The sequence below is a fragment of the Lactuca serriola genome, chromosome 2 (genome assembly GCF_051521515.1).
Source record: "Lactuca serriola cultivar US96UC23 chromosome 2, Lser_US96UC23_V15, whole genome shotgun sequence".
Lineage (NCBI taxonomy): Eukaryota > Viridiplantae > Streptophyta > Magnoliopsida > Asterales > Asteraceae > Lactuca > Lactuca serriola.
This window is the reverse complement of record NC_136409.1, coordinates 178797956-178870044: the sequence shown is the minus strand read 5'-3', so window position 1 is coordinate 178870044 and position 72089 is coordinate 178797956. Positions and strand designations below refer to the sequence as shown.

At 36.0% G+C, this 72089-nt stretch overlaps 5 protein-coding genes and 1 long non-coding RNA gene across 6 annotated transcripts in view; 3 read left to right on the top strand and 3 right to left on the bottom strand.

The window, feature by feature from the left end:
- The first annotated feature begins 3741 nt into the window (after positions 1-3741).
- Positions 3742-4868, top strand: LOC145087527 (caffeoyl-CoA O-methyltransferase-like). Its single transcript, XM_079025495.1, has 3 exons — positions 3742-3972; positions 4068-4344; positions 4447-4868. Exons 1-3 carry the CDS (start codon positions 3809-3811, stop codon positions 4738-4740), a joined length of 735 nt encoding a protein of 244 aa, XP_078881621.1. The 5' UTR covers positions 3742-3808; the 3' UTR covers positions 4741-4868.
- An 813-nt stretch (positions 4869-5681) lies between these two features.
- Positions 5682-7602, bottom strand: LOC145090616 (uncharacterized). The gene is made up of 2 exons (XR_013701675.1): positions 6601-7602; positions 5682-5921 (listed from the first exon to the last, which is right to left on the bottom strand). It is a non-coding gene; the product is annotated as an uncharacterized LOC145090616 (long non-coding RNA).
- Positions 7603-19393: 11791 nt separating this feature from the next.
- LOC145087526 (caffeoyl-CoA O-methyltransferase-like) lies at positions 19394-20540 on the top strand. The gene is made up of 3 exons (XM_079025494.1): positions 19394-19623; positions 19719-19995; positions 20098-20540. The coding sequence occupies exons 1-3, from the start codon at positions 19460-19462 to the stop codon at positions 20389-20391; spliced, it is 735 nt and encodes a 244-aa protein (XP_078881620.1). The 5' UTR covers positions 19394-19459; the 3' UTR covers positions 20392-20540.
- Positions 20541-37258: 16718 nt separating this feature from the next.
- On the top strand, positions 37259-38414 carry LOC145087525 (caffeoyl-CoA O-methyltransferase-like). Its single transcript, XM_079025493.1, has 3 exons — positions 37259-37495; positions 37591-37867; positions 37970-38414. The coding sequence occupies exons 1-3, from the start codon at positions 37332-37334 to the stop codon at positions 38261-38263; spliced, it is 735 nt and encodes a 244-aa protein (XP_078881619.1). The 5' UTR covers positions 37259-37331; the 3' UTR covers positions 38264-38414.
- Positions 38415-67342: 28928 nt separating this feature from the next.
- LOC145087524 (sm-like protein LSM36B) lies at positions 67343-68947 on the bottom strand. The gene is made up of 3 exons (XM_079025492.1): positions 68672-68947; positions 67617-67730; positions 67343-67512 (listed from the first exon to the last, which is right to left on the bottom strand). Exons 1-3 carry the CDS (start codon positions 68796-68798, stop codon positions 67466-67468), a joined length of 288 nt encoding a protein of 95 aa, XP_078881618.1. The 5' UTR covers positions 68799-68947; the 3' UTR covers positions 67343-67465.
- Positions 68948-71803: 2856 nt separating this feature from the next.
- The window catches only part of LOC145087523 (histone-lysine N-methyltransferase CLF-like), a 5542-nt gene continuing 5256 nt past the window's right edge, over positions 71804-72089 (bottom strand). The window contains exon 17 of the mRNA XM_079025491.1: positions 71804-72089. This exon is cut by the window's right edge and continues 48 nt beyond it. Within this exon, the coding sequence (XP_078881617.1) occupies positions 71946-72089 (144 nt within the window). The 3' untranslated portion in view covers positions 71804-71945.

Sequence of the window (72089 nt, the reverse complement as noted above, 5' to 3'; positions counted from 1 at the left end):
TTCGAGGGACTTTACTTTTTCGGTAATTACTTACTACTTAGTGAGTTGAACTTTGAGAATTTTCATATTAATATCCCAACTTCGGGGGACTGTAAGTCATTAAATATGAAACCAAAATTGACAAAATTATAGTCTAAAATCATGTACAAACTCTAAGCTACAAGTTTGAAAAACCGCATGTCAATCCGACGTCAAACGAATTAGATATGCATTTTTTTAAAACTTTAACAGAATACAAAAAAGCTGAAAAACTAAAAACTTCTAGCTTTGATATCTCGACTTTGGGGGAATACTTCTATATATTTTGGTTCTAACGGTTCTGATCTAGTTTTCCGGTTTTAAATATCATCCCTACTCGTGACTACCTTGACTCGAATATGGATCTTGTGCTTCCAGTAGTACGGGCCCAATACTACCCTCCACACCTATTCGTATTTTCCTCAAGAGTCGTCCCGATTCCCCTAAGTGACCTCAACATTCCATAATCATGCTAATGCACACATTTATTAATGCTAACATGCTTCCTAGGCTCTCCTAAGATTCCTTTCCCGCCACTCTCCGCCATCAGCTACAGAAGAAACCCCCTCAATACCCGCTAACTACCTTACAAATATAATTACATGCCACAGATACTAGATAATTCTTTGACTGTAAGGCCACACCCTACTACAGTTGGACTCAGTCAAGAGCTATGCAATAGTATTAAACCTAACCTAATAAAATTATCTAGTCTCTATAACATATAACCTAGCATATTCGCCTAATAGTCAACTAGTATTAGTAGTGGTTCCTAAAAAGCACAAAGCAAGTAGCATTCGAGCATCGAGTTCTAACCAGAGCATTGTCTAACAGGCAATCCTTACCTGTCCTTAGTAATCGATACTAGCGTATAGGTCTAAGGCTCATACAGTAAACATACAATGCATATCTCCAATCATACAATCCTGAGAAAATTCTTTGCACTAATCTAGCATGCTATGCATATATTCACATACTGAATCAACAACCATGTATGTGTACTTTTGGAACACTTACTTGAGCTCGGTCGATTGCATACACCACACCCTTTCTTTTACTAGACAAACTTTTAGAAAAACATTTTATTTCATGAAAAACTTACCAAATCCTCAGTTTGAGTTCAGGCACACCCAAGAGTATGCCCGAATCCCTCAAACTAAGGCTCTGATACCATCTTGTAACGTCCTAAAATTTATAACTAAAAATTTTCTTTTATATTAAACAAACAACCAAAAATTATATTTTATATAAATCCACAATGGAAAATCAGAGTATATCATCCATATCCAAAATACATTAGAGTCAATAATGTGGAAAACATGGTGAGTGAAATACGATCATCCCAAGCTCTTCCTCTTCGAACCGTAGGTACCTGAAACATAAAATGAAAACCGTAAGCACAAAGCTTAGTGATTTTCCCCAACATTCCCCATACCATACATATAATGGGCCTCGCCCGGTAAAGATCTGATCATAACATGCCATGGGCCCCGCCCAACACATTCATCAAGCCCCGCTTGGCATCGAGCCCACCCAGTATACCTACAAGTACATACAATACATGCAAGAGTCACACAGATAGATAGCATCATAAGAATATAATAAATGGGCCGACATTGGTGCCTTCGACCCGCTAAACATTGTGAGGAGACTCACCTTGATTCACGGATAAACAAAGAACACTCAGGCTGCTGAACCGGAAAATCCCCGTGCTGAATCTAAAATGATAAAACCCTAATTAACAATTGGGCCATAAACCAAAATCAATAGTCTAAACCCTTAATCTCGACTCCTAGGGTAAAAGACGATTTTACCCTTCCCTGAATGAGCATTACTAATCACGACCCAAAGCCTAAAATGGCCCAAGGCCCATAAATGACCCAAATCCGTAAAGGCCTAAGGCCTAACAATGGCCCAAATCCCTGAATAAGCCTTACACTAGGAAGAATTGGTGTTTTTTGTATAATTGTTTGAAGACATGTTGTAGTTAAAATATATAAATACCCGGTGTTTTTAGTTGTGAAAAAAATTATAGTAAAATAGTCATATTATATATATATATATATATATATATATATATATATATATATATATATATATATATATATATGGAAAAGTTCAATAGAGAACCATAATTATGAGTTCTTCAAGGAACCAAATCTTTTTTTTCAATTTCTAGAGCTTATTCTTTATTGAAAAAAAAAATCTAAAAATATCTAAATTCATATATTAACATTGTGAATGTGAAAAATATTTTTCGAATTCACCGTGTGAATCCGGATTCACGTTGTGAATTTTCGAAGATTCATATTGTGAATTTGACGTAAAAAAAATCAAATTTTATATCATTGGAAAAAGGATAAAAAGTTATGAATTTCTGTATTTTTAGTTTTTTTTTATAAAAAATAAGTTCTAAAAATTGAAAAAAAGATTGGTTCCTTGGTTAATTATAGTTCTCTATTGAACCTCACCCTATATATATATATATATATATATATATATATATATATATATATATATATATATATATATATATATATATATATATATATATATATATATATAATTTTAAATAGCCAACTAATTTTTATTTGGAAAACAAGTGCCAACAAGAATATGTTCTGCAGGCATGTCATCCTCCCATTCAATGTTTTAAAAACCGGTTTTTTAGTTGAACCGGTATGGTGGCCGGTTTCCGGTTCAACCGGTTCGACCGCCAAGTGAACCGGTTTCTATATTTTTCATGTTTTTTCCTATTTTTCTACACATACATACATATATAAATCATGAATTTGATGTTTAAAAGTTCAAACATTAAAAATTTATTTAAAAATAAGTTGTAGATAAATCCAAATACATTAAAATAAAATATAACCATAAGTTTTAGTGTTTTACATTAATCCATATACGTCAAAAAAAAAGTATAATACCGAAACTAAATATAGTTTTGGACGAATAAAAATACATCAAAAAACTTTATAACATTTACCATATATTTTTATTTTGAGAAAACTAAATAGAGATGAAAAAAATCACCAATGTTTATTATGTAAATGATTTTTTTCATGTTTTTTTATTCAGTTTAACCGGTTCTACTGGTTTATTTTGACCGGTTCAACTGGGTTTTTCTAAAAACCGGTCGGTTCAATCCGGTTTAGAAATCAATGTAAAACCGGTGATAGTTGAATCGTTCCCTCTCCCGGTTCCCGGTCCAACCGATTCGACCGACTGGTTGAAACCGGTTTTTAAAGCATTGCTCCCATTCCGTTCAACCTAACGGGTTATGTTTTCTATTTTAAGAGACTAATTATTTTATTTATGATAATAAATTTTTGAACACCTTTAATGAATGACTAAAAAAAGCCCCGCCCTAAATATTTCATTTAATTGGATGTATATTTTCATGAAAATTTATTTAGTAGAAAAATGATTTGCACTAGAAATGATTCCATGACTGATGACACATTTAAGCTAACCCAATCTGCATCTAAATAACAATCTCAAAGGCTTTGTTACAGGAACAAATGAAGTAAGCGTGACATATCATAAAATAAAGGAGCAAGCTTACCAACTTCTGAGTGCTGACTAGTCTTCTCCATGATGGTTGGCAAAGTCAACATGTCACCAACAATTGAAACGATCAACCGCAACAACCCACCACCTTCCTTGGTCATATTTCACCAACTCCCTTCTCTATATATTCCGATCAGTTTTCTCCTTTCATCTCAGGTTCACTTCTACAGCCTAATATAATACCTACCAACATTTCACACACCAGACATCCATCGGAATGGCAGCTACCGGAGAAGCTCAACCCGCAAAACATCAAGAAGTTGGCCACAAGAGCCTCCTTCAAAGTGATGCTCTCTACCAATACATTCTGGAAACCAGCGTTTACCCAAGAGAACCACAACCCATGAAAGAGCTGCGTGAGGTCACAGCTAAACACCCATGGTAAGTGCCTTAATTTACCCAAAGTTTACTATGAACTGAATATTTATAGGTGCATTTCGTTTTTCTAAATATTTTGCTTGTCATTTGAACTATAGGAATCTTATGACGACATCTGCGGATGAAGGACAATTTTTGAATATGCTTCTCAAACTCATAAATGCCAAGAACACGATGGAGATTGGTGTTTACACCGGCTATTCCCTTCTTTCTACGGCTCTTGCTCTCCCAGAGGATGGAAAGATATTGGCTTTGGACATAAACCGTGAAAATTATGAAATTGGGCTTCCGATCATTGAGAAAGCCGGTGTTGCCCACAAGATTGATTTTAGAGAAGGCCCTGCTCTTCCTCTTCTTGATGAAATGGTCAATGATGTAAGTACTTACAAACATATAAAAGATAATGTTTTTTTTTTTAAATTTATATTTTCTCCAAATTATGAAAACTCATTTTGCTTTGCACATTTTGAACTACAGGTGAAACTTCATGGATCGTTTGATTTTATTTTTGTGGATGCTGATAAAGACAACTATCTTAACTACCACAAAAGGTTAATTGACCTTATCAAAATTGGAGGTGTCATTGGCTACGACAACACCCTTTGGAACGGGTCTTTAGTGGCCCCACCAGATGCGCCACTCAGGAAGTATGTTAGATATTACAGAGATTTCGTTTTAGAGCTTAACAAGGCATTGGCTGTTGATCCGAGGGTTGAGATTTGCCAACTTCCGGTAGGCGACGGAATCACTTTGTGTCGTCGTATAAGTTGATCACAAATCACGGATAAACTTTCGTACACATACAACTGTTCTTTCTTTCTTTTTTAAGATTCGTACGTGTATCCAAGTCTTGTAAAAGAATTCTATTATATACTATTACATTTCTGTCATTTAACAAATGTTAATGTTATTCTTCGTGATTTTACAATCCCCATATTTCATTTTCCCCAACTTAGTTAATGCAAAATGTTTCAAGATGAAATACAATTCTTCATATATATATATATATATATATATATATATATATATATATATATATATATATATATATATATATATATATATATAGAGAGAGAGAGAGAGAGAGAGAGAGAGAGAGAGAGGGAAGGCTCATGCGAAAATGCAAATATTTTGCGAAAAGGAAAAGAACCAATAAAAAATCTACACCTCATCCATGTTGAATTTTTAAATTTCAAATTACAAATATAAGCATTAAGGACATAAAAGTAATTAACAAATTTTTCATAACTTCCATAATTAGTTTTCTTATATTATAAAACCGTAATATGGTTTAGTTCTTTTATATATTTTGGAATGTTTAAATATCTTTGAAATTCAATCATTTTCCATTACGAAATCAACAAATTATGCCTATCATTATCGACATTTACAAAGAGATAGAAATTGAAATATCAATATTTTAATCTTTCTGCATCTATGAATACAATCTCACCACAGTTGATTATCAACTACTATTAACTACTATTATATGTTTCAAAGACTTGAATTAAATATTAACTCTTATGTTTAATACTTTAATTAAATAATATATGTAACTTGTAATGAGCTAGTTAAGAGATATTGTCCATTTCTTTGATGCTGTTAAAATTTTTGGTTTGGTCAAATGTTAAACTTTTTATATAATCGTCAAAACTACATATAAAATTTTATATAAATGTTATGATAAACTATACAAGGAGTCTCAAAGGCCATTTAAAAAAATACAAAGTATTCATACAAAGCAAATTTGTAGAGATTTCAAAATAAGCCAATTATACCAAATCACATAACATTTACAATAACTATTTGTTCCTGAGTCCCCCTTTTCAACCCCCTTTATGAGTTTTAACCGTCTGACTTGACTGAAGTTATGGATGAACTCAATCTCAATATGGCTATCACAGAATAGCAAATGAACTGTTAGAGTAGGCAAGACCAAACTAACAACAAGCCTGCAAAATTCAAGTATATTTACACCAAATCAGCCATCAATCAACATTTGGAAATTACAAATAAACATAAAACATATGTAAAATAACTAATAGATATGTTTTGGTGTTACCAGGTCATTGCTAGGGAATACAAGCTCACTACTTTTTTGGTTGCCCCTTGTGAACATAAATAGAACAACCAAAGTAGTGCCTTTAGAGACAAATGTGAAAAAAAAAAAAACAAACCCTGGGAATTGCAATTTTAATAAATTCTAGTGGATTAATATTATATTCAAGAAAGTGAGTTGGAATCTTGTTAATTAAATAGCATGTTGCAAATTTTCATACAGTAAAGTGGTGTTCTGGCAAAAAGTATGGATCCTTCGACCATCACTAAGAATTAGATATAACATGAGCTTCACATTGGAGCTCAAAACAATCCAACCATGTAGTCATAATTCATGGAACAACCTTATTAGATGCGCAAAAACATGATGTCCTCATATATAGTGCCAAAGATTTATTGTCTTCTTAATATGAATAGAAATGGATTAGTTTATTAAAAAAAGTTTGTTTTGTCAAAGATTTTCTGCACAGTTCCACTCTGAATAATTATCTTGAAGCTCATTTCATCAAATTTTATCCTTGGGTTAGAGTCTATAATTAGAATAGATTATTTGATAAATGTAGCAACTCGTACCTGCAATTGTCTTATTCGGAACCGGAGGATAAACTTGGATATTTTTCTTAGACTTGATTTTTCCGGCGTTCAAACCAATTCCCATTGTCGAGAACCATGAGATGGATCTGGGTAATAATGAAATTGATTAATTACAAGTGAATTATTCAAAACTTGTTAGGCAGATGATTTCTTTTATAAACAATCTCTATAATATCCACATCTGAAGATGACTCCACATTCTTCCTCATTGAACAATTTCAATTAGAACACTTGTAATAACTTCTCGGATTTTCAATGCCTTTCACTTGTTTTTGCATGTGCCTGTATTTTCTCTAATTATACCTATCATCTAACTTCTCCTGTGACGATCGATGATCAGTTGGGTAATTTGATTCAAAGCTCTGTTTCTGAAATGAATTTTCTGATTTTACCAAATTTCTGTCAACTTTGATTTTGGGTTACTGATAGATTTCTTGAACAGTTTCAATCCAATTTGTGGTGAGTTCTTGAAGAACTAAAAAACCCATAAAAGATAGAGATATGAAATGAAATTAGGACTAAGAAAAAATGAATTAGGGCAAAGTGGAACCCTAGGCATCGGGGGGGAGAAATATGAGTAAAACGCTGAAACAGTGGTCGTTGTTGGAATACAAAATTTAAGAATACGTGATTTCAGTCATTTTCATATACAATAACTCATCAATTTCAAAGAATTAGAGAAGAGAGAGAAAATGACGAAGAAAGAAGGAGAATCATAGATGAGAATCAGACATGTGGAAAGAACCGGTGGTGGCTAACACGGTGGCAATGTCTAGGACGGCGACAGCGAGCGGCGGTCGCTTGGATGATGGTGGAGAAGAAGATGTCGTTGAAGACCGAGCGTGATAGAAGGCTATGCTGACATAAACTACACATATAATACTTGCTCATTCTTCAATCTACAATAGATCGACTAATCATGAAATAAATGAATAATTCAAAATTCATCATCGATCATAGTTACCAAATTTTTTGAAAAAAATGAACCATGCCGGTTAGAACCACCACAATCAACCGCCTAACCCTTTTTACCATCTTACCCTTATATATGAATTAAAACAATTCAAAAATTCATAAACAGCTTTTAATTCTATAATACATGTGTACTATTCTCATTGGATGTTTTCATTTTCACAAAATATTTGTATTTTTACATGAACCTACTTTTATATATATATATATATATATATATATATATATATATATATATATATATATAGAGAGAGAGAGAGAGAGAAAGAGAGAGAGAGAGAGCTAGGTTCAAATGTTTCTAGCAACTATTGTGTGCCTAAATACACCAATGAGAATTCAAGAAATAATAAATAATTAAATAAATCATTAAAGGGTATTTTGAACCTTTTGTGCTTTTAATTAAGGAAATCATTTAATTGAAATCCTGCAATTAAGGAAATAAAATAAATATATTTGACCTAGTCTCTGTCTGTCTTTATTCGTCATCTCCTTCTTATAAACCTAGCCCACCATGCTCCCACCGTCTTCTCCCATCGTCGACTAATGCCCAACCCCATTGAAATCGATCGTGGCTTATTTCCTCAACCAATCAGAATTGTAGGGCTTTTTCCAACCTGTTTTTTGTTTGATCGGGAAAAAGGGAAAAGGCACACAATGAGGAAAGCATGAGGCGGAATCATTGGGGGAAAAGGACTTCGATATGTGCATTCTGATCGAAGAGGAGGACCACGGTTGAGAACGACCGCAAGGTCGATCAATGGTCCAGTGGTTGAATTCGCGAGGAGGGGCGCGCAACACAAGAGGTCGCCGCCTCTTTTCCTTCATTGGGAAGAGAAATTGATGCCTCTCGGTGTTTGGAGGATGAAGCGAGGGCAGTAGGGGCTGATTGACTAGAAGTATCAATAGACGAGGAAACCCTTCCCCTTTCTTATTTGTGCGAAAAATCAAGAAACTTGGGGTTACTCAATTTGTTCTTGAATCACCAGTTACCGAGGAGATGTTGGTAAGTTTACATGAACTTTATTGATCTTTGATTAAGTTTTTTGAGTTGGGTTTTTTTAAAATTTTTAATTTTTTCAGAAATTTGAGACACCATTCTTTGATGGTAGAGAACTTGTAGCTGGAAGTATTGATGATTCAATCTATGTTTATGATGTTGAAGCAAACATATTTTCCCTTAGAATTCAAGCACATACGGTAATAGTATACCCATTTTAGCAATAATTAATGTTGATTTTACAATTAGGTTGTTGGTTGAGAGTGCATATCGTTTTTGGCTGAAGTGAATGTGATATATTTATTTAGTAAAACCTAAATACTTGTTCATGGACGACTTATTTTGGATCTTGATTGATTTGTTATGAATTGGTTGGATTATTTATTAGAGTAACATAGGTTGTTACATGATGCAGTCAGATGTAAACAATGTGTGCTTTGCTGATGAAGCCAATCATCTAATGTATTCTGGGAGTGAAGACAATTTGTGTAAGGTAATAAGAAACAGTTATTTGTAGTTGGAAATCCTTTTTTTATTTTTAGTTTTTTTTTATAAATGGATGGGGAAATAGTGATATAAGATGGATTTTATGTATACATAGGTTTAGGACAGAAGATGCTTGAGATCAAAAGGAAAACCTGTTGGAATCCTGATGGGGCGGCTGGAATGAATTACATTTTTTGACAGCCATTGAGTGGTCGGTATTTCTTTATATATATATATATATATATATATATATATATATATATATATATATATATATATATATATATATATATATATAAATTAAATGATAATTGCACTTTAGATTCTATGATTCAATTAGAATTTGTTTTTTTTTTGTTTGTTTTTTTTTTTTGTAATAGATGTTTCTCTCGATATGCCACTTATATGATATCATGACAATTATTCTCATAATATGATTTCATGATTCAGGGAATACTTGATCAAGTGACTTGAGTATTACATTATGTTACAATAAATTAAAAGTCTTTAATGTCTAACACATTCTATTAGAATTTATAGTGTATTCTTTTAGAATATATTGAAAGTTATAATATTTTAAAGTTGATCATGTTTTTTTAAATGTAGGTTTTGAAGGGGCTGCCATTAATGTGAAAAATGAAGAAAACAAAGAGAACAAGAGTATTCTAGCAGAATGTTGTTATTTTTTAAGATTTTTTTTTTCATTTTTGTTGATATTCTTTTGGAGTATGTATAATTATATTAAAATGTATAAGACTTTTAGGTTGTAAGAATATGTACGAATTTGTATTTAAGTTCGATGTATAAGAATATATTAGAATATTGTTATTTTTAACCTCGGATTCAATAATTTTGTTATTTTTCAATAGTATTCTAATATAATAAAATTCTGAAAGAACATCATTCTAACAAAAAAAATATTCGGACAGAATAAAATTGATTATTTTTACAAATTACGTTAGGATTAAAATTGAATTAATTAAAAAAATTCATAGTTTTAAAATTGGGAGAACTAATTATCCCTAAAAATCCGAAAATTTTCTTTTATAATTGTAGTTAATTGTCCAAAATACCATTTTGCTAAAATTTGTGTGATTATATGATACATGTTATCCCATTGTAATATCATAGACTCTCAGATCATGACCTTTGATTATATTCCATCCGATGGTCCAGATCTGTGTATTCTGGCACACAATAGTTACTACAATAACACAATAATTACTTTGAATATAATAACCTAAGCATATATATATATATATATATATATATATATATATATATATATATATATATATATATATATATATATATATATATATATATATATGCTTAGGTTATTATATTCAAAGTAATTATTGTGTTATTGTATGCATAAGGTAAGCGCTAAAGCGCTGCAAGAATCTTTTTTAGAAAGATTCAGCGACAAAGTTTTGCCCCTGCAGAGCCCGACTCCTAGCTAAAACCCCATTGTAAGTAAGTTATACGTACTTTATTTTAAATATAGCTTATATTTAAAATTAATATTGTTATTATGAACTTATAATAAATATTTGAGTTATTATTATTACTTATATAATTGTCATTATAACACCTTTTTAACTATTCGCAGTACGGGGAATCTATTAAAATGGCCGCATAGGGTTGTTGGATTTCATAAGTGCTATATGCCAAAATGGTCATGATCTCCGGTGTTTTATGCCTAGCTCCTGTCTGTACATAGTGGTTGGAAAATATTGTTTAAACACTTATATAATAATAATAATAATGCTAAGACTAATAATTAGTCACGGTAAATATTAGATTAAAATTTAGCGATAATAATGCTATGTTTCGTCGAAGGAAAATAGAATTGTTAAAAGCAAAGCGCTGCCCGAGTTTGGAATCATCACTTTAACAAGTGAGTGCATAGTTACTTTCATCTTACACATAGATATGAAATATTTTATATAATTACGTGTTATGTGCATATTATATGTATACTTGTTATCTATGTTGGATGAACACTCTTTTTAAATGATTTAAACTGTATACGTATTTTATACCTATAAATTACAAGGGGTAAAGATGGGTAGATGAAAGATCAGTTGGATGATGAAATGAAAGGTGAAATAAATCATGAGATAATTGGCCTCGTCATCTAGCAGAGTATGGATGACAATCACAGACTATTCTAGACACTCTGGTGGAACACTAGCAAGCTCGCAACCTGTAGGTGTTGTGAACGAGACGTTCACCCGGTGTACTCTAAAAACTCATTAACATGTATTGCGAGTGGACTCTAAAAAATAATACTGTCAATAAACGAGATAAACCTTGGCGACTATGGACTTAGTGACTATTATATAAACCCTGGCGACTATGGACTTAGTGCCTATTATATAAACTCTGGCGACGATGGACTTCGTGCCTATTCCTTAGGACAATCCTTAAGAATAAATAATGAGGAGTAGATGATTCATAGAGAAGATACTTAAGAATAAAGAAGATAATGAGGATGAGTAAATGAGTTAATTGTTTGATGATGAAACATAATAACTATATTATTGTGGGTTGAAAACTCTATGTACTCAACAAGTTTTCCAACCTGACCCACTCAGTTTATTTGTATCATAGGTGTCGATATGAAGCTACATTACACCGAGAGATTAAGGAGATGTAAATCACTAGTGTAAATAAATGTGACATCCCCAATTTCTCGGCCAGAAAAGACCGATTTGTTTATGTTTTGTTTTTAAAATCAGAGTAATCTTTTAAAGAAAACAGTTGCGGAATTTGTTCCCAAAACAAAATATGATAAAAATTATCAAAGCATTTCTTTAAATAAATGTATTTTCATTATATAACAAAATCTCGGGATGTCATGTTCAATACAGACCAAAAGCATAAACAGAACAAAATAGACCTTACAACAGTTATTCATAACTACGGGCCTATAATCCAAAATCTATCGTCAAGTCCACCAATTTATACTCTTGTGCCATTACCTATAATGCAAAGAAAACTGAGTGGGTCAGGCTTGGGAGCCTGGTGAGCATACAGGGTTTTCGACCCACAATAATATAATTATTATATTCAACCATTAAACAATCAACCCAATTACCCATCACCATTATCTTCTTTATTTCTTAAGGTTTTACCCTATTAATCAACTATCCTTCCTTCATTCATTCCTAAGGATTGACCTAAGGAATTAGCACAAACTTCCATTTCTACATAAGGCGCATCTGCCAACATTATCCTTTAAGCGCCTCTGCCAGGATTACGTCATACACTATGAGGCGCGACTGCCAGGTTTATGACATTCTCTTTTAGGCACATCTGCCAACATTATCCTATAAGCGCATCTGCCAGGATTACGACATTCACTACTTGGTGCATCTACCGTTATTATTCTTAAGCGCATCTGCTAGTATTATGATATTCTCTAATTGGTGCATCTGCCAATATCATTCTTAATCATCTTTCATACCTCATCATTTTATCACATACCAACTATCTCATCTACCCATGTTCTACCCAACATATTTGTAGATATAAAACACATATACAGTTTAACTCATTTAAAAACTATATAAAACATCTATTCCACACTCATCTCAAATAAACAACAATATATAAACACATAGCACGTATTTTATAACAAATACTTCATGTTTATGTGTTAGAAGAAAGTAACCACACACTCACCCAAACATATACTTAATACATTCAAACCATACTTGTATTATACCCGTGTTTATGAAAGGGACTATACACCCACACATATAAACAAGTTTATATTATACTCATAGCACGTATTTTATAGCAAATACTTAATATTTATGCGTTAGAAGAAAGTAACTACACACTCACCTGATCAGAAGATGATCGGACAACACTACGGCTTGTAGAAGTAGTATTCTTCGGCAGATCTGGAAGATCTTCACAAAAAACCGGATTCCTCGTGGGCAGAGCTTCGGCTCGGGAATTGCACTTCTCGGGATCTTCGGGGCTTCGGGACTTGCTTCGGGGCTCGGGAATGATATCGGGCCTTCGGGGTACTTCTGGCACGCAAAACGATGCAAAACGGGAGAGAGAAGAGAGAAAAAGAGCAAATGAGTCGGCTGCCCTCGCATCCTATTTATAGGAGGCTGGAGCCTCGGAGTACGCTGGGCGTACAGCAGTACGCGGGGTGTACGCGTCCGAATCGTCACTGCATGCGTCATCCGAAGAACTTGAGTGCAAGGCGTGTCATGCTTCGCTGTACGCTGGGCATACTTCGGATCAGATCGGTGACTCCTTCGGATATACATCCGAATTAAAGATTAAATTTAAATACAAATTATTTAATAAACTTCGGAAATTCATATCTTCTTCATACGAACTCCGTTTTCGACGTTCTTTATATCCACGCGTAGGTGAGACTATGTTCTACAACTTTTATTTAGACTCCGTCGGTTAATTTTGACTTTATTTTTTATTAATTATTTTTAGTAGGCCGAGACAGAAAAACTTTGTTATAAATTCATAACTTTTTCGTTTGACGTCCGTTCCCGCCTAACTTTTCATTGCTTCGATACCAACAACGAGATCTTCGATTCTCGTTTAGATTGATTCGACTAAAAACCACTCGATCTCAAAGCGAGTATTCGGGTTGCATACTGCTAAGTCGAAACTTCGAAAAATCATAACTTCCTCATACGAAGTCAGATTTGGACGTTCTTTTTATGCACGCTCATGGTTTAATGAACACTATGACTTTCATTTAGATTGCTAAGGCTAAATATCACTCTAACGTAAATTCACTTTTTACGTCATTCAGCGTCGTGCCGGTTCTGCCGCGAAACTTCGACAGGTCATAACTTCTTCGTTATAACTCGGATTTTGGCGTTCTTTATATGCACGGAAACCTTGTAACATATACTATAACTTAGTTAAGATTATTCATTCTAAATAATCTTTCATCAAAAATTCATTTTTTGACGCCTATCGTCTCTAAATTGATTAGCCCGGATCTACGGGCGTTACAATAAATATAAGGTCTGTTTATGCTTATATTTCTGTATTGACGATGACATCCCAAAGTTTTAAAATGAATAAAATACATTTCTTAGAAAATGTTTTGATAACATATTTATCATGTTTTTTTCGAGAACAAATTCTGCAACACTTTTCTTTAAAAGGTTACTCTGATTTTAAAATAAACATAAATAAAATTTTTAAAATGACCGTGAATTTTAAGATGTCACAATTCGGCATGACCTTTGGACAAATTAGATAAATCCATAATACAAAGTAACTATAAAAACGCAACACAAACATATACTCTATGCATGTTAAGCCATTACATTCCATTAATATACATGTTTTACTAAACCCATATATACTCTCCTTAAAAAAACAAGACATAAATATAGCGTCTAGGGAGACATTCTATCTTCCCATCATCACTTTTATCTATAAATGTTTTGTCTGACTTCTGTACTTTCAACTCTTTTATCCGGTGCTCGGTAACTTGTGTTTGAGATACATGTCCTATAAATCAGAATAGTAAGACAATAATGTCTCAATACTTATATGGATTTAGACACAATAAACTATCAAAACAGTTTGATAAAAAAAAATCTTTAATTTCAACATACTTCATATATATATATATATATATATATATATATATATATATATATATATATATATATATATATATATATATATATATATATATATATATATATATATATATATATATATATATATATATATAATATGCATGATCACGTTCAAATTCAAGCTTTAGGGACTTGATACCCCTATGTCGGGTCGTACCAACACTTTTAGGCCTCACACCCTTTATCTTTATTAGTTATGGACCTTGCATCCTTTATTTTTATTGGTTACGTACATATCATGCTAATTATATAAAGGTCCCACAATATTGACTCTCCATGCATGTATCAAGATAAAAAGAACAAATCAACTGATCAACATATCATGGAATAATGCTAAATAGATATCTAATTAATAATATTGAAGGGAATATTACATTAACAATCAACCAAATTAAAATAATACTAACTAAACAACAAAGAAAAAACATATTTAACTGGTTCTACTATTGACGTGATAATGTACGTCGTCAGAAGAAAGGAATGTATTCTATTCCGATGAGCATCAAACCAAAAAATCTCAAACTAAAAGACAAAGTCATTAATATTGTGTGCATGTTTAATCTCTTGTGCAATGTAAAAACAGTGTGTTTCCTCGAGATATTATTTCAAATACATTTTCTTTATGACGGGTCGGTGTTGAAATCTCGTCGATTTTTTGTGACGTCTCACATGTTTGCTGAAGGGTTATGTTGGTCTGTCAGAAAAGAAACAAAAATCACCACTTTCAACATTGTACCTTGATTCAGTTACTCCAATAAATTTGAGATCTCCTAACTTTTGATCTCACATGACATTGAGTTTTGATCTAAATTATAATGATTCAAATCATGAAAGGAATGACATAATATTTATGATATTGTACTTAGGCATGGCCATTACTGAAAATATCCAAAATCACAGCATAAAAAAAAGACATCTAAAGAAGCCAATAAAACGATACGAACTGCCATAAAAGATATTTATCATTGTCAAGCTTGCATATGATAAAACAAAACTATATTGCTCCAAAAAGTACCAATAAATACATTTATAACAAAAAAATAACATATAAATGCAAATTATAATGAACATAATGAACCTTATACGAAAGCCTAATATAATTTGTCTTGACTTAAGAATATCTCTGTTTCTCATATTTCATTCATGAAACACATGGTGATTGATCAAATCACTCAAATACCACATAATACAAACCTACACACTCAAGTTCACTTCAAGTATTTCAAAAATTAATGGATAAAGTTTTAAAAATGAATATTAACAAATATACCTTAAATGATCCCCCCCCCCCCCCCCCCCCCCCCCCTTGTGTGTAAAAATACCCGCATACTATATGACTAGTACAACTAAACTGACACCTTACTCGAACGAAGTATTGCTCATATAAAAGATGAAACACTAAAGAAATAAAAAAATAAAAATAAAAAAAATAAATAAATAAATAAAAAAGAAAACATCAAACCAAATGTTGTACAACCTAAAAATCTTATGATATCAAAGGCACCAAAATACCATCTAAATTCAAATGCTTTGAACAACTCAAACAATATTCAAACTAATACTAAAGAGGGTCGGTCCAAACATAATTTAGGCCCATGGTGAGAAGAAAAAAAAAGGGTCCCAAAAAGTCACAAATATAATAAAACTTCAAAAATATACATACCGAGTAGAAAAATCAATATTAATATTATCAAAAACACAAAATATAGCAACAACATTTACAAAAGCAACTAATTAAATCAAAAAGACTTCTTGTAGTTCTTTTAGATACAAAATCATTAAAGATACTATCAAAACCAATTTTTGTCTAATATATCCTTTTCTACATATAGTATTGTCAAACCATTAAACTCTTCTTATGATATTCATAACCTTATGTAATTTAAAGCATTGATAAGATGCTATATGCAATCATTAGGAATTTAAAGCATTTAATTATACAATTACATACAAAAAATCTACAAACATTTTACTTTTTTGAGTGAAAATGTGAAACTTGAAGCATTAAGTTTCATTATTTCTGGGTGAAAATGACTTTAGAACTCTTATATACAAGCGAAATATCATAAACAAAAATCACAAATCAATTCAGATTCTAATCTATTTATTATTCAGAAAAAAAAACAAAAATTAATTCATAAATCAGAAACACAAATCAGAAATCGGTTAAAAAAAACTCCTAATCCATTTAGAAATTAGAAACCAGTTAAGAAAGTTTGAATACATTTAGAAATCAGAAACACAAATCAGAAATCAATTCAGAAACTTCTAAATCTATTCATAATTAGCAACACACATCAAAAATCACTTCGGTAACTACTAATCTATTCAAAAATCAGGAACACAAATCAGAAAATAAGTTCAAAAAGTCCTAACCAATTAAAAAAACATAAACATAAACCACACATCAGGGCAGAAACTCATAATATGTTATGAAATTATGATCGATGCACTCCAAAAGTCAGCAAATGGGAAGGTCGAAGGCGAAATTGTCAAGCTTTGTCGGAGTGAGAAGCATATATGGTCGACGGAGAAGGCAAGAATGGTAGAAAAAAACAATTCTTGAATGGTTGATTTAGTTTTTTTTATCCTCTTAGGAACAAAAACAAAAGACTAAACGAGATTCATGATATGTGGATGGTGTCTGATGCCTATTCACGAGGGGATCCTAATTATCGATTCAGAGGGGTTCCCGCCTGCTGTAGATGACGCTTCGATTATGGAGGATAACAATTTGTTTATTAATTTACATCACCCTAATTTTTGCTCTCTTCGTTCCCACTTCTAGAATCCTAAATTATGTGCGTAGGCCGGTTTTTTATTTTAATGGGCTAATTTCAGAGTTGGTTAAATTAGGCCCTTAAGAAACATATAGATTTTTTTAATATATACACTATATAACCCAAGAATTTTGGCCCCTTAGTGTCGTGGGCCTTGGGCGGCTGCCCGGGTCGTCCACCGTTAGGACCGGGTCTGATACTAAATTAACTTAAACCCTCTCTTCACAACCTAAACATGTTTGATTATACGGGTCACGAAAGCCAAAAATTGATGTTATATATATATATATATATATATATATATATATATATATATATATATATATATATATATATATATTAGGGAAAAGTTCAATAGAGAACCATAATTATTGGTTCTTTAAGGAACCAATTTTTTTTTTCAATTTCTAGAGCTTATTCTTTATTGAAAAAAAAAATCTAAAAATATCTAAATTCATATATTAACATTGTGAATGTGAAAAATATTTTTCGGATTCACCGTGTGTAATAAATCGGGGTTGTGAAGCCTTAGATAGATCTAATGATGTAGTAACATGCTTTTAGCTAATTTGTTGTAGACTTTTACCTTTTTTTGTCTAGTATCTACTACTTTATAAACTCTGAAAACCATGGTTATAAAATTAATTAAATTTTCATATTAAAAATCAAAATTATTAATCAATTATTTTAAATAAATTACTATTGAAGAAATGTTTTTTTAGTTATATAAAATTATGATCGTTGATTTAAATAAATAAATGAAGTTATATTATCTTATAATTTGTATTAATTTTATTTCACTTTACTAATCTAATATTATTTATTTAATATAATTAAAGTGAAATATTTTAAAATTTAAAATTTAAAATGAAGAATCAGTTGTTAATTTAACGTAATTAAAGTAAGAAATTAAAATTTAAAATTTAAGATGGATAATTAATAGGTTGACAAATAACACTATATATGACATATAATATTAATAAGAAGTTCTAATATTGTGGTAATTATCGATAGACGAATAAACTTATTCATTTCTTAGAATAGGAAGATTTAACTAGGTGTTTATAAATTTTTGGATTTTCTAAGAATATTATATCTAACACCTAGTTACCACAAGGGAACTCTTTAAGAATTAGATTCTTGATGGGATTCTAATTCAAAATGAACTATGATTTGATTGTCAAAATCTAAGGAGAATAAGAAAAAGTTTGAGTATTATGTGGTCAAACTTAATTAGAGAAGCATGTATGAAATATATTTCTTGAATTATCTTGAATTATTTAAGAGCGTCTATAATATATATAATTTAATGAAAATTTTGAATGACATAAAATGTAATGAATCATAGTTAATTGTCATATTAGAGTTTAATGGATATGAAATACAATAGTAATGTGTTATTCCATAAAAAAAAGAAAAAAAAAACTTTTTTAATCTCTAAATAAAGATAATAAATTAGGTTTTGTAATAATTATTTTTTTTCTAAATATGTTTCGTTGAACTTTGCAGATTTTAATGTATTATACCAAAAATAATAATAATGTATAAAAGATAAAATAATGAGTTGGTGATACATACGCTAACTGATTAAAATCAGAAATGATTACACAAATCCACTACTCAATGTAAGTTACTCAATCTCCATCTAATAAACAACCTTCAAGGCTTTAAAAGGAACAAATGAAGTCAGCATGATATAATAATAATAATATCAAATAAAGGAGCTTACCAACTCCTGAGTATTGACTCGACTTGTCCATGTTGGTTGGCCAAGTCAACATGTTGATCACCCACTATCGAAAGGACCATGCCACCACCTTCCTCGGTCATAATTCACCAACTCCCTTCCCTATATATTTCGATAAGTTATCCCCTATCATCTCAGGTTCACTTTTACAGCCTAATAATAATATAATACCTACCAACATTTCACGCACCAGAAATCCATCCGAATGGCCGCTACCGGAGAAGCTCAACCCGCAAAACATCAAGAAGTTGGCCACAAGAGCCTCCTTCAAAGTGATGCTCTCTACCAATACATTCTGGAAACCAGCGTTTACCCAAGAGAACCACAACCCATGAAAGAGCTGCGTGAGGTCACAGCTAAACACCCATGGTAAGTGCCTTAATTTACCCAAAGTTTACTATGAACTGAATATTTATAGGTGCATTTCGTTTTTCTAAATATTTTGCTTGTCATTTGAACTATAGGAATCTTATGACGACATCTGCGGATGAAGGACAATTTTTGAATATGCTTCTCAAACTCATAAATGCCAAGAACACGATGGAGATTGGTGTTTACACCGGCTATTCCCTTCTTTCTACGGCTCTTGCTCTCCCAGAGGATGGAAAGATATTGGCTTTGGACATAAACCGTGAAAATTATGAAATTGGGCTTCCGATCATTGAGAAAGCCGGTGTTGCCCACAAGATTGATTTTAGAGAAGGCCCTGCTCTTCCTCTTCTTGATGAAATGGTCAATGATGTAAGTACTTACAAACATATAAAAGATAATGTTTTTTTTTTTAAATTTATATTTTCTCCAAATTATGAAAACTCATTTTGCTTTGCACATTTTGAACTACAGGTGAAACTTCATGGATCGTTTGATTTTATTTTTGTGGATGCTGATAAAGACAACTATCTTAACTACCACAAAAGGTTAATTGACCTTATCAAAATTGGAGGTGTCATTGGCTACGACAACACCCTTTGGAACGGGTCTTTAGTGGCCCCACCAGATGCACCACTCAGGAAGTATGTTAGGTATTACAGAGATTTTGTGTTAGAGCTTAACAAGGCATTGGCCGTTGATCCGAGGGTGGAGATTTGCCAACTTCCGGTCGGTGATGGAATCACTTTGTGTCGTCGTATAAGTTAATCACAAATCACGGATAAACTTTCGTACACATACAACTGTTCTTTCTTTCTTTTTTAAGATTCGTACGTGTATCCAAGTCTTGTAAGAGAACGAGGGGTTTAATATTGTGCTTTTCTGAGACAGCTTATAGCAATAATTTTTTGTCAAAATTGACTCTTTTGGAGAGAGCAATTGTGTTTCGCAAAAACGAAAAAGAGCAATGAGCTTTTTGTTTGTGACACATACATAGACAACCATACACAACACAAAGTCACAGAGGTTATGTAAACAAAGTCACAATATTATGTAATAACATTGTATTTTGAAAGCCCTTATAACTATAGCTGGACATTATTTAAAAAGGATTACAAACAATCATAAATAAAAATGCATATTGACCGGGAAAACGAGTATTTAAAAGACAGTAATTCTTATATCTTTTCCTAGCCTACAATATACATGAAAGCGATTATGTAAATATATATATATATATATATAAAGGAAAATCTAAATAAGAATAAACATAAAAGTGGATATGTAAAAATACTAATTCTCCAAAAAAATGTAATTGTGAATTCATAAAAAGATAGGTGTAGAAAGATGTAAAAGAAATTGAAAGTAAAAGCTATTTATCAAAACAAAGAGTTTTCAAAAAACATATAGAAAATAAGTTGAGAAATATTTGTAAAGAAAGTTTAGACCGGTTCATAAAAAAAATAATAACATGGCCAAAATTGAAATAACTGAATAGTGGGTAGGACTTCTATAGGTCCGAATTCAAATAAATAAATAAATAAAAATTAAAAAATTAAAAAAAATTAGGGATTATTTTATAAATTTCTCTCATAGACACCACTTCTTATTAAGGAAACTATTACTCATTGACCGAGTGTTGCCGTGTGTTGATTGTATTTTCCGTTCACCTTTAGCTATATTTAGATAGTTATTATGGTTCTTATTATTTATCATAGAATTAACCTTAGATATGAGTCTCTTACCATTGTATGTATCTTGTAAATGGATATTTATAGCCTTTTTATTCCGTCTAATATTACAGGGCATTTTTCCATTCACAAATCAAAATCTCATATGGCATCAGAGCAACCAATCTCAAACGAGAATTGATCATCTGCACCTCCTTCTTTCTTTTCCGATCAAACACCCCCATGACACCAATCGCAGTTGTTCAACTTACTGCCTCCACCCACTTTAACGTCACCCTTACTAGCGACAATTTTCCAGTATGGCATAAGCACGTCCACTCAACCTTAATTGGCCTTGATCTCGTTCACTTCATCATCGAAACCAATAACGCTCCACCATAGTTCATAGACGTCGAAGCCACTAAACCGAATCCAGATTACCATCAATGGTTTCCACAGGATCAAATCATTCTAGCTAGCAGGATTTCTAGGCAACTGCTCACCCACCATCCAACCAATGATTGCATCATCCAACACTGCTAGGTAAGCGTGGGAACGATTGGTAACCAATTATGCGAACTCATCTCGGTTTCAAGTCATTTCACTAAAATCCAAACTAGCATCTAACCCCAAAGGCACTCATACCGTCACTGAATACCTACATGACATGAAGTCAATCGTCGATGAACTAGCATTTGTTCAAACCCGGTGACAGACGAGGATCTCATGGTTCACTTTCTCTGTCAATTAACTTCAAAAATGTTACACAATCACTTCGACTACTTGATTTAAAGCTCACCTTCCCAAAATTACTTGAGAAGCTTGTTGATTTTGAAAGAGAACTTCAACAACTAACCACTGTTCCGACACCCCTCATGGCTACAACCAACTTCACCCAAAAACACTCAAGGACCAATGCAAGATCCGCAACATACAGACGCAATATGCAAAACAACTTCAACAACAGACCATTACACAATTAATGGTCTAATAAATCTGAATTCAATAACGGTAACCGTGATACCGATACCAATATCTATTGTGAATATTACAACTTTGCAGGGCATATGAAGCAACGAAGTGTCAGAAACTTGTCGGCTTTCTCCGTGAAAATCATGTTACCAAAGGAAACTTTATGACCTAAGGCAAGGCTTCACCAATTTCTAATGTCACAACATCCTCCTATATGTTTTATATAGGAGCTTCTAATCATGTCGATCCAGATCATACACCGTTTCACTCCATTTCTGAATATGGCGGACCGGATGAAATTTTGGTAACACCCTCTCTATAACCCATATTGGTCAAACACAACTTTATACGTCCAATGGATCTCATGTCTTAAAAGATGTTTTGTGTGTTCCTCAATTCAAAAATAAACTTATTTATGTTGCAAATTTGTGCAAAACTAACCAAGTTTATGTGAAATTCTTTCCCACTCATTTTTTTGTCCAGGATCTTCGAAATTAATTGTCATCGTACAATGAGTGAGATGGCAAACGGGCAACAAGTTGTACCGCTAAGCCTTTTTGAATGGTAAAGCTAATTCTTTTAAAGACTACATCCGAAGATCTAGGGGATATAACATTACTTCGTTGTACTCTTTTAAGAAGCTCTACCGCATCCGGTGCGAGGAAACAAAAGATTTTCCAGGCACGATCTCTCATGCTTGGTGACTTTGTCTGTGGCTGCTTTTAAAGCAGCATGTCCTGCTGTGAAACCCCTGGCCCTCAAGCCCACGAGAGGGGATACCCCTGTAAGATCCACACATGCGTGTTTCCCTCCGACCCATCCAAAAATCAAAATGTCAGCCGGTCTGAGGGTTGACCTTCCTTCTGTCGGGTCAGTCAAGAAATTAACAGGTGCCTCTTTCTTAGCGGAAACTCCGACACGCTTAAATATGTCAAACAAAACATCCATAACCATATTGTGCCTGTATTTGAACCCCGGGAGTTCTTTACAGTGAACTGCATACTCTCCAAAAGAGTCCAAACATGCCTTGCGACTCAACCTCAACTAAATGAATTACCTTGATGTTTACTATGCAAACCTTCCAAGTCAACCTCAACTAAATGATTACATTACCTCTTGATTGGCATCACAAACTTGGCTATCCTTCTATTCGAATTCCAAAAAAAATAGCCAAATATTTAAATCTACATTTTAATATACTCAACTTTCATTGTAATTTGTGTTCCATCAATAAAAGTTACAAGGATTATTTTGGCATGAACTCGTTTACTACTACCAAACCTTTACAATCAATATATTATGATGTTTGGGGACCAGTAGAAAAATCGATTGATGGTTTCACTTACTATGTGATTTGTGTATACTTTCACACAAAATAAGTTTGGCTATATCCAATGAAAAATAAATATGATATCTCCACTTTATTTCCACATTTCAAATTGCTGATCAAAAATATTTTCAAATAGCTCTAATCTCTCTCTGCATCAACAATGGTGGAGAACATATCAGACTTACCACATATCAATCTTAATGTAGTTCTCATTTTATCTCCCACAACATACCCTGAAACAAAACGGTGTTGCAGAACCGCGTCAGCCACACATTTTCGAAATTGGTTTATCACTTCTTCACTATGCTCACCTTCCTCTCTCATTTTGGACACATGGCTTTCAACCCATCGTTTATCTCATAAACCATCTACCTACTCCAATCCTTATTTTCAACTCTTCGTATTCCATTATCTACAAACAAGAACCAACTAACACCAAAACCAAACCCTTTGGATGCTTATGTTATCTGTGGCTTCGCCCATATGCAAAATCCAAACTCCACCCTTCACTTAGAAAAATGTGTATTTTTAGGCTACTCATCATCCAAATCGATCTACAAATTCTATGATAACACTAACCAACGACTATACCTCTCCTAACACATGGAGTTCATTGAAGCTACATTTTCATTAAAAGCTCAAAATCCTCCTTCGATCGTTCCTACTTTGGATGAACTTTTTGGTATCCTTTCATCCCAATACACTCACCCTTCCCCATCATCACCTTATTTTACTCACTCGACCCAATCTATATACATCCCACCATTAGGCTCACTTGACCCACCTATACCAACCCAACCCTATCTCTTATTTCACCAATACCATCTACCACATCCTTCCCAAATAATACCATTGAATCTCAAACTCCTACATATTCTCAAAATGTCACTAGATATCACATCATTTCCTTAAACATCTCACCTTCGTTATAAACCTCTAATTATTTACCCTCGCCTTCCATGCTACCCCCACGCACCTGCAAACCAAATTCCAAGTGTTATAACTGTAAATTTGTTAATCACACTACCATCCATCCTATATCTTCAACACTTGAACCAAAAACTCACAATCAAGCCTTATCAGATCTTGAGTGATGTAAGGCGATGGATAATGAGTTTAATGATATTATCCAAAACACCACATAGGATCTTGTCCCTCTTTCGCAACACAAACCTATCGACTGTAAGTGGGTATTTCGCATCAAAGGGCGTCCCAATGGGTTTGTAGATAAATAAAAGGCTTGTCTGGTTGCCAAGGGGTTCCTTTAATAATATGGCAAGGATTAATTTGAAATGTTCATCTAGGTCACTAAACTCATAACTACTTGTACGATTCTCGTTGTTGCTCTATCTTAAAACTCGACAATCTGACAACTTGATGTTAACAATGCCATCTTGCATGGCATTCTACATGAAGATTTTTATATGTCCCAACCACCCGACTATGTCAATAAGGATTTTCCAAATCACTTTTGTCCTCTTCGGAAATCTCTTTAAAGGATCAAGCAAGCACAGCGGGCATGGTACATGGAACTTGCCACATTCCTTCTTGAACTTGATTTTTGCAAATCCTCGACCGATCCATCTTTCTTCATCTACAAATGGGGTGGCATTATCTTGCATTTCTTGGTATATGTTGATGATATTGTCTTCAGCGGAAACAATAATCTATTTATTCAACATATCCTTCATGCGTTATTCAAAAAAATTTCCATTAAAAATCTTGGCATGCTACACCACTTTCTTGGTATAGAAGTTATTAACACAACTACTAGTTTATTTCTATCTCAACATGCTCATGTCCAAAATTTACTCACCAAGTTTAAAACAGATGGAGCTAAACCTGTTTCCACACCACTTAGCCCTACTGAGCCTCTCACTTTCATTGTTGGTTCGCTTACTATTGATCCTACCCTGTATCATTAACTGGTGGGCTCCCTCAAATATCTTTCTTTCATTTGACTAGATATTTCCTATGCGGTCAACAAACTCTCTTAATACATGCATGCACCAACTTAACTCCATTGGTAAGCCTTAAAGCAGTTTCTTTGATATTTGAAAGGCACCAATATTCATCAGAGTTTGGTTCTAAACTGCGGCTCCCCCATCGACCTTATAGCGTTTACCGATTCTAATTTAGGTGGAGTTACCGACAGGGGACATTCCATAACTGCATATATTATCTGCATCGGCTCCAACATCATCTCATGTTGTTCATCACATTAAAAACCAATTTCTCGTTCTTCGACTGAGGCGGAGTACAAGGAATTAGCAAATGGTGCAACTAAACTATCTTGGGTTCAAAATCTACTATTAGAACTTGGCATATCGGTAATTAAACCTCATATATTACTTTGTGACAATGTTGGTGCTACTTACATGTGTGCCACTCAGTCTATCACTCACATATGAAGCAGGTGGCACTTGACTATCACTTTTTTCGATAAAAGGTAACTAATGTTTCATTACGGGTTCTACACGTTCATTCCGTTGATCAACTTGCTGATGTAGTCACTAAACCTCTAGGTCGGGGTCCCTTTCACCTCTTTCGGTAGAAGATTGGAGTCTCTAACAGATCCTACATGTTACCGGGGCATATTAAGGAAACTATTACTCATTGACTTTGTATTGATTGTATTTCCACTTCACCTTTAGCTATATTTAGATAGTTATTATGGTTGTTATTATTTATCGTAGAATTAGCCTTATATACATCTTCTTCAATTGTATATATGTTGTAAATGGCTATTTATAGCCTTTGTAATTTGTCTAATATTACAGAGCATTTTTCCATTCACAAATCTAGATCGCATACTTCTATCTATTTGAAAACTATGAAGACTAAAAATATGTAGATGATGTATTCTGGAACCGTAACAACTATTTGCTAAACGTTAATATATTGAATTCTATGTATAATTACGTTTATGTAGATTAAAAAACATTAATGTTATTCTTCAGGATTTTAACATCCTCATAATTCATTACCCTCTATTTAGTTAAATGCAAGATATTTCAAGATGATACAGAACTCTTCCAAAATACAAATAATGTGTGTCCTTCATTTTTAGGTTGAGAATTGTTCAATAGAGATTGACACGGATGTCCCTTTTTATTGAAGTTGCTTATGTTTTCAAAATGACACCTATTTGGGGTGACCATCGGAACCGGGTACCCGCATTTCGAACTAGAACCACCTTAAAGTTGTTGGTTCTGGAACCTATTAAAGCTATAAGTGAAGGATCTATATATTCAATAATCATTTTAGAATGATGTTATCAATAACATATGATCATATAGGGCCCCACCAATAACAAGTAGACAAAAACTGAATATTTATATGAATTTCATTCTTGATAAATATTTATAACTCTTGCAATTAATTGGAATTTATGAAAATAATAATTTACAATATTAGTATCAAAATAAGATCATAAGGTATGATTTATAAAGTCATGTACATCCTTTTGGTCTTAAATGGTTTTTGGTATAAAAGATATATACAACATATGGTTATAAAAAGAACGTAAAACCTTTATATTTCTCTCGTCTTTTTTTTTAACCAAAACTGGGGGTAGAGTTAGGAGGGACAATAATTTTCTTACTTGTTGTGACATCCCATATTTTAAACTTTTTTTACGCTTTCAAAACCGTGTATTCTTTGTTTGCGGAAAATGTCTCGTTTTATTAAAATATCTTGAGTATAGATGTTGTTTCAAAATAAAAAATAAGGTTGTCATGATCAATACACAACATAAGTTACAACGTAAAGACGTAGCGGTTATGAATACTATTGCAGGTTGTCTTTTTATTTACTCGACCTCCTAATCAAATTCCAGCAACCTTAACACCGCTTCTTGTGATACATATAATTTGAGTGGTTCGGGTTTGGAAACCTGGTGAGACACATAGGGTTTTCAATCCCATAATATTCTAATGATATTAAATCGTATAATAATCCTACAAAACCAACTCTTAACAAACAATATATCTTACTTCATAAATATCTTTAAGATATTAAGCCCTTTTCTCCTTAGTTACCCTAGCCCGTCAATTCTCACACACTAATCTATAACAATGATCCCTTGAGATCCAACCTGATGGATCGTTGTAACTAATGAATAGACTATATTGCCTCAAGGATTCCTTAGTAAGTGTAAGTCAATAAACGCAACCGCTAGGGGGTAGATTACACGAATGAGCAAATAATCATTTTCCCTGGATAAGTGTAACATCCCAAAAATCAAGGTCAATAGTCACAAACATAGTTTCCTAAGTGTCAATAGTCACAAATCATAGTATCTCAGAAAAATTGAAAGATGTGCACGATCAAGCTTTCGCCATGCCCCGATCATCTAAAGTACTTGAAAACATGAAACCAAACTGTAAGCACGAAACTTTGTGAGTTCCCCTAAAGTACCACCACACAAACATATAACATATACAATCATGCATGTTGGGTCCAATCAATCATCGGACTAGAATACCCTCAGCTCTACAACCTCCCAGTTGGATAACCCTTGGCCTACAACCTTCCGGTTGGATTGCCCTGGCCCACAATCTCCCGGTTGCATTGCCATACATACTATGTACTGGGTCCACAAACTCCCAGTTGGATTACCCCGGGTTTGTTGGCTGACAGCACAAAGCAGTAAAGTCCCAACCCAACCACACAATGTCAACATATGCATCAGATAAACATATAACAAGTCACCAGACAAGCAAGCAGATCTATAGGTCACTACCGCATAGCAACATCCTATATACTAGGATACAAATCTAACAGATCACTATAGTATAACAACATCCTATATACCAGGATACATAACCTAGTGGGCCAGTATTAGTGCCTTCGACCCATAAGTATAAAGAGGAAAACTCACCTCTCAGTTTGAAAAGATAGTTGAACGCGGCCTAACTCCATATAACAACTCTACTGGTCACATGTACAACAAACAGTGACCTAGTCTCGAACTATTGTCCAAAATTACCCAAAATACCCTTAGGTCAAACTTGGTCAAAACCATGCTCAAAGGTCAAAGTCAACAAGTCAAGAAGTCAAACTTCAGGTTATGTACGCCCAGCGTACTCAGCTCGTACATATGACGTACTCACCATCCAAAAATGTGACTCCATATGGGCACATGCGACGTACTCGATCAGATTGCATTTTTCCATTCAATTCTTATTCTTTTAAGTCATTTCGTTCAACACTCAAATCTAGACCCATAACATTATTCTAAGTCATAAAGTTTCCACCTTTATGACTTTCCATGGCTAGACAAGGTCCAAAAGCTAAATTCCTAACTTAATGATCCTTTAAGACACTATGACTCTTACATGGAAGGGATATAAGGACCAAGATCACATTTTTATGGCTCTTAATAGCTCCATAATGGATAAATTTTCCAACTTTATCCACTAGGATAATCCAAACAACCAAGATCTAGTCTTTAAGTCTCAAAGGGACCAAAAATGCATCTTTCATAACTTAATCCATTAAGTCCAAGTCTCCAACCTTCAGATATGAATCAATCTGATGAATAGATGGATGAAGTTTCCAACTTTATCCATAATAATGTATCAAGATTTCAAGATCTAAACTTTATTACCCTAAAATAACCTAAATGACCAAGATAATTTGCATGGCTGAATGGGAAGCCAAAAGATCAAAGTTTTCCTAGTCCAAGAGGTCCAAGAAAACATTCTAAACCGATCTAAAAGGTATTTGAGAGTTAAGATCTCCAATTGTCAAGCTTCCAAGATCAATATTGCAGGAAAACATTGCTCCAAAACCACCAAAAACTCTAAAAATGGATGAGGGAAGAAAGGGGAGGCTCAAATCTTGAAAATGGAGGCTAGGGTTTCTCCCAAGAGGTTCTAGATATGATAGATGCTAAGAAAATAACCTAAAACATGAATCCTTACCTTTAAATACCTTGAAAACCCTAAAAATTTTGTGGGTTTTGGGCTGCATAGTTCTCATGTCGTGAGAATATATTCTCACCTTGTGACCACTCTCACATCGTGAGAATCACTTCTCACCTCGTGAGAATGGGTTTTCACCCAATTTCTCTCCAACTTCAAATAGACATAACTTTTTCGTTTCAACTCCATTTTCGATGATCTTTATCTCCACGGAAAGGTATTGACGAACCTCATACTTCTATCTAGCTATTAATGGCTTAACACATGTCGAAATAAAAAAAAAAACATAACTCATGAAAGAAGTCTAAAACATCACTTTTCCCATTTTACCCATTTGACTCCAAGACACAAACCAAGGCTTTAATCACTTATCTAACATTGTCATCATCCAATAAGATCTAATACCCATTCCATTGAAGCCCAAGACCTTTACTTAATCCATTTATTGTCCACAATCCAAAAATAAGAAACTTCTCAAAACTAGCTGTGACAACTCTCCCCACTTAAACTGAATTTTGTCCTCGAAATCCATCTTGGTTAGAATCTCTGAAGTTAATGTCTACAAATTGCACAAGCTCTATTTAACCCCTTCGAATTCAAGGAATCTATCCAGAGAAGTCGAGAGATCACTCAGAAACCCACTGTTGCTAACAAAAAATCCAATAACTTGAAAATACTCAACCACAACCGAAATTGTAAGATCTAACTTCCAGAGAGAACGACTCATACCGAGAACTCTCAAAACTACAACCAAAAATCAACTTCATCAATATACTTCCAAGAACTGGGAACCCATAGTATAAACTATAGAATCATACCCTAGGATTGATGATCATCCATATATTGTAACTACCCCAAGTCCTTGACTAGGAACACCACTAAATCATACAGAAAGAATACTTAAAAGACACCGATCGTGAATTTCCACAATCCTAAATCTGAAAATTGTGCCCAAAAACCTAAAATACTCACTTGACTTCCTGACAAGTAACGATTAACCCACTACTCCCACAAGCATAATGATGGTCTATAATTTCACATTGCATCCAAATTCCTTATCAGCTCATATGTACCTCCACGTGAAAAATCACTCGAGACATTCACAATGGACTTCATGACTTGAGATTCCATAACTGATACCCAAAATTGGTAACCAACTCCTGATAAATGGCCCACAAGACAACAAGGCTCATAATGCAGTCACTCTGCAATAGAATTTTGATGCACAACTATTACTCCCAACAACCTTTAACTATCATACTCTTCTATTACGTATAATTCCTTTCACAATACAGGCTGCTACCAGTGTGAAATTAGACGAAAACATGGTCGCACACGACCATAATGAGATAGGTGGTTGTACTCTTATTCCTTTTCAAAGGCTACAAACCAATTAAGAACCATGCCAATAACTCGAGCCAAGTACTCTCATGCTATTATACTTAGCCTATATACATCCCTAAGGGAATGCATAACCAGCCCTGGATCTAATGCATTACTTTTTCCCTACAACCTTACCCAGAGGGTGTGGCACTTGTAGATCTATCCAGAATGTCGAACTTCAACCACTAATAGAAACATCCTCATAAGTGGATGAAACAAGATCTCACACTTTGAAAACTAAAAAATGCTGCCAATATGTAACTAACGCGATAAAGCTTCCAAAGTTATCCAGAAATGTTGTTAAAACCTCGGGTTTGTTACTTAACAATACTTCCATAATCAACATTTCAGGGTACCCATACCCAAAAATTAAAAGGTATAATGTATAGATTTTGACAATGGTTGACACATCCATTGACTTCCATTGATAAAACACAAAACTTCCAATTAAACTCAACTATTGATGATGAACAAATGACCAACAATCGATAGTTCAAAGCGTAAGTGATCACGTGATCCCTCTACATCAGAACTGCCCCCAAACCCATCATCGGTGCCTCACACAATCTCTGTCTCAGGGTCTCAAAAGTTGTCTGTTGCTCAGGCCCCCAGCGAAAAGTGACGGTCTACTTCGTCAATCGGGTAAAAGGAACTGCTATCTTGGAGAAATCCTGGATAAACCTCTGATAGTAACCTGCTAAACCAAGGTAACTCTGAATCTCAGATGGAGACCTCGGAACCTCCCACCTCATCATGGCCTCGACCTTGGCCGAATCAACCAGAATATCGTTCTGGTTAAGAAGGTGCCCCAGAAATTGCACCTCGTGTAACCAAAACTCACACTTGGAGAACTTCTCAAAAAGCCTCTCCCTCCTCAAAGTCTCTAGAGATGCATTCATTTATGATTATCAAGTATGGGCTTGATTAATCTTCCTCGATATAATTTGACTATAAAGAGTAAGCAAGTTTTCAAGGGAGAAAACATACATGAATAAAAATCTTTCCAAGATTTAAGCTAACATCTCAAAGTAAGAATCTTCTTTCTTATAAGTTAATTACATGGTGTGATTTAATTATGAATCTAGATGATTCTTGTGTTTTCTACAAAGCTAGTGGGAGCGTAGTAACATTCCTAATGCTATATGTAGTCGACATATTAATTCATGGAATAAAGATCTATATAGATAGATCATGGCAACTTAAAGGATTAAGTAAAATTGCATTAATTGTCAAGGATCTTAAAGGAGCTTAAAATAAAGGACTCTGAGAGAGTCATCTTGTCAAATACCGTATGACATGATTTTGAGCAAAATCCTAGTGCAAATGTTTTTTAACTAGATAATATGATTGTATTCTGTACGCTGATGCAATTGGATTAATCATATATATCATGATTATGCACAAAGTCATTAACTTCTTAGGTAATATTTCTAATAATAGCAGGGTTCTTTTGGGTTGGCTTCATGACCCAAATAGTATAAGGAAATGGAGTTTTAAAATGTGTTAATTTATTAAGGAATTAACAAATTAATTAGAAATTATTTTGGTAAATGAATTAAAATGATTTAATTAATTAAAAGAGGTTAAATATTAATTAATCATATGAATTAATTGGAATATTACATAACCGCCTGGAAGACATGATGTGGACAGTTTCTAGATCCCTAGGATATGGATAGAGTTGGTTTGAATGTGATAAGGATAAACCCTAGAGTTTGTATCCATCTGGGATTCTAACAACTACTTATAAATAAATTATTAGGGTAAACCCTAGAGCTAGTTATTCTCTTCTTTAAAATTGTTCATACTATGTCTTTTTTACTCGCCAAATCCAAAAATCACAACCTCTCTCTTAGGGTTGATGATTTTCGAATAAAACCTAATTTATAGGTTCTTCCTTTTACTATTTGGTGTGTGATTCTGATTCCATTAGAAGGGTTCCATTTGGACCATTCATCTTGCAAGAAAGTGGTAGGCACAAGATCACAAACAAGAGAATCTGAGGTTAGTAACCATTTCTATGATGTTTTTTAAAGTATGTTGCTATAATAGTAAAACATAGATTATAGGTTGTATGTGCACTTAGGTATATCAAGTTTTGATTTTTTTTCCACTACTTATCAGTTGTGTACTTGATGCTGATAATCCCCAACAATAATCGAGGGTCACAAATCCACCATTCAAGAGTAAAAGAAACCAAGGAAAATCATGCACCCTTCCTTTTTGATTTACGATTTACATTTCTGTTGCCACCACAAATAATTCGTAGAATGTAGTGGGAGCAAGATATGTTGGTGCAGGCGGAGATGAAGCATAGCTGTCAGAGGTCGGGTACATAGATAACAGAAACGAGATGGAGAGATAAGAAATAAGGCATTAATCATTGGTAGTGTGTACATACTGTTTACGGTTCTTAAGTAAGAGAAGAGTAGCATGTAGTATCACCGATGATGAGTTGTGTTTACTGTTTATGGTTCTCATATAGAGAAGATAAGAGATAGTGATAGATGGAATACGTTTCAACATGGATGTAGGGGCTTCTATTTAATTTTAAGAGTTATAATAATTGTAAGTGGAAGAAAAGAATTATAAAAAAATGGAAAAAAGGTTATAAGTGTCATTTATATATGTTATGGATTAAATCCGAAACAAAATCAAATTATAGACATAATCCTCCGAGTGACAAAAAAGAAGAATTATGGATCAAATATGCAGACTATCTCAAACCATAAGGAACAATTGTGTAATTTACTCTCTTTTTTATGGTTATTTTTATTTAGTTTTGGTATATGTTTTGAACTTTATTCTTCATGTTCAAGATAAAGATATATATGGTCTTTCTTTTATTTTTCTTTTAGAACAGTTGAAACTAGTATGAAAATTACAAAGAATTACAAAGACAAAACTAGAAATGGGTTAACAATCCAAACAACCCATCTAGGTAAAACCTTATTGTTCCTATTAACAAACCATTCAAAAGATAAATCAAAAATTTCTACAAAGATTATATTACGCTTCCATATTTCATCGTTAAAGATAATATCATTTAGAAAACTCTAAATCCGCCATAAGGTGATATAAACGATCGATTCTGGAAGTACACAAACCTTAACTACACCTTAAAAATCTTATATCCATTTGAAAATATCCTTCCCCGCTACCCAAGAAGGAGCTTGTATATCAAACCATTTAAAAATATTCCTCCAAATGAAAGAAGCAAACTCACACGATAATGTCTAATATTAAGTCGTATTACATAATGACTGTGCTAAAAATTATTTTCTTCAATCATGTCCATTCCAAAACTATCCATCGTATACATTGTATTACTACCTACATGATAATATTTAAATGTCGAGTACAATGTGACACACATGTTACTTCTTATCTTTTTACTACGTGACAATCTATCTAAATTTTATTTAGACATAATTTCCATAACTTTAGAGTTTATAGATCTACGAAGGATAGGAGTCACTAATAGGGCAGGAGCTTTATTAATTTATATATTCATGAATGATGCACCATCATCTTGTTGATTGGTGCATCATGTTGATTTAGTCACCAATATGCATTTCAAGACTTGTTCTCAATGCCGCGTAACATTATATATATATATATATATATATATATATATATATATATATATATATATATATATATATATATATATATATATATATAGAGAGAGAGAGAGAGAGAGAGAGAGAGAGTTAGGTTCAAATGTTTTCACTATCTATTGTGTGCATATATTATTGATTATGGACCAATCATTTTAGTTATTTTAAGAAAGTAATTAATACCCATTATATATTTAACATATAATATGCATTAATTACTTTCTTAAAATAACTAAAATGATTGGTCAATAATCAATCATACATGCACACAATAGATAGTGAAAACAAAATAACCTAACCTTATATATATATATATATATATATATATATATATATATATATATATATATATATATATATATATATATATAGGGCTAGGATTAAATACGAATCACAACTATTATGTGAATGTATAACTAATTTTGGTCCTTTAGATTAAAAGAATATATGGTTAGGATAATAATGGCATGATGATAATTAACTGGGAAAAATTAAATTTTCATTTATTAAAACAACGTATTCAGCATTATGTTTAATAACAAATTAGGAAAATGCATTTATTAAGGGATACAAACCAAAAATCCATGGAAATTTCAAATAAAAAATTAACAATACAAATTAACATTTTTGAAAAATAACATTTCAAATCCAAATAAACATTTCAGTCTTCTGTATTTCGTTCTTCTTAAACCAGCTTCAATTTTGCATGCCATTCTTCAAGAATTATATTCAGTTTAACATTTAATTGTTCAAGAATCAATTTCAATTCCGCATTTCATTCGTATACATTGCATTCAAGAATTAGTTTTCATTATGTCTTCCATTTTTCTGCATGAAAAACAAAAAAACAAAAAAAAAAGATTAAAACAATGTTACATCAACTATCAGTAAAAAATGTTGAAAAAAATAATATGATAAATTAAGTATATTCTACAAGAATGTGATACATTCTTTAAGAATGAGATAAAAAAAATATCATATATAAGAACAAAATCACAAAAATAAAAGTTCTTTTGATATTAACAAAAATTATAGCATACTGGAATTATAAGAAATTTAGCATATTTAAAAAAATGTTACCAAATTCTTGTAAGAATGTAAAAAAAATATAAAAAATTAAATATATTCTACAAGAATTTGATCAGATTCATTAAGAATGAAAAAAATATACTAAATATGAAAAAAAAAATCATGAATCAATTATTCTTGTGATATAATTAAAAAATCTAGCAATTCTTTTCGAATGAAATAAAATCAATTATATAAGGTAGAGTAATAAACAAGAATAATAAAGTTTCAATAAAAAAGACCAGGAGGCGAAGTTTTAATATTAAACTAAGCAACCTTTGAATCTATAAAAAAAGAGGCATATCACGATCTTTGGAAAATGGATTTTGAGCATTAAACAATGTAAAGCTTAAACTTGAACTAAAACTTAATAATCACACTAGGAAAACAATTTATCAAACAAGAAAAAAAAATGAAGAAAAAGAAGTACTACATACCTGTTACTTAAAAATTGTGACAGAAGACTACTCAATTGGGGAGTTTTTAATAAATTTATTATGCCTATTTGTTGAATTCATTAAGTTCTTGCTTTTTGGGTAACTAAATGAATCATTCTCATTCAATTGCTACACTCTAAATAACATAATCAAAACCAAGTATCACCAATAACCAGGTAACAACAACCATGGAATAGACTCGCTCCAGTTAAATAAAAAATAGACATGGGCCTTTAGTAACCTAGTAACCTCCACACATAACATCATGCCTCTTCAATAAAAAAACAAAAACATTGAACCATGGATCAAATTAAACATAAAAATGTTAACCCAAAATCGAATTAAACCCCAAAATCTATTAAACAGAAAACACATTAGACCTAAATTAAATTAAACCATATATTCAATTAAACTTATCTTGAATTACACCTAGTGAACAGAAGATGGCGAAACAGGGGCGTCAACGATTATGTGTGATGACAACTCAAGGGTTTGAGAATAATTGATGGCGGTAAAAGTTTGGACAACGTGTAGTTACCTATTACCATAGTTATAGGAAATAACAAATAAGTTACCATATTTATAAGGAATTTATATTAGATAATAAATAATTTAATTAATAAAATTTCATAATTACCATATTAAATGATTGACCTAGAATTAGCCTTATATTCACACAATACTTATAAGTTATATATGAACCTATATATATATATATATATATATATATATATATATATATATATATATATATATATATATATATATATATAATCTGAAATAACTAAAAACGTCGATCCATGATTGTTTCTTCACTTGATTTTAGGTAGGGTTATTTGTTCGAAAAACAAAAGTTAAAGTCACACAGTAAAGATACTTGACTTACAATTTTGTATTAAAAAACTATATATTAACATCACGAAACATTAAACTTTGAAGCAGATCGGACAACCGTACCTACAACTCCGTCCTAACTATATATTTCATTACCCGATCTCCATGTAAGTAACCTCCAAGGCTTTGTTAAAGGAATAAATGAAGTAAGCATGACACATTATAACTAAACAAAGGAGCTTACCAACTCCTGAGTGCTGACTCGTGTTGTCCATGATGGTTGGCCAAGTCAACATCTCCACCTACAATTGAAAGGACCATGCGCTCCAACCCACCACCTTCCTCGGTCATAATTCACCAACTCCCTTCTCTATATATTCCGATCAGTTTTCTCCTTTCATCTCAGGTTCACTATTACAGCCTAATATAATACCTAACAACATTTCACGCACCAGAAATCCATCCGAATGGCCGCTACCGGAGAAGCTCAACCCGCAAAACATCAAGAAGTTGGCCACAAGAGCCTCCTTCAAAGTGATGCTCTCTACCAATACATTCTGGAAACCAGCGTTTACCCAAGAGAACCACAACCCATGAAAGAGCTGCGTGAGGTCACAGCTAAACACCCATGGTAAGTGCCTTAATTTACCCAAAGTTTACTATGAACTGAATATTTATAGGTGCATTTCGTTTTTCTAAATATTTTGCTTGTCATTTGAACTATAGGAATCTTATGACGACATCTGCGGATGAAGGACAATTTTTGAATATGCTTCTCAAACTCATAAATGCCAAGAACACGATGGAGATTGGTGTTTACACCGGCTATTCCCTTCTTTCTACGGCTCTTGCTCTCCCAGAGGATGGAAAGATATTGGCTTTGGACATAAACCGTGAAAATTATGAAATTGGGCTTCCGATCATTGAGAAAGCCGGTGTTGCCCACAAGATTGATTTTAGAGAAGGCCCTGCTCTTCCTCTTCTTGATGAAATGGTCAATGATGTAAGTACTTACAAACATATAAAAGATAATGTTTTTTTTTTTAAATTTATATTTTCTCCAAATTATGAAAACTCATTTTGCTTTGCACATTTTGAACTACAGGTGAAACTTCATGGATCGTTTGATTTTATTTTTGTGGATGCTGATAAAGACAACTATCTTAACTACCACAAAAGGTTAATTGACCTTATCAAAATTGGAGGTGTCATTGGCTACGACAACACCCTTTGGAACGGGTCTTTAGTGGCCCCACCAGATGCGCCACTCAGGAAGTATGTTAGATATTACAGAGATTTCGTTTTAGAGCTTAACAAGGCATTGGCTGTTGATCCGAGGGTTGAGATTTGCCAACTTCCGGTAGGCGACGGAATCACTTTGTGTCGTCGTATAAGTTGATCACAAATCACGGATAAACTTTCGTACACATACAACTGTTCTTTCTTTCTTTTTTAAGATTCGTACGTGTATCCAAGTCTTGTAAAAGAATTCTATATACTATTACATTTCTGTCATTTAACAAATGTTAATGTTATTCTTCGTGATTTTACTCTCTCTCTCTCTCTCTCTCTCTCTCTCTCTCTCTCTCTCTCTCTCTCTCTCTCTCTCTCTCTCTCTCTCTCTCTCTCTCTCTCTCTCTCTCTCTCTCTCTCATATATATATATATATATATATATATATATATATATATATATATATATATATATATATATATATATATATATATATATATATATATATATATATATATATATATATGTGGCAAAAGTGAATATGTGGCTGATATGTATGTAACATTAGGTATAGAACTACTAAAAACAAAGTAGTTTTGATTTAAAACTAACACCATTAAGCTATTCAGACTTTCACATTTTTGATTTCATTCCATTTAGATTCTTCATTTCTTAAATTTTTTAGAATTCAGCTTCTAAAAACTATGTCTACTCCATCTCCATGAAAATGAACCAAAGACACCTCGTAATTAAATCCATAGGAACTCACGTTTGGAATTAATGACAATTTCAATCTTTTGATATTTTGAATATCAAATTGTTGTATATATTACCTATAATAATGAATTACTTTCTTTTTCCTCGTTGAAATCCCCATGTATATATTTTTTAAAATCAATCTATTGATGTCGCCGTCTGCAATCATACGTGATGTTAGATATTACTTTTTGATTGTTTATATTGTTAATATACATTGTTTTAATAATTTTTAATAGATTTTAATTGATTTCTAAACAAACAAAAATGATTTTTGGATGAAAATATGTAATTTTATTAGGTTCTATATTTAAGCTTGTATACATGACAGCCACATATTCACCATGCCATATATATATATATATATATATATATATATATATATATATATATATATATATATATATATATATATATATATATATATATATATATATATATATATATATATTGATGGATTGAGAAGTGTTCTATAAAAACAAAGACCTGAGACAAAAGGGTGCCTATTTGGGGTGAGCGTCGCACCGAGTATCCGTCTTTGGAACCAGAACCGCCTCAAAATTGCTAGTTCTGTAACTGGAAACATAGTAAGTGATGGCTTAGGTTCTTAAATTTTGCAACCGTTCTAAATGGTTATAGTTGATCAGTTTCCTGTTCTTGTTGTTTTTAACCACTACCTGCTAGGTGTCTTTTAGGACCAGTATTTGGGCTTAGGTTTAGAGATTTGTTGTATCATAGAGCATCTTGTTTCTATAGATTATTTTCAAGTATTTATGTTACTATGAGTAATTCGGTAACATTTGTCTATTGATTTTTGTTTCAACCAATCCGAAAAGTGTAATTATAGTCTGGTATCAGTGTCATTTTTTGTATTTTTGTTGATGACATTGATTTTCGATACTAATCAACTTCAAGTCAATAAAGCAAATGAGTTGTTCTTAAAAAACTTCCATGAAGGACATGGGGGATTATGATGTGATCCATAGTATTAGGATTAAATGTGTAAATAGGGGAATTTGCTTTGACGTGATCACGCTATGTTGAGAAGATTTTCAAAAAGTTCAATTATAGTAATTCTTCTCGCGTGGGTACTCCCATGGATCCTAGAGTAAAGTTAATGCCAAATAAAGGCAAGGGATCTCATAGTAAGAATATTCTCAAGATATAGGTTGCTAGATGTATGTCATTATAATCACCTAACCTGAAATTGCTTATGTAGTTGGGAGGTTGAGTTAGTATACTAGTAATCTCAATACTCAACAATGGCAAGCAATTCATAGAGTATTTATAGAGAGATTTAGTTTTCCAAAATTAATTTTCTTAACATAAAGGATTCAATATATAATTACAAAGAATAAGAATTCATTGATTTGTTTCAAGCTAAGAAAAGTAAGCATGATTTATGATGGATTTACTTTCAATCGTGATTAATAAAGTATAAAAGGAATACAAATTAATACACAATAATATCCTAAGATAGAGGGTTGACTATATTGAATAAATATAGTCGATTACTCCACCCCCCCCCCCCCTTCAAGCGAAATTGGTGGCAAACAAACTCTTAAGCGTTCATGAAAGGATTCAAGTAAGGGTCTTGGAAGTGTTTTTTGTAAAAATGTCAGCCACCTGAAGCTTGGTAAGAACAAACTTTGTGTGAAGTTTTCTGGTAGATACAAGTTCTCGTATGAAGTAATAATCAATGTCAATGTGGTTAGCTCGGCGATGTGCAACAGGATTATGACTGAGAAATATATATAGCACTCAAATTGTCATATAAAAATGGTTGGACGGTCCGGAGGTAAGGCATTATGTAGCACCCGGTTCCTGGTACGTAATGTTATTTGAGTATTTCCTTTCTTTTAGCCTTGGACTCGGCGAGTCATAGGTCCGACTCGACGAGTGGATGCGGGACCCGGGACACGTTTAAGTTGGTGACTCGGCGAGTCCATATCCTGGACTCGGCGAGTCACAGCTGTTGGATGAAACCCTAAGTTTCAGGGGTTTGCACCCTATTTAAAGGACTTATTAGCCCCAAGCCGGCCCCCATTGACCCTTAAAGCCTTGTATCTCTCGTTCTAAGCTATTCCTTGAGAGTTTGAGGTTAGTGTGTGTGTTTTTGAAGGCTTTGAAAGAGGAAGGAAGTAGATCCAGAAGAGGAGAAGCCATCCAAGCATTATTTGTGTTCTTCCAGCAGTTCCTTTGAGGTATAACCTGTTTTCCCCTTGATTCTATGCTTAAAACTTCATTTGGGTCCTTCTTGGTCTAATCCCCAAGTTTGTATGTGCATTGTATGTTGTAATAAGGCGTTTGGCCTTTGGATCTAGGCAAGATTGAGCTCCAGGGGCTCAGATCTGTTAGCTTTTTGGCCCCATGTTGCTTGTTAGTCCTAGATCTACCCTTTTGAGACATTTTGAGCCCTAAAATCCATATTGGTGAATATCCACACGTAAAGTTGGAAACTTTACGTGTGAATCGTGTCCTAGAAGTCCAGATCTATGAATGGCATGGACTGGAATCGAGCAAATCCATGTATTCAGAAGGTGCATGGCAACGACTCGGCGAGTCGTTCATATGACTCGGCGAGTCTATTCGCGAGTCTCCGAGTTGTCCCCTTTTCGTAGTGTCGATTGACCAGTGAGTCACGGGGTGTGGCTCAGTGGGTCGGAAGCTTAACTCATCTATGGAGGTACTCGGCGAGTCAATGCCCTGACTCGGCGAGTTCAAGGCAATCTCCTTAGATCAAGAACAGACTCAACGAGTTGTTCATACAACTCGGCGAGTCTTCGCATAAGTGTTCATCGGATGAAGATGAACTCGGCGAGTTGTTCATACAACTCGGCGAGTAGGATGAAGGACTTGAATATTGGTTAAGAAGGTGAACCCGTCGAGTCGTCGCCTAACTCGACGAGTAGGACCAGGATTCAGGGCAGTCGTTTGCGTAGGGACTCGGCGAGTTGGAAAGCCAACTCGGCGAGTCGAGGTCAACTGAAAGTTGACTCTGACTTTGACTTAGGGTAAGGTCAGGGGTAAAATGGTCATTTTACCCAAAGGTCAGTGAGCAGTGTTTGATTGAGTATGTCGTGGGAATTGCAGTCGGAGGGTTTCCGGAGCAGCAGCAGTAGTAGTAGGTGATCAATTCCCACACAGACCAGCAGCTATTTCGAGGTGAGTTTCCTTTCTAGTAGGAACGGGTCTAAGACACCAAGGCCGACCCGTGTAGACGAGATGCTAGTACTAGAGTGTGGGCCGAGCCCGTATCTCTGGGTTTAGTCAAGTATGATATATGTGTTAATATGATAGAATTGCTTATACTTGTTGTCTGCGTGATACTTGTATGTTATGGGTTAGCGGTTGAGTATGGGCAGGGCCCGTAACTCTCCGAGGTTGGAGTGTGGGCTAGGCCCGTATCTCCCAGATAGCGAAGTGTGGGCAGGGCCCGTATCTTCACAAGTGTGGGCGAGGCCCGTATCTCCCGGCTAGCGAAGTATGGGCAGGGCCCGTATCTTCCCGAGTGTGGGCAAGGCCCGTAACTCCTAGCTGAACCGTGGTTGTTATATGTTGCATGGTATGTGGTATTATGGGGGAACTCACTAAGCTTTGTGCTTACAGTTTCGGTTTTGGTTTCAGGTACCTCCTCAGCTAGGGGAAAGGAGCCGGTGCGGTAGCGGCACGGCACACACACACTCTCCGGTTTCCGCATTTACGAGCTTCACTGGGATTTGTACTCTGATATTTTGATGGAATGTATGAATTGGCTTTTAGACAATGTTTTAACTTTTAATATTCTCTAAAAGTAATGTTTTTAAAACGAAATTTTTGGACGTGAAAATTGGGTCGTTACAAGTTGGTATCAGAGCCCTGGTTTGAGGGATTCGGACACACCTTTGGGAGTGTATGAACTCAAATCGAGGGATTTAAAAGATTTTCTAAAAGAAAATGTTTTCTAAAATTTGGAACAGAGTTTTGAGAAAGAACGAAGTGTGTGATGTGCGCGACCGGCCGAGCTCAAGTAAGTATCCCCAAGGTACCCATACAAGTTTATGTTATGTTATTAAGCTTTTGTAGAACAGCATGCTAGAATAGGACTAAGGATCTAGGAGTGATGCCTTATGTGCCTGCTTTATGTGTTCCAGTTGTATGAGAACTTGCATGCTAATTGTTGAATAAACAGTAAATAGGATAGCCTGTTTGGGTTATGCCTGGTAGTATGAGTTGGTACTTTATGCTAGCTCAGTTCCTGAAAATAGATAGAGTTAATTGAGATTGTTACCCTTATCTGAATGCTGCTTGCTTCGTGCTTCGTGGGATTCTGAATAGTGGGGGTTAGCCATTAGGCGAATGCGTCACGTCACGTGTGACCAGAGTTGAATAATCTTAGAGTGCCGGATTTGATCCTACTGCGCAGCTCTTGTTTGAGTCCAACCGTTGTAGGGACGAGTCGGGTACTCGAAGGATTATTTGAGCCTCGTCACATGTGATGGTATTCGGGTAATGGCTAACTGGCATTACAAGGAGGCCTGCAGCAGCTGAGGACTGGTTAGAGTGGAACTAGAGATTTCCCTAGGGCAAGCCTAGGATGGGTATAGCAGTGATCAGCAGTAGTGAAAGGGATCTGGTGGAGTCGAGGCATTCCTTGAAGAAGGTACGGATAGATGTGGAAGGTAGTATGGGCCCGTACTACTGAAAGCAGAGGATCCGTACCCGAACCAAGGATGGCCAAGATAAGACCAGGGAACTTGTAAGTAGATGTGATCCCTCGGGGAGTATCAGTATCACTAATGATTGTTGTGATGTATTGCAGAATGGTGGTGCTTCGATCGAGGCCGGTAGATGGCGGTTCAGGAGAGGGGTCAGGTTCGGGATCAAGTTCCGAGCCGATTGATGAGGGGCTACGCGAGTTCATCGCGTCAGAGGTCACCAGGGGTATCCTTGAGTCGACTCCCATTATCTTTGGGTCGATCAAGGAAGGGATCATGGAGTTGATGGAGGATCGCCTTCGGGTATTCAGGAGTGATATGGCATCTAGCCAGTCAGGATCTCGCACGCTGTCCTTCAAGGACTTCAGGGGTAGCGGTGCGCCGGATTTCCACGGGGTGAAAGACCCCATTGTTGCCAGGCGATGGATTGCAGACATCGAGTCTGCCCAGTTGACTAGCTTCTGCCCCGAGGGGTCGAAGGTGAGGTATGCAGCAGGATGTTTACGGGACCGAGCCCGGGATTGGTGGGAGTCAGTGGGTGACTCGTTGGGAGCCTCAGCTATCGAGGCTATGACCTGGTCGGACTTTGTGACCAGGTTCAGGGCAGAGTTCGCGCCGGCGGTCGAGCTTCAGCAGCTGGCCAGGGAGTTTCTTGACATGAGGCAGACGACGGAGACTGTGGCGGAGATCACCGCCAAGTTCCGGGAGAGGGCTTTGTTAGTGCCCCAGTATGCCGGTGACGAGTACATGAGGAGGACTCGTTACCATGATATGCTACGAGCTGACATCCGGGAGCATGTTAGCTTTTCGGCTTGCCCTAACCTGGACTCCATGATTGCCAGGGCGAGGGAGAGGGAGATAGATTTGGAGCACATCCGGAAACGGAACCTAGAGGAGGGTCAGGCAGGAGGGGCTTCGGGGAAGAAGCCCAAGGGATCGGATGGTAGGCCGAAAGGCCAGTCAGGACCGAGCCGCTGCGGGAAATGCGGCAGGACGCATGTGGGGGCATGTAGGATGGGTTCAGTAGGCTGCTACAAGTGCGGCAAGGCAGGGCACTTTAGCAGGGATTGTACTGCTCCAGTTGCAGCTATTCAGACATCGGAGTTGCTGTGTTTTCACTGCAAACAGAGGGGCCACAAGAAGGCCAATTGCCCCCAGTTGACAGTTTCAGTGCCAGTGAAGGCGCCAGCTCCAGCGACCCTGCGGATCACGGATGGTCGGCAGGGCAAGGCAGAGGCTCCAGTGGTAAGGAGCCGGGCATTTCAGCTGACTACCGAGGAGGCACGCGCCACACCCGATGTGGTGACGGGTATGATTCTTTCCCTCTATCTTATTTTTATGATGTTATGTTATTGATATGTGCTCTGTATGTATATGTATGTATTAGGATCGTTCCATGTGAACGTCCTCCCAGTTCAGGTGTTATTTGATTCGGGTGCATCCCGATCATTCGTTTCCCTTGCGCTTAGCAGGAAGTTTCATGAGTCATCGGATGAGTTAGATTGCCCTTTGGAGGTGGAGATTGCTGACGATCAATCGGTGCGAGCATCGACGGTATTTCGAGATTGCGTGTTGTGTTTGTTTGAGGAGCGCTATTTGGTAGATTTGGTTCCCATTCCGTTGCGTGGGAACAAGGTGATTATAGGCATGGATTGGTTGAGCCCTAATGGGGCGGTGATAGATTGCACGCAGCAGCTAGTGCGGGTCAGGACCCCAAGCGGGGGAGAGTTAGTGATTCATGGTGAGAGACCCCAGTATGGACCCGCTGTATGTTCAGCAGCGAGGGCTAGGCGCTACCTTCAGCAGGGATGCGCAGGTTACGTCGCGTATGTGATGGATACCCGGGAGATGGGTAAGGCGACGGTGAGCGAGGTTCCGGTGGTCCGAGACTTTGCAGACGTCTTCCCAGAGGAGCTTCCTGGGATACCTCCGGAGTGACAGGTGGAGTTTAGGATCGACCTTGTTCCTGGTGCGGCTCCGATAGCCAAGGCACCGTATCGGTTGGCTCCTCCCGAGATGCAGGAGTTGTCTACGCAGCTGCAGGAGCTGCTAGACAAGGGATTTATTCGTCCGAGCAGTTCGCCCTGGGGAGCCCCGATTCTGTTTGTGAAGAAGAAGGACGGGTCGCATCGGATGTGTATAGATTATCGGGAGCTGAACAAGGTAACGGTGAAGAACCGTTACCCGCTTCCGAGGATTGATGACCTCTTTGACCAGCTTCAGGGCGCATCTTGGTTCTCCAAGATTGATTTGCGTTCGGGTTATCATCAGATGAGAGTCAGGGAGGAAGATACGCAGAAGACTGCGTTTCGGACGCGCTATGGCCATTATGAGTTCGTGGTGATGCCGTTTGGGCTAACTAATGCTCCTGCCGCGTTCATGGACCTCATGAACCGTGTATGCAGACCGATGCTGGATCGGTCTGTGATAGTCTTTATCGATGACATCTTGGTTTATTCCAAGACCCGGGAGGAACATGAGGAGCATCTGAGAGAGGTATTAGAGACCCTGAGAAGGGAGAGCTTGTATGCCAAGTTCTCCAAGTGTGAGTTTTGGTTGCGCGAGGTGCAATTTCTGGGACACCTCGTCAACCAGAACGGGATTCTGGTCGATCCGGCCAAGGTCGAGGCCGTGATGAGATGGGAGGTTCCGAAGTCTCCATCTGAGATTCGGAGTTTCCTGGGATTGGCAGGCTACTATCGGAGATTTATCCAGGATTTCTCCAAGATAGTCGTGCCCCTGACGCGGCTGACGAAGAAGGCCGTGGTCTTTCGGTGGGGACCCGAGCAGCAAGCTGCATTTGAGACGCTGAGACAGAGATTGTGTGAGGCGCCGATCTTAGCCCTGCCAGAGGGCGTAGAGGATTTTGTGGTTTATTGTGATGCGTCCATTTCTGGGTTGGGCGCGGTGCTGATGCAAAGGGGGCATGTCATTGCCTACGCTTCGAGGCAGCTCAAGCCTCACGAGGCGAACTACCCGACGCACGATTTAGAGTTGGGGGCGGTGGTATTTACCCTCAATATTTGGCGACATTACCTCTATGGGGTTCGGTGTACCATCTACACGAACCACAAGAGTTTGAGGTACCTCATGGATCAGCCGAATCTGAACATGAGGCAGCGTCGGTGGTTGGATGTGGTAAAGGATTATGATTGCGAGATCCTTTACCACCCGGGGAAGGCCAATGTGGTGGCCGATGCGCTTAGCCGCAAGGCGGCGCCGATCAGGGACGTTTGTATGAGGATGACCGTGGTGACCCCCCTGTTGGAGCAGATTCGGGAGGCTCAACAGGAGGCTATCAAGGAGGAGCATCGGATGAGCGAGCGAGTGGTGGGTCAGGTTTCCTCCTTTGATTATGATAGCCGAGGACTTTTGACACTACACCGTAGGGTGTGGGTGCCGTATCACGGAGGCGTGCGCCAGATTTTGATGGAGGAGGCGCACAAGTCCCGGTTCTCTATTCATCCCGGGGCGACAAAGATGTATAGGGATCTTCGTCTAGACTATTGGTGGCCCTGCATGAAGCGGGATGTGGCATCGTATGTCGAGCGATGTTTGACCTGCAGGAAGGTCAAGGCCGAACATCAGAGACCGCATGGCAAGATGCAGCCGTTGGATATTCCACTGTGGAAATGGGAAGATATCACGATGGATTTTATCACGAAGCTTCCCAGGACCGCACGTGGAGTGGATTCGATTTGGGTCATCGTGGATAGATTGACCAAGAGTGCTCACTTTATTCCGATTCAGGAGAGCATATCGGCCGAGAAATTGGCCGACATCTATATCAGGGAGATTGTGGCACGGCATGGGGTGCCTGTATCGGTGATCTCGGACAGGGATGTGCGTTTTACTTCCAGGTTTTGGAAGAGATTCCATGACGAGTTAGGCACTCGTCTTCATTTTAGCACTGCCTTTCACCCGCAGACGGATGGGCAGAGCGAGCGGACCATCCAGACTCTGGAGGATATGTTGCGGGCGTGCGTGCTAGATTTCGGTGGTAGCTGGGATACCTATCTTCCCCTGGCCGAGTTCTCCTATAACAACAGCTATCACGCGAGTATCGACCGCCCTCCCTTCGAGATGTTGTACGGACGGAGGTGTAGGACCCCGATATGCTGGGGTGAGGTTGGCCAGAGAGTCATGGGGAGCACCGAAGTGGTGCTCAAGATGACTGAGAGGATCCAGCAGGTCCGGAGCAGGCTTCAGACTACTAAGAGTCGGCAGAAAAGTTATGCCGACAAGCGTCGATCCGATTTAGAGTTCCAGGTCGGGGATATGGTTCTCCTGAAGGTGTCGCCATGGCCGGCCCCCATTGACCCTTAAAGCCCTAAGTTTCAGGGGTTTGCACCCTATTTAAAGGACTTATCAGCCCCAAGTCGGCCCCCATTGACCCTTAAAGCCATGTATCTCTCGTTCTAAGCTATTCCTTGAGAGTTTGAGGTTAGTGTGTGTGTTTTTGAAGGCTTTGAAAGAGGAAGGAAGTAGATCCAGAAGAGGAGAAGCCATCCAAGCATTATTTGTGTTCTTCAGGCAGTTCCTTTGAGGTATAACCTGTTTTCCCCTTGATTCTATGCTTAAAACTTCATTTGGGTCCTTCTTGGTCTAATCCCCAAGTTTGTATGTGCATTTTATGTTGTAATAAGGTGTTTGGCCTTTGGATCTAGGCAAGATTGAGCTCCAGGGGCTCAGATCTGTTAGCTTTTTGGCCCCATGTTGCTTGTTAGTCCTAGATCTACCCTTTTGAGACATTTTGAGCCCTAAAATCCATATTGGTGAATATCCACACGTAAAGTTGGTTTTTAATCCAAGAGACTTTTGGTTTTCCATAACTTGAGGACAAGTTATGGACTCCATTAAAACACATTATGATCATGAATTAATCTACCACATAGGTTACAAATAATTCCTATGATCATCTAAACATCATAAGAACAAGAATATGAATATGAACACTTTCAAGAATCAAAATCACATTTAATCTTTGTAATTTTGATAACTAGTTGTTGTAAATGAGTTAGAAAAGACATTACACCTTCTAAAACAAGTTTTCAAGTACCAAAACATTTTAGGGTAATGATTCTAATCCATTTCCAGCAACTCAAGTCGAAATTCTGCACTCTGTCGACCCTACTCGCCGAGTGCATAAACCTACTCGCCGAGTAGGTTGAAGATACACATGAACTCGACGAGTCCTCCCCATGGACTCGCCGAGTCCATCAGTCAGACAGCAGAATTTTCGACTTTCTTCAACTTTTAAGCACAAATAACAAACAAACAAGCCTAGGCTCTGATACCACTGATGGGTTTTGAGCATTCTAACACTTCCTAAGTGTACATGCAACCCTAATAACCTTGGATCTATGTTTGTCTAATTATCATGCAAAGTTGAATTCCAAGGTTATATTCCTATCTAGCATACATGGGGAACAATTTTAACTTGAATCATAGATAGAATAACTTACCTTGTTGTTGCTTGTGTTCCTTGAAACCTTGTGAGCCTAGCACCCCAAGTGTGATGCCTCAAATGCTTCACACAACACCAAATGCTCTTGGAAAGACTCTTGAGATAACACACACTTCAAAATCGGCCAAGCCCTCTAGTTTCTTAGTGTTCAACTTGTGTTGCAAATTTTGTGGAGAATGGGACTCTTATATAGTGTTGGCACATCTAGGGTTACACCATGTAAACCCTAATGTGTCATGACTCTTCATTTCCATGACCCATGGGTTTGTAACTCCCATGGAGCATCCATGGAGTATCCTATGGGTAGAACCCAACTTGATAATCCATGGAGCCTTTTAGCCCACTATACAAGATATGGATGATTTACATAACCAACCCATATATTTAATTAGTTATCCTTTGATCACTTAATTAATTCCAAATTAATTCTTTGATCAACTAATTAAATAATATTATTAATATATTAGAACTTATAATATATTAATAATCTCCAAGTGTTATTTCTCTCATTTAGTCTATCCAATTGCATGGTGCCATGCAACCCAAATGGACCATGCCGGGTCGGGTCAAGTACAAGCCCGAAATAGTTATGGACTTAGACACCTTATCCAACAGTCTCCCACTTGGATAAGTCTAATAACTATATCTCTAGTACTTCAGGAACCGACCGGCAATCGTAGCTCTTTCAAGGTCTCTCGGAACTGAGAAGATGATGATACGCCATTTAAGATAAGTGATCATATAATCCTCTGTTCTAGATATCAGCCGGACAAATACATGGAACATGTCTTGCTTATTGTCCAGCATTTGTTTCCCAATTTCCGATTTGTTTGACATAGAACTTAATTGAACACATCAACTTAGTTCTGACCGGGCCCGGTACATGGGTCAAAACAAAATCATCGAGGGGCCCAGATATCAGCTTCTAATCCAAGAAGGAACAGATAAACTTCGACTCATATGTTTGTTCTACCACTCATTGAATTACACACAAAAGTACGTTTTATAACATCGAGTTACCAATGCGGTTTCGTACAGTCAATGCATAACCAACTTGTAAGTAACAAATCATATCTCTAGGTTTGAAGACTTATATGATATTACCGTCTCACGATCACTCGAGATAAAATTCCATGAAGTGATTCCAGTGAGCGTGGGTTGTGTCCAATGCTCAGAACTTATGAGCACTCATGATTGTTGTAGCCTTGTCCAACACCTTAGACCTCTATAACCAAACATGACAGTCTTGATTCATATCTACTTCCAACATATGACCGACTGTGGAGGTTTGAATAATATGTTATACCAAACAAAATTATTCTGGAAGTCAAAACATGCAAAAGAAATATAGTAAACGATTGACAAGAGTTAGCAACACTTTACTCATAAATAAAACACCTTTTATTCATCATCAAATGTCAATTACACTTTACAAATTTCCGGGTTATCTAACTACTAAAACTTATATCATCCTTCAGCCCTATGCTCCGAGCATGCTGAAGATGCTTAACCCTACTCAGTCCCTTCGTGAGGGGATCTGCTGGGTTCTCATCCGATGATACCCTCTTTGCCACGAGGAGTCCTTCTTCGATCCGATGTCTGATGAAATGGTATTTTCTGTCGATGTGTCTGGATCTCCCGTGATCCCTTGGTTCCTTGGCTAAGGCAACAGCACTTTCACTATCACAGAAAATTTCCAGTGGCTCTTTAATAGCTGGTACAACTCCAAGGTCTCCAATGAAGTTCTTCAGCCATATCGCCTCCTTTGCTGCTTCACTAGCTGCAATATACTCTGATTCACAAGTAGAATCTGCCACTGTTTCTTGCTTGGAACTCTTCCAAGAAATTGCTCCTCCGTTTAGGGTAAAGACCCAGCCCGACTGAGAGCGGAAATTATCCCTATCAGTCTGGAAGCTCGCATCACTATACCCAACAACTCTCAAGTCATCACTCCCACCGAGGGTAAGGACCCAGTCCTTAGTCCTTCGTAGGTACTTGAGGATATTCTTTACTGCAGTCCAGTGTGCCTTGCCAGGGTTCGCCTGATATCTGCTAACCATGCTCAAGGCAAAAGCTACATCGGGTCGAGTACACGTCATAGCATACATGATCGATCCTACAGCCGAAGCGTAAGGTGTTCGACTCATTTCTGCTATCTCAGCCTCAGTGCTAGGGCTTTGTGTCTTACTCAATCTGGTGTTACTCTGGATGGGTAACTCTCCTTTCTTGGAATCCTGCATGCTGAATCTCTTCAGCACCTTATCCAAGTAGGTACTCTGACTAAGTCCAATTAGTCTTTTACTCCGATCTCTCAAGATTCTTATCCCTAGAATATAGGCAGCTTCACCAAGGTCCTTCATAGCGAAACACTTCCCAAGCCAGGACTTTACTTCCTGCAGGGTTGGAATGTCGTTTCCTATGAGTAGTATGTCATCCACATACAATACCAAAAAGCTAACTATACTCCCACTAGCCTTGACATACACACAAGATTCATCTTCACTCCTAGAAAAGCCAAATTCCTTGACCTTTTCATCAAAGCAAAGATTCCATCTGCGAGGTGCTTGCTTCAATCCATAAATGGATTTCTCAAGCTTACACACTCTATTAGGGTACTCGTTGCTGACAAAACCCTCTGGCTGACTCATGTAAACATCTTCAGCCAACTTTCCATTAAGGAAAGCGGTTTTGACATCCATCTGCCATATTTCATAGTCATGAAATGCAGCTATGGCTAACAGAACCCGAATAGACTTAATCTTGGCTACCGGAGAAAAGGTCTCATCATAGTCCACTCCAGGAATTTGAGAGAAGCCCTTTGCAACCAGTCTAGCCTTATAATTGTGTACTTTACCATCCATGTCGGTCTTCTTCTTGAAGACCCATTTGCATCCTACTGTCTTACGACCTGGTACATTTTCAACCAAGTTCCAAACTTGATTGTCATACATGGATTGTATCTCGCTATCCATAGCCTCTTTCCATTAAGCAGACTCGGGGCCTGCCATGGCTTCCTCGTAGCTGTTAGGGTCATCTTGACTTACTAGTGTCTCATCACTAATAAGTGTCTCACCTTCTGCAGTAATATGGAATCCATAGTAATGCTCAGGTGCACTCTTAACTCTCGTGGAACGTCTCAGAGGTACAGATTTGTCAATTGGCTCAACAGGAGTTTCCTCCTCAAGTTGAGGGCTAGAGTTTGAAGTTCCTTCACCGCTTGCTTCTTGAATTTCTTCAAGATCAATTTGCCTCCCACTGTCTCCTTGGCTTATAAACTCTCTTTCTCGAAAGACGCCTCTTCTTGCTACAAAGACCACATTGTCACTAGGTCTGTAGAAGAGGTAACCAAAGGATCGCTGTGGGTAACCGATGAAAATACACCTCTCGCTTCGAGGTTCGAGCTTATCATGAGTCTCACGTCTCACGAAAGCTTCGCAACCCCAAATCTTGATGTGGTCTAGTTTAGGTACTTTACCAGTCCACATCTCGTGAGGAGTTTTGGCAACTTTCTTTGTAGGGACTAGATTAAGAATATGGGCGGCAGTCTCTAGGGCATACCCCCAGAATGAGATTGGTAGCGTAGCTCGACTCATCATGGAACGAACCATATCTAGCAAGGTTCGATTACGCCTCTCAGCCACACCATTCAACTGTGGTGTCCTGGGAGGTGTCAATTGTGAGACTATCCCACATTCCCTTAGATAGTCGAGGAACTCTGAACTAAGATACTCACCACCACGATCGGATCGAAGCATCTTAATGTTCCTGCCCAATTGATTCTCGACTTCCTGTTTAAATTCCTTAAACCTCTCGAAAGTCTCTGACTTATGCTTGATCAAGTAGACATATCCATATCTACTATAATCATCAGTAAAAGTCAAATAATAACGATTAGCATCCCTTGTGGCATGTTTGAATGGTCCACACACATCCGTGTGTATAAGGTCCAACAAACCTTCACCCCTCTCACACGAACCTGTGAAGGGTGACTTTGTCATTTTTCCAAGTAAGCATTATTCACAACTATCATCTGACTTTAGGTCAAACGACTCCAAGACTCCATCCTTTTGGAGTTGGCCTATGCGCTTCTTGCTTATATGTCCAAGACGACAATGCCATAATGATGCTTTATCCAAGTTATTATTAGTAGAATCAATACACAAAACATTATTTCCTAAGTTATCAACAACAGATACAGCTTCATACACACCATCACAAGGTAATGCTTTAAAATAAAGAACATTATTAAAGAAAGCATCAATAGAACCAACTTCATTATCAAATGAAAAGGTAAACCCTTGTTTGTACAAAGCATGGAAGGAAATAATATTTCTTGCCATTCCTGGCGAATAACAACACTTATTCAGATCTAAACTAAACCCACTACTTAGCGATAAAGTATAAACTCCAATCTTGGTAACAGGTATAGCTTTCCTATTCCCCATGATCAAGTTTATCCTTCCTTGCTCCACATCCTCACTTCTTCTTAGTCCCTGCAAGTCACAACAAATGTGAATACCACACCCGGTATCAAGGACCCAAGAATTAGAATGGGGTGAGTTATTAGAAATGATAGTGTAAATACCTGCATGGTTGGGTTTAACTTTCCCATCCTTCACATCTTGCTGGTATTTTGGGCAGTTCCGCTTCCAATGTGATTTTTCATGGCAATAGAAGCATTCAGCCTCTTTTGGGTCAGAAGAAGGAGTAATGAAACCTTTCTTGGTTCCACTTGAAGAAGAGCCATCAAGGGTCCGAACCTTGGTACCCTTCGAAGATCTCTTTCTCTTCCTCCATCGATTCTTCCCAATTGCCAAAACCGGAGTAGAGTTTTGAGTAGGAGTGATAGCAACCGACTTCCCCTTAAGACCTGATTCTGCGGTCTTGAGAAGTCCCTGAAGTTTGCTGAGGGTGACTTCTTCCTTGTTCATGTGATATGTCATGCGGAATTGATCATAGCACGATGGTAAGGAATGCAAAATAATATCTATTGCAAGATCCTCCGGGAAGTTCACATTAAGCTTCAGCAAACGATCCACATACCTTTGCATTTTCTGCATGTGGCTCGTGACGGATTCCCCGTCCTTCATCATGGTTGTTATCATGGAGCAGATGATTTCATACCTCTCTTGTCTTGCACTTTGATGGTATCTTTCCATCAAATCTTGGTGCATGTCATAAGGGTAGAAATCCTCATAAGACTTTTCGAGTTCCGCTGTCATCGTGGCCGTCATGATGCACGCCACTTTCGTAGCATCCCTTTCATGTGCCCGAAATTCAGCGATCTCCTGAGGAGTTGCAGTGGACTCATCAATCTCCTTAAGCTCCTTGTCAAGGACATATTCTTTGTCCTCGTAGCGGGTAATCATCCTGATGTTTCTGATCCACTCATTGAAGTTGGATCCATCAAAGGTGACTTTCCCACACAAGTTCATAAGGGTAAAGGAGCCATTAGGATTAGAGCCAGAAGCATTGTTGAAAGACATCTGAAGGAAGGAGGACAAGATTAGTTTAGATATAAGAGGGTCCTTAATAAAACACCCAAATGTAGTATTAAGGCTAGGATCCAATCACAATATAATATAACTTAGAAAAGGTATGCCGTAATCTAAGCTATATCATATTTGAAAGGTAGGTGAATGACGATTCACCAATTTCCACCACGAAAACCGCAATATTTTAGTATTAGGTTTTTGAATGGTTCTTAGAAATTCCTAGATTCTTTGAGATTCAATGAACTTTTCAAAGGCATGTTTCAATCTCGAGTGTGCCCTCCAAGTTTTGTGACTGGGATACCGAGGATCACAAAACGAGGTGTGAAGTAACCATGCAAATCACTTGGTACCCTTAAATTTTATCACTCAATCGATGTGCCGGTTAACCACACACGCTCCATCGATACTATAATAAACCCTAAGTCACCCTTTACCTACCTTGTTAAGTCCAAGTTAGTGTGCCGGTTAACCACACACGCTCCACCAACGACTTAATCAAAGTGTAAAGTGTAATTTCATGGAATAGCACCTTATTCACATTTTTCCTAAAGTAACTAAGATTGGGAATTTAATAAAACATTTAGTTACTTTATAATATTCATCATACTTTGAATGAGAATTAATAAGTCCTTGTCTTACCCGTTCGGCTAACGACCCTCCACCGATCAAGCAAGCGGTGGGTGAGAGTGGACACCCATTAAGTCACCATTTTATAGGCAACAACCTTATACCCACCTTATAGACCGGCTTCGTGAATGAGGCGTACTAGCGGTAAGACGACTTTGTTCTTATACATATATATATATAATTATTAAATCATAATAATATAAGTATAAGGGTTGAATTTTAACTTTTAAAATTCTAGGGGTTGGAACTAAAGTTTTAACTTAACTTTACTTGTTCCAAAACTTGAGGGCAAGTTTTGTAAACTTTCAAAACTTTTCATTTCTTGTAACTTATGAGTTTAATAGAGTAATAAAATGAGGACTTTTCATTTTTCCTAACTCTTGTGTTCTTTTAATGGTTTTTAATCCAAGAGACTTTTGGTTTTCCATAACTTGAGGACAAGTTATGGACTCCATTAAAACACATTATGATCATGAATTAATCTACCACATAGGTTACAAATAATTCCTATGATCATCTAAACATCATAAGAACAAGAATATGAATATGAACACTTTCAAGAATCAAAATCACATTTAATCTTTGTAATTTTGATAACTAGTTGTTGTAAATGAGTTAGAAAAGACATTACACCTTCTAAAACAAGTTTTCAAGTACCAAAACATTTTAGGGTAATGATTCTAATCCATTTCCAGCAACTCAAGTCGAAATTCTGCACTCTGTCGACCCTACTCACCGAGTGCATAAACCTACTCGCCGAGTAGGTTGAAGATACACATGAACTCGACGAGTCCTCCCCATGGACTCGCCGAGTCCATCAGTCAGACAGCAGAATTTTCGACTTTCTTCACCTTTTAAGCACAAATAACAAACAAACAAGCCTAGGCTCTGATACCACTGATGGGTTTTGAGCATTCTAACACTTCCTAAGTGTACATGCAACCCTAATAACCTTGGATCTATGTTTGTCTAATTATCATGCAAAGTTGAATTCCAAGGTTATATTCCTATCTAGCATACATGGGGAACAATTTTAACTTGAATCATAGATAGAATAACTTACCTTGTTGTTGCTTGTGTTCCTTGAAACCTTGTGAGCCTAGCACCCCAAGTGTGATGCCTCAAATGCTTCACACAACACCAAATGCTCTTGGAAAGACTCTTGAGATAACACACACTTCAAAATCGGCCAAGCCCTCTAGTTTCTTAGTGTTCAACTTGTGTTGCAAATTTTGTGGAGAATGAGACTCTTATATAGTGTTGGCACATCTAGGGTTACACCATGTAAACCCTAATGTGTCATGACTCTTCATTTCCATGACCCATGGGTTTGTAACTCCCATGGAGCATCCATGGAGTATCCTATGGGTAGAACCCAACTTGATAATCCATGGAGCCTTTTAGCCCACTATACAAGATATGGATGATTTACATAACCAACCCATATATTTAATTAGTTATCCTTTGATCACTTAATTAATTCCAAATTAATTCTTTGATCAACTAATTAAATAATATTATTAATATATTAGAACTTATAATATATTAATAATCTCCAAGTGTTATTTCTCTCATTTAGTCTATCCAATTGCATGGTGCCATGCAACCCAAATGGACCATGCCGGGTCGGGTCAAGTACAAGCCCGAAATAGTTATGGACTTAGACACCTTATCCAACAGTTCATACAACTCGGCGAGTAGGATGAAGGACTTGAATATTGGTTAAGAAGGTGAACCCGTCGAGTCGTCACCTAACTCGACGAGTAGGACCAGGATTCAGGGCAGTCGTTTGCGTAGGGACTCGGCGAGTTGGAAAGCCAACTCGGCGAGTCGAGGTCAACTGAAAGTTGACTCTGACTTTGACTTAGGGTAAGGTCAGGGTTAAAATGGTCATTTTACCCAAAGGTCAGTGAGCAGTGTTTGATTAAGTATGTCGTGGGAATTGCAGTCGGAGGGTTTCCGGAGCAGCAGCAGTAGTAGTAGGTGATCAATTCCCACACAGACCAGCAGCTATTTCGAGGTGAGTTTCCTTTCTAGTAGGAACGGGTCTAAGACACCAAGGCCGACCCGTGTAGACGAGATGCTAGTACTAGAGTGTGGGCCGAGCCCGTATCTCTGGGTTTAGTCAAGTATGATATATGTGTTAATATGATAGAATTGCTTATACTTGTTGTCTGCATGATACTTGTATGTTATGGGTTAGCGGTTGAGTGTGGGCAGGGCCCGTAACTCTCCGAGGTTGGAGTGTGGGCTAGGCCCGTATCTCCCAGATAGCGAAGTGTGGGCAGGGCCCGTATCTTCACAAGTGTGGGCGAGGCCCGTATCTCCCGGCTAGCGAAGTATGGGCAGGGCCCGTATCTTCCCGAGTGTGGGCAAGGCCCGTAACTCCTAGCTGAACCGTGGTTGTTATATGTTGCATGGTATGTGGTATTATGGGGGAACTCACTAAGCTTTGTGCTTACAGTTTCGGTTTTGGTTTCAGGTACCTCCTCAGCTAGGGGAAAGGAGCCGGCGCGGTAGCGGCACGTCACACACACACTCTCCAGTTTCCGCATTTACGAGCTTCACTGGGATTTGTACTCTGATATTTTGATGGAATGTATGAATTGGCTTTTAGACAATGTTTTAACTTTTAATATTCTCTAAAAGTAATGTTTTTAAAACGAAATTTTTGGACGTGAAAATTGGGTCGTTACACATTAAGATCCCGTAAAATATGTGTGATCCAAATATGCTCAGCAATTGTGTTAGTCATGGCCCGATATTCAGACTCGCAGCTAGAACGAGACACTGTAGGTTACGTCTTTGAACTCCAGGAGACAAGATTACCACCAAAGAAGATAGAGTAACCATAAGTGGAGCATCGTGTCTCTATGCAGCGGGCCCAATCAGCATCAGAATAGCCTACTAAGGTTGTCTTTGTAGGATAGGAAAAGTGAAGACCGTGAGAAATAGTACCCTCTACATATATGAGGATTCATTTAACCATTTGGAAATGTTGAACAGTCGGCGAGTGAAGAAATTGACTTGTCTGATTAACGGCATATGACAAGTCAGGTTTGGTGATGGTAAGATACTGAAGTACACCAACCAAGGAGCGATAATGAGTAGGATCTGAATAATGAGTTCCCGAACTTAAGAAAACATTGTTTGTGGCAAAAGGAGTCACCATAGGTTTGGCATCCAATAGTGAAGCACGAAAGAATATTGTGTTCATACTTGGTTTGATTTAAAAATAAACCATCTGAAGTGTAGTGGACTTGAAGACCTAGAAAATATCTAAAAAATTGGCCAATATCTTTAGTGGCAAATTCACGGTGAAGACGATCAATGAAACAACATATTGATGACTCATGATTGCCTTTTAGAATAATGTCATCAAAATATACGAGCAAATATAAGATGCATGAGCCTTGGTAAAAACAAACAAGGATGTGTCATCTTGACTGCAATGAAATCCTTGTTGTAAGAGAAAAAGACTTAGTCGTTGAAACCAAGCCCTCGGGGCTTGTTTAAGACCGTATAGAGCTTTGTTGAGCCGGAAAACATAATCAGGGTGAGTAGAGTCAATAAATCCTGTAAGCTGCTCCATAAACACAATCTCTAATAAATGACCATTTATAAAGGCATTTTTTTACGTCAAGTTGGTGAATATGCCAACGATTTGTAACGGCAATAAATAAGACTAATCAAACCATGGATGCTTTAATCATAGGACTGAAAGTGTGCGAAAATCAAACCCTAGAATTTAGGTATAACCTTGAGCAACAAGACACCCCTTATAACGATCAATTGAACCATCGGAGTCATATTTCATGCGAAATACCCATTTGGACCCCATTACATTCGATGATTTGGGATAAGGAACGAGAGTCCATGTATTGTTTTGATGAAGGGCTAAAATCTCCTATTGGATTGTATCTTTCCAATGTTGGTGCTTGAAATTAAAGTTGTTTTGAACCCTTCAGGATTAGTTTCTGCAAACAAAGCCAAGTGCAAACCACCTTGAGTGATTAAGAGCACATTAAATAAATGGTGGGGTTTAACTATACCAGCCCGACTACGAGTGACCATGGGATGCTAAGAAGGATATGTAGGAGTTAAATGAGTTGAACCTGTAGTTTACTGAAGATGGGTTTGATGTAGGACAGTGGGGTTGTTTGGTGAGGAAACAACGGAAGGCTGAATGGGGTTGTCCACTAGTTTAAGAGGAGTAGGTTGATGGTTTGGTAAGAGGCACGTAGAATATGGCTTCATGATAGGTGGTATGTTAGGTTGCGAGGGAGTAGGATACAGGTCACTTAGAGGTAGTGATGAAGTCCCATAGGTGTAGGTTACCTGTTTTAGGACAGAGAGATCAACAGGAGATGTTTTTTCTAGAAAAGGGAAAAACCGATTCATCAAAGCGTGCATGACGGGTGATATAAACCCGATTTGTAATTGGATCGAGACACTTGTAACCTTTGTATTGAGAAATGTATCCAAAGAAAACACATTCATTAATTCTAGGTTCAAGCTTATGAGAAGTATAAGGCCGCAAATAAGGAAAAACACGACACCCAAAAACCTTGAAATTTTTGTAAATAGGTATAGAGTGATATAATAGCTCAAAAGGTGATTTATTTTGCAGCACCAGACTGGGCAAATGGTTTATAATATGGACAGCGGAAGAGAAAGCATCTATCCATCGAGTTGTTGGAACATTTTGTGACAACCCTATATTTTTCCAAAAGCAATGTAACACTCAAAAGTCAAATACAACGAAAACTATTTGGAATCAACGAAATTAACCTCAAAAATAGAGTGTTCAAAATATCTAAATTGGGATGCATCAAATGTTAGATATCGTGCCAAGGTTTCCAAAAACATAAAGAACATTCGAAACCGGGTTATATTGAAGAAACTATAACCACTCAAATATTTACGACACACCTGGCAAAACACTATTTAATGTAAAAAGTGAAATTCCAATAAAATGTATTTTAGCCTTAAGTATCTAAACAAAAGTTGTAGAGTTCGTTAAACTATAAACGTACATAATAAGAACACCTGGTAAAACACTACGTGAGCAAATGTCTGACGTGCGCCAAAGTCAAGGTGAAATACCAAAAGCCCTCGGGATTGTTGCAACAACCAGAAATACCCGAATGAAAGTGGGAGCGGATAACCATGGATTTCATAACCAAATTACCCAAAGACAGCAAGCGGACTCGACACCATCTGGGTAATCGTCGACAGGTTAACTAAATCAGCGCACTTCCTACCAATCAAAGAAACGGATAAATTGGAGAAACTAACTAGAACATATCTCAAAGAGATCGTACGGCTGCATGGTGTGCCCATATCCATTATCTCGGACCGAGAGAGTAGATTCACCTCAAGGTTCTGGCAGTCGCTGCAAAAGTCTCTAGGAACAAGACTAGACATGAGTACTGCTTATCACCCACAAACTGACGGCCAGAGTGAGAGAACCATACAAACCCTAGAGGATATGTTGAGATCTTGCGTAATCGATTTTGGCAAAGCATGGGACACCCGTCTACCCTTGGTCGAGTTCTCGTACAACAATAGCTACCACACTAGCATCAAGGTTGCCCCGTTTAAAGCCCTCTACGGCCGTAAATGCAGATTACCTATGTGCTGGGCTGAAGTGGGGGACACACAACTAGCAAAAGGACAAGCAACAGACAACATGCTCACTGGGCCAGAAATCATAAGGGAAACTACGGAGAAGATTGTTCAGATCTGGGAACGACTGAAAGCATCAAGAGAAAGACAAAAGACTTATGCGGATAAAAGACGGAAACCCTTGGAATTCCAGGTTGGAGACCGTGTCCTACTAAAAGTCTCGCCCTGGAAAGGTTTAATACGTTTCGGAAAGCGTGGAAAACTGAACCCAAGATACATTGGACCATTCGAGATCCTTGCCAGGATCAATCTGGTGGCTTACAAACTTCGATTACCTCAGGAACTCCACAACGTACACTCTACCTTTCACGTATCAAACCTAACGAAGTGCTTGTCCGATGAGACCCTTGTCATCCCTCTGGACGAAATTGCAATAAATGAGAATCTCCAATTCGTAGAAGAACCAGTAGAGATCATGGATCGGGAAATTAAAAGGACTAAACAAAGCCGCATACCTACTGTAAAGGTCTGCTGGAACGCCAAGCGAGGACCTGGATACACCTGGGAACGCGAGGATCAGATGAAACAAAAGTACCCGTATCTCTTCCCTAACCTGTAAACTCAATCTTAGATTAAATTTCGGTACGAAATTCCTCTAACGGGGGGATGATGTGACAACCCTATATTTTTCCAAAAGCAATGTAACACTCAAAAGTCAAATACAACGAAAATTATTTGCAATCAACGAAATTAACCTCAAAAATAGAGTGTTCAAAATATCTAAATTGGGATGCATCAAATGTTAGATATCGTGCCAAGGTTTCCAAAAACATAAAGAACATTCGAAACCGGGTTATATTGAAGAAACTATAACCACTCAAATATTTACGACACACCTGGTAAAACACTATTTAACGTAAAAAGTGAAATTCCAATAAAATGTATTTAAGCCTTAAGTACCTAAACAAAATTTGTAGAGTTCGTTAAACTGTAAACATACATAAAAAGATCGCCCAAATTGGACCTCGTATGAAGAAGTTACGAATTTCTAAGTTTCGTAACAGTAGTAGAGGGCTAAAAACTCGAATTGAAGACCAAGCGATATTTAGCTAAGGCAACCTAAACGAAAGTTGAAGGTCTCCACAATATGAGTAAGATGATAAAAAGACAAACGAAAACCGACGTCAGATAAAGAAACTATGAATTTTTAACGGACTTTAGCAGTCCCGGCCTATTAAAAACATAGCATTAAAAATAAAGTCAAAACTAGCTGACGGAGTCTAAATGAAAGTTGTAGAGCATAATCTCACCTCCGCGTGGATATAAAGAACGCGAAAAACGAAACTCATACGCGAAAGTTACGGAATTTAGAAGATAGAAGTCAGGATTACGCCCAGCGTAATTCAGGAGTACGCCCAGCATACTCAGGTGCAGGGTCGAGTCCCATCGGCTGCAGCTCTACGCCTAGCTAGACTCGAGTCGTAAGCCATGACGCAAAGTTACGCCCAGCGTAACGCGTACGCCCAGCGTACTCGCAATTTCAGCCCTATAAATAGAAGGCATAAGCTCCGGATTTTAGCACACATTTCTCAAACCCACACTTACTCTCACACACTTGCAAGCACCAGAGGCCATCCCGACACCCTCGATTTCCGCACCCGAGCCCCCGACGAAGGTTCTACGCTACCGAGATCCCCGAGAAGCTCGAAGACGCAGCTTTCTGCGGTTGAAGTTCTGCTCGACTCTAGTCCCACTCTCTTCAAACCGAACAAGTGAGTTCATACCCCTACTTTTCAAGTCTTTTCATGTTTTAGGGGGAGGAATACAAGTATAATGCAAGAAAACGTATCGTTTTTATATACACTTAAATGCAATAACTATCTTTACGTATAAAGTTTAGTATATCACCAAGTTATTTTCACCAAATGGAACATACTTTCTGAAAAACTATAATGGGTATAGTTTGCGAGTTATTCATACATTCTTACGTATACATCTTGAAAAACGAAACACTTTCATCTAAAGTGAAATAAAGACTTTCTTATCGTAAATCTATTTATACTAAGTGATGTGAGATATTCAAACTTCAACGTACTCTTATGTATGCATTTCAAGTCCTGTATTATAAGCCATAATCTCTTTGAGGGAGAGCGTGATACTTGTGTATAGATCTATACGGGATTTACAACCCCGCACCTAAACTGTTAGCTATAGTTAGACCGGCAGGTCTGGGGTGACAAATGTCATAACACTACAACACCTGAAGAATGTTGTTACAGGCAGTCTGTGTCAATAGTATGATTATAAGACTCACACAAAAGTATAAAAACAAGCTTGATTTACGAGATTCATACATGCATTCAATATTTACATTATTTTGAGTACAAACTTATCTTTATCATTCAATTACGAAAGATACTAACGCCTTCCAACTTTGGGAACTTTTCAAACTATATATGGAAAATATTGGATTTTCTGAAAACCACGTTCATCGATTTTCTTCCATAAGGACATTCTTTTCAATACAAAACACTTATGAACTCACCAACTTTATTGTTGACACTTTTTCGAAACCACTTGTATTTCTCATGGAATCAGTAATACAGGTAACTACCATCTTTTGAAGAAGGAACGCTAAGGGCGTTTATTATTAAACATTTTACATCATCATATTGTAATATTCTTTTGGAATCATGTATAACGCAACAATGTACGTTTTTATTATATATATGATGGTTGTGTTACTTTCTTTACAATATTCAATTGTTATGGTACTACGTGAAGTCATCCACCCCCGAATGTTTCCGCCATTCTGGTTTGGGGTGTGACAGATTGGTATCAAATAACATAGCTAATTTGGTTTCGGTAACATGACGATGCTTACGTTCGACCTGACTGTTATGTTAAGGTGAATAAGGACATGACAGTGGATGATGTGTGCCATTTTTCTAAAAATAATTTCTTGACTTAATGGTTTATAAATTTTGTACCTCCGTAACTTTGGAAAACCTTCGACTTGTAAGAAAATTGAGTTTGAACAAAACGAATATCAGCACATCTAGAAACTGAGATTTTGCCTGCATGCGGTAGAACCACACAAACCACTAAAAATCATCAAAAAAATGGCATAGAAATGATAACCTTCTAGTGAGGTAATCGATGTTGGTCCCCATAAATCACAGTGTACTAAGTCTAAGAACTTTCAAGGCATGTTTATTATTCAAAACAAAAGGTAAACGATGTTTTTTGGAAAGTTGACATGAAGAACAAAGTACAAGTTTTCGTAAAACTAAAAAAACAACTAAACAACCAATCTTGTTTAAATGAGAAATAACATCAAAAGCCATATGTCCCAAACGTTGATGCCATGAAGACCTGATATATCATATGTTGTTCAGTTCCTTAGTCAGTTTATGCACAAACCCAGAAAGTCTCATTTGAAAGTTGTTTTTAGACTATTGAGGTATTTGAAAAATAGTCCTGGAAAAGGAGTTACATTAACTAAATCAAATTGTTTTGAGCTTAAAGGGTTTGTTGATGCAGATTGGGCTAAGTGCCTGACTACTAGAAAGTCACTAGAAAGTTTGTAAAAGGCTATATGGTGTATTTTAATAATTCTTTGATTTCATGGAAGAGTAAGAAATAGTCTACTGTTTCTAGATCTTATACTAAATCAGAGTATAGAGCTCTTGGTTCTATTACATGTGAAATAATTTGGATTTTAAAAGTATTATTTCAATTGGATATTAAAGATATTATTCATGTGTCATTTTTTTGTGATAATGACTCAACAATTAAGTTAGCTCTTAATTATGTTTTTCATGAAAGGACAAAGCATTTTGAAATTGATCTCCATTTTGTTAGAGAAAAAATTTCTAATGGAGTGTTAAAATTGGTAAAAATAAATTCTTCTGATCAAAATGTTGATATTCTTATTAAATCTTTAAGTATTAAACAATATAGTTTTTTTGTCAAACAAGATGGGTCTTATAGATATTTTCAGAAAAGAAAAATAATAAACATTTTGATTGAGGGGGATGTTGAAAATAATAAATATTTTAAAAATACAATCTCATGTTTATTATTTTTTCTTTCAGGAGCTAATTATAATACATTGTGAAATAAGGGGAAATTGTGTTAAATATAAGTTGTATTGGATTGTGAAAGGAAATTACACGTTGAAGCATGTGGATCTATTCACGGGTCAAGTTATATCCGGATCCGGTTCATATTCGTAAACCGAGGTATAAAGTTAGAGAGAGGGTGAAGGAATTCGTTCATTCAGTCATTTTTTTCAGATCAGATCAGATCAAATTGTTAGGGTTTTCTCTCACGTTATCTCTCTCATTTTCTCATCTGTTTAGATTAGGGTTTGTACTCAGATCTTTGTATATACGAATGTTAGATGTGTTTGTATGATAGATATAGATTAGGATGAGTGATAAATCTGGAGAGTAGATTAGGGTTTTTGTAGTGAGTTTTGCGTTGTAAGTATCTTGAAAACCTTTTGTTTCTTAATCATCAAATGATATAAGCAATGATGATGTTGGGAGTGCTTGATTTGTCTGTATCAATAGTTATCTTATTATCATTTTAATATACAATTTTTAGTTTATACTTGTGTAATATGTATATTTAAATTTATACATATTGTTGAAGATATTCTTATCCACCAGTTTCATAGTGTTGTAATTTGTTCATCATCTTGTTAGTGTCCTTTTCTTTTATATATATATCATCGGCGTTCAAAAAACTTTTACAAATTATATTATTAAAAATATATTATTAATTAATATCTTCAAGTCATTATCAATATTGAAATATTTTATAACTACATAAATAACAAGATATGTTATTTACATTTAATTAAATTGTAAAATGAAAAACAAAAAATTTTAAAAGCAACAACAGAAAATGTAAAAGTAAAAAACCAATGTGTCACTGTTTATCAAAAAAAACTCTTAAGGTGTGTTCGGCACGGAGCGTTTGAGAGCTTCTAGGTTCTAGCGTTCTCAAACGCTCCGTTTTGAACAGAAAGTCCAGTTCGGCACTACAAGCTTCTAGCGTTTAGTTTAAATAAAACGCTCCAAATTCAAATGTTATTTCATGTAGCGTTTAACAAAACGTTACCCGCTACGGCACTACCAGCTAATTTTACCGAACACGCCCTTAATATTTACATGAATTGTTAACTTATTGATTTTAATTATTTACATTTAACTTTTTATGGCTACAAATTTCATGTAGGGGTGTTCCTTTGGATGGATCGGTTTAATCTAATCCAATCAAGATAATCTAAATTGATTTCGGTTTTCAAAACATATGAATCCGAATAGTCAAAACAAAAATCAAATCTGATCCGATCCAATACAATTACATTTCGGTTGGATCGGTTTTAATAATTCGGTTTCCAACAACCGAAACATTTTAAAACGATATATAATTATAATTTTACCAATTTTACACAAGAAGAATACGACATAAATGAAAATGCAACGTCTAATAGAGTATGAAGCTTCCACTATTTTTATGTGTTTCATGGGAGTTGGGACCACGTCTCGTATGTTGTAACTTGGTAATATCAGAATACGACATAAATGAAAATTCAACATCATAAATACCCAAAATAAGCTCAATATATAAAGACTGGTTACATTTAGATTTCCCTTCGTCATCATAAGAGATCATTTGCTAACTTTGATTGGCCCACCTTAAATAAAGTATCTGTGTCCCTTTTTATCAAGTAAACTTAGAGTTAGAGTATGAACAATATTGTCAAATGTCTTGTTATGAATATTCTCGGTGCCTTCAACGACGTTGTGAGCCACATCATCTCCTATAAAATAGAGCCTTATTGAGGCTCATTTATGGATAACCACTATATATCACCATATTTGGCTACATCGGTTTAGCCAGATTCATAATAATTTTCATAGCGTTTGACCTCTATTTTCCCTCTAAAACTTCCACGAAGAACTATAATAATGGTTTGAAGTACAAAATGAGGATATAAGTTAGGGATATTTTGGTCATTTTTGTAACCATTTGATTATAATCAATAGGCGTCAACTAAGATGAAGTATAATGTAAAAAGGAGCGGGATGTCAAGTTTTTGAGGTGAGTAGGTACCGAATACATGTCCCTTATATGAATAAAGATGATTTTTACTATTTAAATCGTATCAATGGTGTTTGTGTACCTTATATACTATATGTAAATCTACATGCATTCATGAAAAGATAATTTTTGAAAATTATTTTGATTGTGACAAAATGACTGATATTTTGGAAACATATTTCCCCATGAAGTTGCACAAGTGATATTGACTGTATTCTTAATTTTTAACTTAACTACATTTATATACTTAAAGTTTGTTATACATGAAAAGTAATGAATGGATGATACGATTCACAAATAAATTGAAGCACAATGATATTTCTTGCATCGTTTAATTATCAATTGACTTTTGTTTATACACAAATATATCATTTTTAGTTCCACAGCTTAACATACTTTTGTTCATTCATATTTCAGAATAATAATAATAATAATAATAATAATAATAATAATAATAATAAGAGAAAATCTGGTTTCAGTTTTTTCCTAAGAAGCAATTGTTGGATATTACATTCAATATTTTTCACCAAACTTTGTGACATTAACAATAATAAAAGTTGTAGCAATGCAAAGCAATTGGACTAGGCACCTTCTGCAAGGGTTCTCTTGGATGTACTGATATAAAGAACTGCAATTCATTAAAAATAAAAAAACAAAAACATGAGTCATAATGTCATATGGTGAAATGTGAAATTATTTATGATGATGAAGTTAAGTTAGTAATTAAGTTACCATTGTTTCCTCGAATAAAGGCATCACCATATTTGTTCTTGAGTTGTCCATTAACATATTCTTCAGTTTGCTCCATTGCTATGTTCATGTATCCATCCAAACATGCCAAGATACCTGTGCACATTCATTAATCAACTGATTATCATCACTTTCACCATACGAATTTCAATTACTTTTTTATTGTTGTTAAAGTTTCAACTTATTATTCCATTCTTATACAAGTCACAACTACTTAGCAAGTTTTCATGTTTCTTTCTTTTCTCTATGAGACAATGTGTCACCATTTACATATCTTCTTGATCCTCTTCAATAAATTGAAGCACAAACAAACACATATGTAAAGCTTTATTTTCATCTTCAAATAAGAGATCTAAATTAACTAGTAGGTTTAAGAAATAAAAAAAATAATTAGATTGAGTTTTGAAAATCTTTGAGTGGTGTCATTGAAGATTACAATTACAAGAGTTGGTTACACTGTAATTTAGCATTCCATTCCATGAGAGAGTGAGAAAAAAACACCCCTTCACCATGTAATGAAAATCAACCAAATGTAAGGGATGACATTCCTTGAGGAATGGTTCATTCTATTCCAATCTGGGAACTAAACACATTTTTCTTATTCCATCTTAATTGTCCAAATTCTCAGTTTCGTTTTTCTTATTCCATCTGGGAACTTAACACATTTTTAAGAAACAATATCACAGATGTGAGAAGAAGATTGATAAACACAAGTTGAGAACAGTCGATTAATCATCATTGTTTCTTATTACACTCCAGTCAACAATTAGTTGCTACCCTAAGTGGTGGCGGATCAAGCCTAGGAAGCTGATTATGCAGCTGCAATTACTCAAAGTACTAGGGGTTCCTTAACACCTAAGCATAAATTTAACTGTTTAAGCGGCCTTAAACAGGGATTTGTGCAAAAGGAGGACTCTTCATTTTGGGGTTCACCATCACAATTTCGGAAAACACTATCAGATGTCGAGCATAAACATTAAACAGCAGCACGAAAGGACACAAATAATTGACGAATAAGAATAAAGAAGAAGACGAACCGCGATAATCGACGCCAGAATTTAATTTGACGACAACAGGTCTACCCCGAATGGATTTGAGAAAATCGGCTGGGGTTTTGGTTGTTGATGACCCTTTCTCTCCCGCTACGGCTCCTGTTCCACTCATGATTGTATTGATCAACTCGGTGCGACTTGAAATCAATGGAGTTCCGGTAGACGAGAAAAAAACGAGGGTGGGATTGATGGCCGAACAGTGAGCAGATTTTAGGGTTTTGAAGAGAGCGAGAGTTGGAAGGGGTGTAGGAGGAAACGTTGTGCTTTACGAAGGGTGCTTGCGATTGTTTATTTTAAAAGATTAACATAGAAAAAAATTGCGAAAATGGTCCTATGATCGCAAAAAAAAAAAAAAAAATACTATTGTTTTAGTCCAAAAAAATATAGGGTGCATTGGTGGTCCAGTTTTGAATATTTTGTATGACTTTTTGTCCTTATGGAGGTCAAAGTGGCTCGGGGCGGTCTTATTTGAGTTGGCGATACCGTGGTACCGCCGGGAGTGATCATACCGAGCGAAAATCAGTTTCACAGATTCATGCTCAGGCAGTTGTGTGTTATTGTATTTAATGTCTTCTTCCACCTTCGACTGGTTAGCAATCACAAAAAAAAATTAATTTATATATGTATAAACTATCCCTCATTATTTTATTTCTATTACATTCTATCTCTATTTCATTCTATTTTCGCTTACATTTTTCAAATTCATTTGTTTTCTCCAGTTTTTCTAGAAAATGAATTCAAACATTTAAAAAATAGTACTGGAAAGTTATGCAAACGATTCATCTTCATCTGATGATGAAACCAACAATGCTAATTCATTTGTTGCATTATCTCGTTAAGCACTACTTTTGTTTCATAATAATGTTGGTTTAAACAAAATTGATATGAGAAGGTCAATCAATAAAGATCGTATAAAGGCAGAACAACTACTAATCTGATATTACTTTGTTGGTGATTCAAGCTTTCGAAACGAGCAATTTCGTAGAAGGTTCCATCGCTAGATCATTAGTTAACTATTGAAATCTCAAATAAATAGAAACTCTAGAGTTTATCCTTATCTGATCAAACCAGCTCTATCATTATCCAAGGATGCTCAAAAACGTACATATCAAGGCTTGTGGAAGTTTCTGGAATATTTCGATTAATCTTTATGATTAATTAATATTCAACATCTTTTAATTAATTTACCAAAATAATTTTTAATAAATTTATTAACTCCTTAATAAAGTAAAACATTATTAAACTTCATTTCCTTATGCTATTTGGGTCATAAGGTCAACACAAAAGGACTCTGTTATTATTATAAATATTATCAAAACAGTTAATGACCTTAAACACCATTTCCAACAGATGTAGATGTCGATACGAGATTGGAGGTCACACGATGAGAAGAGATTGTGGTGAGGATATTTCTTGACATGGAAACAAATCACGATTGGTAGTTCCACCACTTTCGTCTCACAGACTCATATCACTATCAAAAATAGCGTTATCCATTTCTCTGTCTTTTCTTGTCACCACTTAATAGAAACTATCAAACTATTATATTTTGAATGATGATATTTTACGTTTATCCATCTCAATTGAGTTTGATAATCGCTTATTATATTATTGATAGTGATGTGACAAGAAGGCCTTTAACTTGTCATACTCGATAACTACATCTTCATGAAAGAGTCATACCATTTACTATACATAACAGTGTGAGTGTGGCAAGTTAAGGGCCTTACAAGTGTACAAAATGATTATAATCATGTTTAGATATTATCAAGTTTGCTAGAATAAAAGCATTTTGGCACATAAAAAATCGGTTCATTTACCATGTGATGCAACATTGAGAATAAAGAAAGATTTTGATCTAAACATTTTTCAAGCCTTAACGATGAAAAAATATAAGATTTCGGAATTAATTATTTAGTTATTTATATTTTATCTTGTTAAAAATTATTTAAATAATAATTTAGGTAAATATGATATTTTAAAAGTTTATAAAAAACATAGATGATATTTGAAACGTAGATTTATGAAAGATGTATGACAATCGAGTGATAAAAATAATGTTTATAATGATTATAAATGTTTAAAAACAATTATTTGGATAAATCTTATATTCTGAAAGGTAATGTAATATTTAGAAATTAAGTTGGACAAATATGATATTTTAATATTTAAATAGAGCATATACAAAAGAAAAAAGATAGATTTTTCATTTATTATATGTCAAGGTTGTAAAAATCGTTAGACATTAATCATTTGGTCGACTATTGTCAGTCAATTGTTGTCTACAGACAAATTAGTATAAGCGAAGATTAATCGGAGACCCTAAATTATAAATAAATCTACTAATAAAACAAATATAGCTAATATCCTAAGAAAATAAGTAAATAATTAATATGAAAAAATTATTATTCTATTGTTTTGCCCAAATTTGACCGACTTTAACCAATTTCTATCTAAATGCCTAGACTGACTTTAACTTTGATTGCTTAGACTGATTTTTTAGCACTGGATCGATTTTCACCCAATTTTTTACCAACTTTGAGATTGTCTGATTACCACAAATCCTACCAGGTGAATGGCCTCTAATCATCTAGACGTCGATTAGCCGCCTGTTTATGACACGACTATATATACTCTCCCTCCCGGAGGGAGGGGTGAGGCCATTTCATTTTTTCAGAACAAATCTTTTAAAAAGGTATATAAGAAATAGAAAAGATTAGTTTAATAATTGCAAATCAGGATATTCAACCACAAAAACCATCACACCAATAAAATCCAAACTAGAGGACTCTAAGTAAAAAAGAAAAAAGAGATTGATGAAGAGGGATGCAATTCTTAGACTGCCACAACCATTTTGTAATCGAGTCTATTTCAAATCCTAATATAACCAAGTACAATAAAGATTAAAAACCACTCCAATTCCAAATTCCAAAGATTACAAGTAACACAACCCAAACGCACATTACAACTTCAATTTGGTCTAAAAAATTTATTGATTTTGTTGTTGGAAAGAAAAAAAAAAAAGACTCAAAATTCAATTAATAATCGAATATTACTATAAAAATGTATGTAAAATTAGAAGTTGTTTTCTAAAAAATAAAGACAAGTGAAATCGTATGCTTTAACGAATGCAACACTATTTATAACTTATAAACCATATATTCACATTTTCCGATCATTATTATATTAATATATAATTTTCCAAAACAAAAACCGCTATTTTTGTTATAAACATAGTAACAATAAAACCATATGGAACTCAAGCACGTTTCTTGGCCCGACCACTAGAACTAGCCATGTCTTCTCTCTTTGGACCAGACTCCCCAGGCTTCTTTGCCCAGGCTGGAGTCTGGTCCGGAGCATAATGATAGTCATAAAACACCTCTTCCCCGGCCCATATTTT

Excerpts from the sequence above, each read along its gene's own strand:
- LOC145087526 (XM_079025494.1), top strand. The coding sequence starts at position 19,460 with ATGGCCGCTACCGGAGAAGCTCAACCCGCAAAACATCAAGAAGTTGGC. Across the intron at positions 19,624-19,718 it reads GTCACAGCTAAACACCCATG|GAATCTTATGACGACATCTG; the intron begins GTAAGTGCCTTA and ends TTTGAACTATAG. Across the intron at positions 19,996-20,097 it reads TTGATGAAATGGTCAATGAT|GTGAAACTTCATGGATCGTT; the intron begins GTAAGTACTTAC and ends TTTGAACTACAG.
- LOC145087527 (XM_079025495.1), top strand. The coding sequence starts at position 3,809 with ATGGCAGCTACCGGAGAAGCTCAACCCGCAAAACATCAAGAAGTTGGC. Across the intron at positions 3,973-4,067 it reads GTCACAGCTAAACACCCATG|GAATCTTATGACGACATCTG; the intron begins GTAAGTGCCTTA and ends TTTGAACTATAG. Across the intron at positions 4,345-4,446 it reads TTGATGAAATGGTCAATGAT|GTGAAACTTCATGGATCGTT; the intron begins GTAAGTACTTAC and ends TTTGAACTACAG.
- LOC145087525 (XM_079025493.1), top strand. The coding sequence starts at position 37,332 with ATGGCCGCTACCGGAGAAGCTCAACCCGCAAAACATCAAGAAGTTGGC. Across the intron at positions 37,496-37,590 it reads GTCACAGCTAAACACCCATG|GAATCTTATGACGACATCTG; the intron begins GTAAGTGCCTTA and ends TTTGAACTATAG. Across the intron at positions 37,868-37,969 it reads TTGATGAAATGGTCAATGAT|GTGAAACTTCATGGATCGTT; the intron begins GTAAGTACTTAC and ends TTTGAACTACAG.
- LOC145087524 (XM_079025492.1), bottom strand. The coding sequence starts at position 68,798 with ATGAGTGGAACAGGAGCCGTAGCGGGAGAGAAAGGGTCATCAACAACC. Across the intron at positions 67,731-68,671 it reads TTCTGGCGTCGATTATCGCG|GTATCTTGGCATGTTTGGAT; the intron begins GTTCGTCTTCTT and ends GAATGTGCACAG. Across the intron at positions 67,513-67,616 it reads CTTTATTCGAGGAAACAATG|TTCTTTATATCAGTACATCC; the intron begins GTAACTTAATTA and ends AATGAATTGCAG.